This window comes from Pyrus communis, chromosome 15 (assembly GCF_963583255.1).
Source record: "Pyrus communis chromosome 15, drPyrComm1.1, whole genome shotgun sequence".
In the NCBI taxonomy this organism is placed as follows: Eukaryota; Viridiplantae; Streptophyta; class Magnoliopsida; order Rosales; family Rosaceae; genus Pyrus; species Pyrus communis.
This window is the reverse complement of record NC_084817.1, coordinates 19,579,767-19,651,026: the sequence shown is the minus strand read 5'-3', so window position 1 is coordinate 19,651,026 and position 71,260 is coordinate 19,579,767. Positions and strand designations below refer to the sequence as shown.

General features: G+C 36.0%; 5 protein-coding genes, 2 long non-coding RNA genes and 2 pseudogenes across 8 annotated transcripts; 5 read left to right on the top strand and 4 right to left on the bottom strand.

Annotated features, from left to right (window-relative positions):
* Positions 1–10,915, bottom strand: part of LOC137717149 (oligopeptide transporter 3-like) — an 18,690-nt pseudogene extending 7,775 nt beyond the window's left edge.
* A 1,920-nt stretch (positions 10,916–12,835) lies between these two features.
* On the bottom strand, positions 12,836–16,468 carry LOC137717703 (serine/threonine-protein kinase PEPKR2-like). 2 transcript variants are annotated; one of them, XM_068457153.1, is made up of 4 exons: positions 16,214–16,468; positions 15,018–15,833; positions 14,248–14,544; positions 12,836–13,520 (listed from the first exon to the last, which is right to left on the bottom strand). In XM_068457153.1, the coding sequence occupies exons 2-4, from the start codon at positions 15,793–15,795 to the stop codon at positions 13,159–13,161; spliced, it is 1,437 nt and encodes a 478-aa protein (XP_068313254.1). In that variant the 5' UTR covers positions 15,796–15,833; positions 16,214–16,468; the 3' UTR covers positions 12,836–13,158. The 2 variants fall into 2 exon arrangements, with proteins under 2 accessions (XP_068313254.1, XP_068313253.1); XM_068457152.1 differs by having other exon boundaries at positions 15,018–15,815.
* A 9,373-nt stretch (positions 16,469–25,841) lies between these two features.
* On the top strand, positions 25,842–30,671 carry LOC137717746 (phosphoribosylaminoimidazole-succinocarboxamide synthase, chloroplastic-like). Its single transcript, XM_068457209.1, has 12 exons — positions 25,842–26,198; positions 26,375–26,476; positions 26,678–26,807; positions 27,805–27,897; positions 27,984–28,072; positions 28,240–28,320; positions 28,852–28,941; positions 29,048–29,137; positions 29,239–29,289; positions 29,378–29,424; positions 30,032–30,089; positions 30,179–30,671. Exons 1-12 carry the CDS (start codon positions 25,881–25,883, stop codon positions 30,239–30,241), a joined length of 1,212 nt encoding a protein of 403 aa, XP_068313310.1. The 5' UTR covers positions 25,842–25,880; the 3' UTR covers positions 30,242–30,671.
* Positions 30,672–34,057: 3,386 nt separating this feature from the next.
* On the top strand, positions 34,058–35,022 carry LOC137717868 (glutathione transferase GST 23-like). Its single transcript, XM_068457364.1, has 2 exons — positions 34,058–34,445; positions 34,557–35,022. The coding sequence occupies exons 1-2, from the start codon at positions 34,131–34,133 to the stop codon at positions 34,911–34,913; spliced, it is 672 nt and encodes a 223-aa protein (XP_068313465.1). The 5' UTR covers positions 34,058–34,130; the 3' UTR covers positions 34,914–35,022.
* Positions 35,023–35,742: 720 nt separating this feature from the next.
* Positions 35,743–37,712, bottom strand: LOC137717148 (pentatricopeptide repeat-containing protein At5g27460-like; annotated as a pseudogene).
* On the top strand, positions 37,353–38,334 carry LOC137717147 (uncharacterized). Its single transcript, XM_068456451.1, has 4 exons — positions 37,353–37,737; positions 37,821–37,932; positions 38,033–38,101; positions 38,195–38,334. The coding sequence occupies exons 1-4, from the start codon at positions 37,711–37,713 to the stop codon at positions 38,332–38,334; spliced, it is 348 nt and encodes a 115-aa protein (XP_068312552.1). The 5' UTR covers positions 37,353–37,710.
* A 340-nt stretch (positions 38,335–38,674) lies between these two features.
* On the top strand, positions 38,675–39,402 carry LOC137717870 (uncharacterized). The gene is made up of 3 exons (XR_011065831.1): positions 38,675–38,759; positions 38,896–38,934; positions 39,212–39,402. It is a non-coding gene; the product is annotated as an uncharacterized lncRNA (long non-coding RNA).
* LOC137717869 (uncharacterized) lies at positions 39,397–44,519 on the top strand. Its single transcript, XR_011065830.1, has 7 exons — positions 39,397–39,503; positions 39,597–40,813; positions 40,904–40,976; positions 41,367–41,775; positions 42,145–42,201; positions 43,480–43,528; positions 43,610–44,519. It is a non-coding gene; the product is annotated as an uncharacterized lncRNA (long non-coding RNA).
* Positions 44,520–48,536: 4,017 nt separating this feature from the next.
* LOC137718367 (purine permease 3-like) lies at positions 48,537–52,211 on the bottom strand. Its single transcript, XM_068457902.1, has 2 exons — positions 51,349–52,211; positions 48,537–49,123 (listed from the first exon to the last, which is right to left on the bottom strand). Exons 1-2 carry the CDS (start codon positions 52,066–52,068, stop codon positions 48,794–48,796), a joined length of 1,050 nt encoding a protein of 349 aa, XP_068314003.1. The 5' UTR covers positions 52,069–52,211; the 3' UTR covers positions 48,537–48,793.
* Positions 52,212–71,260: the final 19,049 nt, after the last annotated feature.

The window sequence follows — 71,260 nt, the reverse complement described above, 5'->3', positions numbered from 1 at the left end:
CTACTTCAAGAGTCATTCTCTTGAGGAAGAAAATTAGCGAAATCCAACAAAGTCAAGGAGAATTTTTTCCGGCATACTACGAGCGTTTTAAAGCCCTTGTTGCATCATGTCCTCAACATCAAATGAAGGAGGAGCTTCTCCTTCAATATTTCTATGAGGGCCTTCTTCCCATTGAAAGGCAAATGCTCGATGCTTCGGCGGGAGGTGCATTGGTGGACAAAACTCCTATGGCAGCCAAGACCCTAATTGCAAACCGTGCTCTAAATGCACAACAATATGAAGGACTTGGGCAAAGGGACCCCCCACGGCAACACTTGAATGAGGTAAGTTCTCAATCCGATATTCAATCTCAGTTAGCTAATCTTACTTCTATTATGTCTCAGATGGCCGAAGGAATGAAGATACAAGGACCGATTGTATGTGGTGTATGTTCTATCCAAGGACACCCTTCGGAAAGATGCCCTCAATTGATTGAGAATGGGGGATGGGAGAGTGCAAATGCCATTGGATTTCCGAGCCACAATCAACCAAGGAATGATCCATATTCCAACACATACAATCCAGGTTGGAAAGACCATCCAAACTTCAAGTGGAGGGAGCCTCAACAACAAGGAGGCTTTAGACAACAACCCCCGGGGTTCTACACCAAGCCATTCGACCCCAATTCAAACCAAGCACAACCTGCCCAAAACAATCAAGGTACGTCATTGGACAATGAAACACTTCTTAAGTTACTTACCAATTTGTCTCAGGGGCAAGAGAATCAAACGAAAGCCATGCAAAACCAAGACAAAAGGGTGGATCACTTGGAGAAACAAATTGGGCAGATTGCGGAGTTTGTAGGACAATTCCTAGACAAAGGCAAGCTCCCTAGCTCAACCATTGTCAATCCAAGGGGAGGGTGCGAATCTGCCAAGGCAATCATGTTGAGAAGTGGTAAGGAGGTCGGAACCACCTCAAGGCCATCCAAAACAAGTTAAGAAGAGGACATGTTGCTGCAAGAAGAGGAGGAACAAGCAAAGAAGGCCACGGCAAAGGTGAAAGAAACTTTGCCGCAGCCCCCTATTGTGCCAAAACCGTCCAACACGCCTAAGGTAAGTCCAAATTCGACTTTGTCAAGTTCTATTCCACTAAACGTGCCCTTTCCTGGCAGGTTTAGGCAAACAAAGAAGGAGGAGCATGAGAAGGACATTCTTGAGACGTTTAGGAAAGTTCAAGTCAATATCCCGCTCCTAGATGCCATAAAGCAAGTGCCCAAATACGCTAAGTTCTTGAAGGAATTGTGCACTACAAGGAAGAGGGCGTCACATAAAGAGGTAGTAAGGGTAAGTGAGAACGTTTCCGCTGTTTTACAAAGAAAGTTACCACCAAAGTGCAAAGATCCAGGTAGCTTTACAATCCCTTGTACTATTGGTCAAACTAAGTTCGAACATGCTATGTTAGACTTAGGAGCTTCAATTAACGTCATGCCATACTCTATTTATACTTCAATGAACCTTGGTGAATTGAAAAATGATGGTGTGATTATTCAGTTGGCCGATAGATCTAATGCCTATCCAAAGGGCGTATTGGAAGATGTCTTAGTGCAGGTAAATGATTTGATCTTCCCGGCGGATTTCTATGTCCTTGAAATGGAGGAAACCACCCATGCTCCATCCTTGCCGATTCTTCTTGGGAGGCCATTCATGAAGACGGCCCGAACTAAGATAGACGTGTTTAAAGGCTCTTTAACAATGGAATTTGATGGGGAAGTCATTGATTTCAATCTTTCTGAAAGTATTAAATTTCCTAAGGACAATCATTCTTGCTTTTATATTGATATAATTGATGATTTGGCGCAGGAATTTCTCGATTCTTTGGAGAGGGATACACTTGAAACAACAATTGCACAAGGAATTGGGCAAAAATCTGGTTTTGCCGTGCCTAGAAGTGAAGATGAGGCCGAGATGGTCGCTGCACTTGAGTCATTGCCACAACACTTTGGTAAGCCTTCTAACCCAATTTCAATTTCAGTTTCCACTAATAAGTTGTTACCCTCAGTGATTCAGGCACCCGTACTTGAGCTTAAACCGTTGCCCGATCATTTAAAGTACGTCTTCTTGGGAGACAACGAGACATTGCCCGTCATTGTCTCCTCATCACTCACGGCCATAGAGGAGGAGAAGTTGATCTGAGTGTTGAAAGAGCACAAGACGGCCATTGGATGGACTTTGGCCGATATTAGGGGAATTAGCCCGACTACATGCATGCATCGCATACTTCTAGAGGAGGGGGCTAAACCAACTCGAGAGGCTCAGCGCCGTCTCAACCCTCCAATGATGGAAGTTGTGAAAAAGGAGATTATCAAACTTCTTGATTGTGGAGTGATTTATCCGATCTCTGATAGTCGTTGGGTGTCACCGGTGCAATGAGTTCCAAAGAAGTCCGGAGTGACAGTGGTGAAGAATGCTGAGAATGAGCTTGTGCCAACCCGTATCCAAACAGGTTGGCGAGTGTGCATTGATTATAGGAAGCTCAACGCCACCATAAGGAAGGACCACTTCCCTTTGCCGTTCATTGATCAAATGCTTGAAAGGTTAGCCGGTCATTCTTTTTATTGTTTCCTTGATGGTTATTCTGGATATAATCAGATTGTCATAGCGCCGGATGACCAAGAAAAGACAACTTTCACATGCCCCTTTGGTACTTTTGCTTATCGTCGCATGCCTTTTGGTTTATGCAATGCTCCGACCACGTTTCAAAGGTGTATGGTAAGTATCTTTTCAGATTTTGTGGAAAAGATTATTGAGGTATTTATGGATGATTTCAGTGTGTTTGGTGATTCATTTGATGGTTGTTTGGAAAATCTCACAATGATTTTGAAACGATGTGTAGAAACTAACCTTGTGCTTAATTGGGAAAAATGTCACTTTATGGTTAGACAAGGCATAGTTCTAGGGCATATTGTTTCAGAAAGAGGAATTGAAGTGGATAAATCGAAAATAGATCTTATACGCTACTTACCCTCTCCTACTTCGGTTCGAGAGGTTCGTTCGTTTCTTGGTCATGCAGGATTTTATAGGCGATTTATCAAGGACTTCTCCAAGATCTCAAACCCTCTTTGCCGTCTCCTCCAGAAAGATGTGGTGTTTGACTTCAACGAGGAGTGTGAGAAGGCGTTCAATCACCTCAAAGAAACACTAACTTCGGCCCCTATCATAGTTCCACCGGATTGGAGCCTTCCTTTTGAGCTTATGTGCGATGCTTCCGATTATGCATTAGGAGCTGTTTTGGGGCAAAGGAAGGAAAAGAGGCCGCATGTTATCTATTATGCCTCTCGGACTTTAAATGATGCACAATTGAATTATTCTACCACTGAAAAAGAACTTCTTGCTGTTGTATTTGCTTTAGATAAATTCCGTTCTTATTTGCTTGGTACTAAAGTTATTATTTATACTGACCATGCATCATTGAAGTATTTGTTCACCAAAAGGAGGCCAAACCACGACTCATTCGTTGGATGCTTCTTCTCCAAGAGTTCGATATCGAAATTCGGGACAAGAAGGGAAGTGAAAACGTGGTGGCTGACCACTTGAGCCGTATGGTGGATGAGGAGGATGCCGTGCCTATCATAGAGACATTCCCAGATGAGTAACTGATGTCCGTCAAGGTAAGTGAACCGTGGTATGCTGATTTGGTGAATTATTTGGTGTCTAAACATGTTCCTAGTGAATTACTTAAACACCAATGTGATAAATTGAAGAAAGAGGCACGGTTTTATGTGTGGGATGACCCGTATTTATGGAAATATTGCCCTGACCAAGTTATACGTAGGTGTGTGCACGATTCTGAGTTTAATGCTATTCTAACCTTTTGTCACACTTATGCTTGTGGGGGACACTTTGGCACTCAAAGAACAACACTTAAGGTGTTAGAATGTGGTTTCTATTGGCCTACCATATTTAGGGATGCTAGAACATTTTGCATGTCTTGTGATAGATGCCAAAGAACGGGCAATATTGGTCCTAAACAGCAAATGCCGCAAACCCCCATTTTTAGTGTTGAAATCTTTGATGTTTGGGGTATTGATTTTATGGGTCCCTTTCCTTCGTCACATGGGTTTCTTTATATATTGCTTGCTGTGGACTATGTGTCGAAATGGGTGGAAGCAAAAGCCACCCGAACTAATGATTCTCGAGTGGTTGCAGATTTTGTGAAAACTAACATTTTTGCAAGGTTTGGAATGCCACGAGTGCTAATCAGTGATGGAGGTTCCCATTTTTGTAATCGAACCATCGAGGTGTTGCTCAAGAAATACAATGTCACACATAAGGTGGCCACACCTTATCATCCTCAAACGAGCGGGCAAGCCGAGGTTTCGAATAGGGAAATCAAGCAGATTCTTGAGAAGACCGTGGGGCCTACAAGGAAGGATTGGAGTTTGCGCTTAAACGATGCATTGTGGGTGTATCGCACTGCCTACAAAACCCCCATTGGGATGTCACCCTTTCGGCTCATCTATGGGAAGCCATGCCATCTTCCCGTCGAACTAGAGCATCATGCACATTGGGCCGTCAAAACGTTCAATATGGACCTTGATGCCGCAGGTTTACATAGGAAGCTTCAATTGTGTGAGCTTGATGAAATCCGAAATGAAGCATATGAGAATGCCCGGATTTACAAGGAGAAAACAAAGGCATTTCATGACAAGATGATTCGTGCCAAGACGTTCTCTATTGGGCAGAAAGTGTTGTTGTTCAATTCTCGCCTTCGGTTGTTTCCGGGTAAGTTGCGTTCCAAATGGGTTGGTCCTTTTATTGTCACTAATGTTTTCCCTCATGGTGCAGTGCAAATCAAAAGTTCAAGGACGCAGCGAGAATTCAAAGTGAATGGGCATCGATTGAAGCCCTATTACGAGATGTTTGAGGAGCATGTCGTGGAGGAGGTACCCCTCCATGCCGTGGAACCTAGTCAAGCTTAAACGGAGGTACCGTCCGGCTGGAAGATGTTAAAGCAAGCGCTTCTTGGGAGGCAACCCATGTGTTGAAACACGAGAAGAAGGAACTTTCACTCCAAACCCAGATTTGCGTCCCTAACCTATCTCTTTATTGCTATTACTTTGCCAGTTGTGTTATGTTTTCTAGTTGTGTTAGTTGATTGTTTTTGTGTTAATCTAAGTTTGAAACATTGAGGACAATGTTTGGTTTAAGTGTGGGGGGGTAAACAAGCTGTTTTTGCATGAAATTCGTGGGATTTTATCACCTATCACTTCACATGTTGTTTCTCACCGTTTTAAAGTGTTTTTAGTGTGTTTTGATGTGTTTTAGTGTCATATAACAGAAAACCTTAGAAAAATTCGAAAAAGTTTGAAAAATACCAAAAAGAGTCGTTTTTGAGTCATTTTTGTGTTTTAGGGTACCTTCCAACACAATGATGAGGATTTGGTTTTAAATTACATGACTATTATAGAATGTTGTAAACATGGCTGGAAGTTGATTTATGCTTTGGTTTATGCTTGGTTATGGTTATAGCTTATGAATTCACATGTAATTACAAAGAGAAAATCTGTTTTTGTAACATGCTTGAACGAAGGAACTTAAACTAAAGCTACATCCTTGTGAGACTTGAGCCTATAACGTTCTTTGGAGAGTATAATTCTGTGATTTATTGTTTTCTAAAGTCGTTGCATGATCTCATCATTCTTTGCTTGGTTGCTACTTGGAATGCATTTCATTATAGTTCCAAATACTAGAACGCATGCCCAATTCATTCAAAGCATGATATTGATTGCATAACATACAATAAGATGAAGTTGTTAGTCAAACCAAAGCCAAAAAGCCTATCCCTTTTCACATGTATTGTAGGATTACCCCTTTTTAGCCTTTTCAAGCTTATTTTCTTTGTTAACCACATTATCCTCACCTAGCTTAGATTAGGACTTTCCATACCCTTGTTCTTAAAGGATAGTGAAGCATGACTTAGAATGAACTCCTTTTGATAAATATATTGCAGAAAATAAGTGTGGGGGAAGATAATAGGGCACGGCCAAAGAATGAAATAAAGAAAAAGAAAAGAAAAAAAAAATTCGTGGAAAAATAAAATGAAATTAGAAAAGTGTAGAAAAGTAAGAAAAAGAGTTGAAAAATAAGTGAGAATGATCTCACAAGTATTGGTTATTGAAGGAAGGGTCCAAAAGAGTGAATTTGACCCTAATTGTGCATGAATCTTCCCTTGTGTTTAAAAGTTGATTTCTGCCATTAAAAGTGAGTTTAGGTGTCAATTTCATTACTTTGCTTCCTATTGCTTTAAGAACCTTTGTTTTACTTTACCTTTCTTTGTTAAACCATTACCCTTAGCCCCGTTACAACCCTCAACTTCTATCTTGATGTTATGTGTTCAATTTGTGGAGTTTGAATTTGGTATGAGCATATGGAATCACTGGTTCTCATTCTAAGTAGTAGCATTCCATTCATGAGATCATATTCATGTCATTGTCATAAATCCAGAAAATGCTTTCTTTGATATAAAATATGTGAGTGTTAGAATTCATATTTACATCAATCTCCTCACATATACCTAGTGTAGGGTGTGGAGTTAGAAAATCTGTGTGAAAATTGAGTGCATTCTAGTAAGGAATTGAGGGAATTCTCTAAGGCATGTTACTACATTCAAAATGATGTTTTAATTGATTAAATGTGAAATAATAAGTGGTAACTATGATTAAGTGTTTGTTGAAGTGTAAAGTAAGCTAAATGTTGTGGGAATGATGTTCTATATTGTGTCATGTTCGTTTGAAATCCCTGAGATACATGTTGGAAGGTTTAGAATGTGTTTTGTTTTGTTTTTAGTTTCTTTCGTTTTGTTTTGCTCGAGGACTAGCAAAAGCTAAGTGTGGGGGAATTTGATAGGAGCATATTTATGCGACTTAATTGGCTTGTTCTCGTGCATTTACGTTGTGTTTCTTTAGTTATTTTAGTCCTTTATGCCATTTTCATGTGTTTCTAGGTTCATATGGCTAAGGAAGCAAAAAGGTGCATTTTGGAGCATTTTGGAGCAAAATTGGGCTTGGAATGGATAGCTTATGTTTGGAGCCAAGGTGTTGGACGAAATTGAGGCACTTTAGGACACAAAACAATGGCCCTAGCCCAATTACATAACCTTGCCATGGCTTATCCCTTCTCCCCTTCCCTTGCCATGCAAACCACCCTATTTTAGGCCCATTCTATGTACTTAAACCTTAGCCCTTTTAACCTTGCAGCCATATCCCCTCTTTTATCCACATGCATTCATAATCATTCATAATCATTCACCACCAATTCAGCCACATCCACTTGTTCTTTCATCATTGCACCACAATCCTTTACCATTGCAGCCACATGCACTTCCCTCTTTACCATTGCAGCCACATGCACTTCCCCCTTCATCATTTCAGCCACCAAACACCCACATGCACTCCCACTCCAGATTTTCAGCCATCCCAATTCATCATTGCACATCAACACATTCTATCATTTCCACATGCATTCCCCTTACAATTTCAGCCACTCCACATGCATTTCCAGCTTTCCACCAAGTTCCTAGCTGTCATGTTCCCTCTTTTTCACCTATAAGTAAGCATCCATTGCAGCCACAAATCACTAACTCTTCCATATTCAGAAAATCATCTCTCATACACATTCATTCACGCCAGAAATTCATTCCCTCTCTCTAACACTGCCATACTTCACCATTCTTCATATTTTCTGCCCAAAAACACTTCTTGCCTTCCCCTACATCCATCCCTACCCTAAACACATCATTCTACATCATCCATAACCCCCAAAACTCACCAAAACCCCTTGTGTTGCAGCAACTAGAGGAGAAGAGGCCTAAACGTTCATACAATTCAAGATTGAGTTGTTGGGATTTTTAGGTGTTCTTCGTTCTTGTTTTCAATGTTTACTTTGTTATTACTCTCTAAGTTTGTTGTAATCATGAGTGGCTAAACCCCTAATTAGTTAGGGGAAAGTTTGAAACCATGGACATATGTTGGTTATGATTTGATTTACTCCAGTTATGAATTCATGAACTTTAGATGTGGTTTACTTTTCTGTTTTGATTAAGAACTTGTTTATGTATGTGGGTTGAGGGTCGACACTTAATTTGCATGCCTAAGCTTGATACTAGGATATAAGGGAATTTCACGTAATCGTTATGAACTTATATTCATGAGTAGTAAAAATCGCTAGTCACGATTGTGTTTAGTAAACCCTAGGCTGGATTAACATGCGTATTCCATAGTTATGAATGCCTAATCGATGTTTATGATTTCCGTTGAACTTAATGATCTTTGTTGAATGTCTCTATCATGCGTATTCCATAGTTAAGGACTTTGATTAGGAATAATTTGGTTGTAACGCGTATTCCATTCAATCCAATGAATCTAGGGAAATCTGAAAGTTAGTTTAAGCGGACCTAATTAACTTGGAGCATTGTCATTCATCGTTTGTTGAAGTCATAACTGGGAATCAAATTATATGCATATGTTCATGTGTGGATAAGGAACCCTCTAACTAGTTTCTCATCACTCTATTTCATCAATTTCGTTTTTACAATCTGTTTTAATTAGAATCTGTGCATTTAGTTTAATTTCGTCCAAAACTCAATCCCCCTTTACTTTATTGTCCAATTTAGTTAGAAAGTGTCTTAGTTTATGTTTCTAAGTGTTTTGATTCAAGTTATTACACAAATTCGTCCAAATTCACCAAAGTGCTCAAAACTGCCCAGAAAGTGTTTTTAAGGCAGTTTTGAGTGTTTTGGGTGATGTTTGAGTCTTTTGGTTTGTCTTAGTGCTTTAAGCGTTTAGTTTCGCATTCTTTGAGTCTAGTTTAGTGTTTTAAACTTCATTTTACGTTTTTGAGTCAATTTCACATTGATTAGCATCCCTAGTTAATCCCCGGTCTAGAACGATCCCTATTTGCTCATATACTACAATTGTCATCCATAGGGTTTAATTTGTGTCAAGTTAATTTACACATCATGAATGTACCAATGTACAATGTACCAATTTTTATTGTAAAATGTATCAATGTTCCAATTTTTTACGTAAAATGTAAAGTACCATTTTTTTTTTTAATGTAAAATGTACAATGTACCAACTTTTTATGCAAATTGTACAATGTACAATATTTTTATGTAAAATATACCATGTTTTTATGTACCGTGTTGTTATAGGTAAATCTACCTATTTTTATGTGAAAATGTACCAATATTTTTTTATGTAAAATGTACCTTTTTTTTAATGAGAATCCACAACTTTTTTTATCCATAATATATCCATAAAAATAAAAGATTTTATTTATATATATAAAAAAATAAAAAATAAAAACCAGAAACCACCACTTTTTGATAACATTTAATTAGTTTTTCAATGGATATCCACTTTCACTTTCTTTATTCTCGGTCTGCTTCGCACTAACAAAGCGCTAGGACAATAAAATCAATGTCACTTTGTCAGCATGTATGAACATTTACTCCTAGTTTCAATTTGTAAGTTCAAATTTTAAGTGTCATTGCTACATAAAATTGAAAGTACATACCCGCCATGAAATAGTGCCATATGACTAAGGGTTGCTATGAATCTTTCAAATCATATTCCCAGGGATAAAGCGTAAAGAGGGCTAAGATAGAGTTTTTCATAACTATTGTAGGCTTCAATGTTAAGGTCATGCTGGGGTGTCAAGACCCGTTCAATATCATATTTTTGTCCGCTGGAGGTGAAAAGATCGTTGGAAAATATGGGGAATTTTCTAGCATTGAATGTGTTAAACCTCCAGTAACAAATAGGGACAATGACATAGATGAACATAACAAATCTGATGCCAGTGTTGAGAACGGAAGACCTAGGTGCAATGAGCTGAAATCCCAGCCCAGTTAAACGAGAAGGTGCCAACTCCAGTCCATGATATCCTGAGCCGATTTGTTGAGCTGTGACACTATGCGGCCAAGCCCAACAGACCCAGAAGAAGAATGTCAATATTGGGAACAGATAGCTAGGAGAAGTGCATAATATATAGGTGAAGCTCACTACCAAGGCCATGAGAAAAAACTTCATTTGTGTAAAGTCATCTCCAATAGAGAGGGTTGAAGGTCCAAAAGCCAAAAAATGGCCGGCTTTGTCAAAAAATTCATCTTCAACCGATGACTAAGCTATAATTCTATAGAGCCCACATGTCATTATTTGGCCAAAGGGGCGCCAGACTAGCCAAATGTAGCCCCCTTCTTAGCCTTTTTTTTTTTGGGGCCTAGCTTCTCAGTTGCAATGATTTATTCAAATCTAATGGCTACATTTGAAAACATCCAAATGTAGTTTAACCAAAATAACCAATAAATTTAAGGGAACTTTAACGAAAAGCTTCAAATACTATTCACTTTAATGAAAAACCGTTTTTTTACACTAAAAAGTCAATTCTGGTACTATTCACTTTACCCTTTATTTCGTCCTTATCGTTAAAACTCAATTTTTAAGCTCTTTTCATTAGTTTTCCTTAAATGTAAAGTATAAACTTAAAATTAATGAGTATGATTTAACATTGTTTATTTGAAAATAATTTTTTGTAGGGCTCTAATTCTGGATGTGACTATTTAGTCATTTTGATTTCAGATGACCTAAATTTTTTGGATCTAGATGCTCTAGTTAAGTGGCATAGTATTCAATATTCTAGAACCCTTGTACGCATCACCCCATATATACACCTCTATCAGAAACGTGGTTAACGAACATGGTACAAATAGCACTATTCTACTTTTATATACTTGCCGTAACGTGGGAAATATATAAGGCCAGGATGGTGGGATACCGATCCCAGCTGGATTCTACAACTGCCACTATGAGTGGCAGCATAAAGTTGAAGCCGATCCAGTTGTTGACCGTCTTGGCAGCAGCAGAATTTGTCATCTACATAACCACCATTAAGTAAGTTGATGATTGATGAATCATGGCCGGGGCATATGTGACGATAAATTCATTGAAAACTTTAATAAGTCTTACTCTAACCTAGTGTGATCATCATAACTAACTATTTTTGTCATCTCCAATTACACAAAACTTAATTTTGGTCGATTAAAGCCCCACAAAATGGTCATATAATGCCCGACAAATAATAGGTTTGCACTTTGCATTGATCTTCACAAGTCCATATTCCCGACGAAAACAAAAAGACGACTAAACCCACAACTTATCTCCTCTTTAATAACATATTAAACGAAGAAATGCAAATTTAAGATGTAAAAGTTATATTTACATCTTTGTTTTTTCTAGTCGAAGCATTGTATTTATATCTTATTTATATTTCCTCAAAAATGTAATTAAATGGGAGGTTTATTCAAACGGAGGAAATGTAAACTTTGGGGTTCAGTTATATGTTTCTATTTCTCTCTTTAACTGAATGGACTCACCTGAAGATGTAAATTTGTAGTTTTATAACATTTCCGGCAAAAATAAGTATATTTATCATGTTTTGGTTCAAGACAAACTTGTAAGTTAATATGTATAATCCTGCTCTTATACGCATAATAACATACAAACTTGTCATTAAAGAATAAGCTTTAATGCTGCGTTCTGTGTATATATCACCCGGCTTGATAAAGAGTACGTACGTAGGTTATACTATTTTTCTACAACAAAAAACTCTCGTCAATTAGACCAAAAGAAAGTAATGCCATGTCCACGTTGCTTTTGAAGTATTGTTGTAATCAATCTGTGGACTGTAAGGTGCTCCTTTCCCAAAGTTGGTCTCCAAAACCTTTTGTCATAGGTTCCCGACATATTTCCAACTTGGATGTTCCATCCACTGATCGGCACCAGTCATAATTTAGTTGCAACAAACATTTTTTTGTTTTTCTTTCTGTTACAACGAGATAATGTTGAGAAGATGTGATCAGGGCTAAAGCGCTTGTCTAGCTCAAAAACGATAGTCTAATTAATCTATCTTAAACTATAGAAGAGAAATTCAAACTTGAGTGCATAAGACGTAATGCTCTACCTAAAGTTATAAAAGACGATAGGTGCTAGTCTGGTGGTAAGTTGAGGTCTAGCGCCTATGCGGTTAGGCAAAGCCTAGGTGGGGGCCTAAGCAGACTAGGCAGATTTAAGTAAGTTTATTAGATATTTTATAAATAAGTGTCTATTTATGCTTACAAAAATACATAATTGTGGTGTGATACATAAATTAGAAAATAAAATGATATATAAATTAAAGGAATATAACATATTTAAAATATGGAGAACAAGCATATAATGAATATTCATCCAAGTATTCAACAATCCTCTTAAATTTTATTGAACAAAAATAAAATCCAAAATAAAAATTATCCATTTTCTGCCTAAATGAAAGTCCCAACCTAAACGGGTGCCTAGTGGGCTAAGCGAGAGCCTAGGCAAGCTAGTAGATGCCTAAGGAGGTCTCGGCACCTTTTCTTAATTTTCAAACGTTTAGAAATTAATTGGGACGGTGACCACCATCTAGACACTAGGCGGGGAGTTTTAGAACAACGGCTCTAACCCTGGCTAACCCAAATTGTCATTTCCTTAATTTATGTTCATTCTTTCTTAATCATGTCCTTACATGCTACAAACCCATAGGAATATGATGTAAATTAATGATTATACAAACAAGAAAGATGGTAGACAATGGGTGACTTCATCACCAGATCTCAATGACAACATGCCTTGCAATTTAATCTTCCTGGTGGCATTAAATCAAAGGTTTCTTGTACCGCCACCTTGGCATTCCCGTTCCATACTAATAATAACATAAAGAAAATGAGATCTTTTAACTACAATCTGTGAACAATTCACAGGGTGGAAGGCCATTGCTCAAGAAAAACACACCTTTTCAAACACCAAGAATATAAAGCAGCATTCTATTTACACATTCATTCTGTACATGGATTCTCTCACTTCATCGGGTTATAATCATTATTAGATTGAAGGAACGAAATATGAAACGAGAACGAAGAGTTGCAGCGAGATTTTCACAGGCAATATGTAAACGACACCCAAACTACCATCTCGATCCAGCCAGTATATGTCAAGTGGTTATCTTTGCTCACTGAAAATTACCAGGGAGGTTAGTTTCAATTCCCCAGCTTAAAAACAGTTGAGGTAAAGATATTGAAGGTGTCAGCTTGTCAGCAGGATCAAAATGCTTTACAGAGGTTGTTAGCTTTCATGTTAGATGAACACTGCTGCTTGATTGGACGACCTGTTGGACCGCATACCCTGCTCCGTTTAGGTTCAGAAATTCTCACATGTGAAACTGCAGTGGCAAGGGCGTCCACTAAACCAGAATCGTCATCATCTTCTGACTTGCAGCTATCAGAAGACGAAAGGAGACCTGAAGTTTCACTGAGAGAGCCATCTTCTGACTGGTTTAGACACGCCTTAAGTCTAGGTGGAATGACAAGCTGGCGAGATGGTTCTCCTGCTTGGTTCTTCAATCTTGATTTAATGGGTAGTGCCTTGAGTGTTCGCTCAGTATAAAACAATATCCATGGATGCCCTGTAAAAAAGCCAAATATACGTCATTTCGTTGCACCTATAAAACCTGCAAAAGAAACCCATAACTTAAAATCACCAGAAAAAACAAAACTGCATGCGCACACTGTCGTGATGACAAAGTATAGACATCTTGAGTAATCAGGGATGGCTTAACACTTCAGGGTTTAATCCCTTGACTCGTACTGATAAGAATTTTAGTCCACGAGAAAATGTGAAAAAAGCTGCCGAATTGAAGTATTTAAACAAAATGAACAATGAATACTTTGCAAGTGAGAAGAAATAGGCACAATCAATATGGTAATAACAAGTAATATAATGATTTCTAAATATATTTATAATAAAAAATTGCCATAAACTATTTCATTTCAGTCTGGTAGGGTCATTCCTTCAAAACTCCAAAAGTACTACTGTAACTGATCAACCAGCACGTGTGGGATTGTGAAAAATAGAGGTAGGAAAGAAAGGCATCATAAGATATTTCAAAAATAATGCATATCTGAGCACAAGCATCATATAGAAGACGATGTTGACAAGTTATAAAAGTAAACATCAATCGACATGCTAATTAGTTGTACTTTCTCTCCAACACCAAAACAGATCACATATAAGCAACTCCCCGAGAATGAAGATGATACTTTTTACAAACATGTGAAAGGGGTTGCATACACCTAATAAAAGAGGTTGCACATAGTTAACAGTTCTCCTATTAGGCAGGACCAGAAACTTACTTAGTACTTCATCTGCTGTTATTCGTACAGAAACATCCCTTGTCAGCATTCTCCCAATAAGATCCCGCGCAGGTTTCGAAATTGACTCCCATATCCCTGAATGGAAATCAAGTTTCACGTTTTTTATTGCCTCAAAAACTGCTTCCAAGGAGTCTCCTTGAAATGGAAGAACACCAACCAAGAGTGCATGTAGGAGAACACCAGCACTCCAGATATCCACCTTCTCAGTATACTTTCCTAGCAAAACTTCTGGTGCAACATAAGCTGGACTGCCAGCCAAACCAGTCAGATTTTGACCTGCAGAAAGCATGAGAAACCATTTTGATTAACTAATCTATATACAAAACAGAAGATAAGAACCTGTATATGAGCACTAAAAGTCTCACAGAACTTCTTTGTCTAACATGATACAGTCATATGGCCAGCTCAAGCACAGTTACGGATCTTGCATAGATACTTAATATAAAGGTTGAAGTTTAGTTTATCCTCGGGAAGGATACATATGCTGATTTAATATCTCATTATTGAGTCATGTTAAATGTAACTGGAAGCTACTCTTCCTTGGAGATCATACTGCTATTGAGCAGGATCCCTGACTAATCTGTCCTTACACCCTTACAATCTGTGCTCATGATAGTTGTTGATGCTACGATGCACTTAAAACATTTTATAGAAACATGATGCTCTACAATCAGTAAACAGGAAAGAAAAACAAAAACATGTAGTAATAGCATGGATAAAATCCTTGAAAGTTGGGGTAAGGTATTCACCGTTTGATATTCTCATGGCCAGCCCAAAATCTGCGAGCTTTAACTTTCCTGCTTTTGTGAGAAGTATGTTCTCAGGCTTTATGTCTCTGTGTACAACCCCCATATCATGACAATACTTGATAACCAGCATCACTTCCTTGAATATATTAGCAGCCCGTTGCTCCGAATACTGAACCTCCTGAATCATTTGATCAATTAGGCGCCCTCCAGAGCACAGCTCCATCACAAGATGAAAACAATTCGACTCCTCATACACAGCCTGCAATGTCACAACCCCTGGATGACCAGACAAATGCTGCATTATCTCCACTTCCCTGTGAACAGTCTCCTCTCCTTTCTTCAGAGTCTTACATGCATACTCTGAGCCACTAACCCGGGACTGACACAACCAAACTGACCCAAACTTTCCATGCCCAAGTGTTTCACCCGAAGCATAATCTTCTTCAATCTTATTCTTCCTACCCATCTGGGTGGCAACATCTATACAACCTATCTTCCTCTTGATACCTCTTCCGGGTGCAACCAAAGACGAAGTCCCACATGGTGGAGCAGTGGCAATTCCAGCAAGCCTACTTGTATGCGAAACCACAGGTTCAGTGCTCGTATCATCTTCTTTGCACCGCTTCTTCAACCTTGTAAAATCCTCTAGCGAATAATGCGATTTAAGGGCCGATGATCTTGAATTGCACGCCTTTGATGTCTCATCTTCCTCCTTTGATGCCACATCTTCTGGAAGATCTGGGCACGGGTCCTCACCGCCTTTCCTCTTCTTCCTCATCAATTCAGAGTAACCAACCACTTTAATCCAGAAGCACACTATCAGTACATTGAAATGGCAATTCACACTTTAGGTTTTGTTCCTTCAGAATCAAAATTCCATTTTTTTTCCTCAATACAAAATTCAGTGCAATCAACTAAATTACAAAATTTTTGGCTACCCAGAAAAGAAATCCAACAGCTAAAGAATTCCACTATCTTAGCACCAAATTTCGAGTAAAAATCAGACGAAAAACTCACTAAACTCCGCGACTACATCATACCCAGTAAATCCAACAAATAAACCTCATTCACGAAGCAAAAAAAAAAAACTCCGAGCAAATAAACCAAAACCCGAACCCACGATTTTCATCAAATGACCAACAAATCGAAAAAAAAATTAACCATAGGGAAAAGAACGAAGCTTTGAGTTAACTCACCCAATATCCCTCACATTTCAGAGCTGTACAGCGAGATCGGAACGAAACCAACAAATCGGAGACAGCCAGCGGCGTTCGTCAACGAGTAGCAGCGAACCCCCGCGAATGCAAATGGAGAACTCGATCGAACCAGAAACCCTAGAAATCCCCGATTGCAAGATTTGATGAGGGAAAATTCCCAATTGTTTTATTTATTACGGTAACAAAATAAGAAGAGAGAAGATTGATTTGTGTTTTATTTTACAATTATTGACGTCGAAAGGTTTGGTCGGGGTTTTAGTGTTTTGCGCCCTTTCACCTGCCGACGTGTCCTCTTTCTTTCTTTCTTTTTTTATTTTTTTATTTTTTTATTTTTTTATTTTTTTATCAACACGTGTCCTCTTTCTATACGACTGATTTCGGAACCCGAAACGGAGTTGGACGCTGGGAAATCAGGCGGTGGAACTTTGGTGCACTTTGGGAAAGACTGGCAGTGAACTTTTGACGCATGTGATGTGATGTGTCGTTTGCCATGGTTGCGTAGTCGTGGCCCTGAATAGTATATGTTACTTGTGCAAGTCCATAGAAAGCTAAGGACAAAGAACTAAGAACTCATTTATATGTGTTTTTAAAAAGATTGAAAATATTTTTAGTGAAAATATTTTTAGAACTAATTCTTGGTAAAAATGCACTTAATATGCTTCCTGAAGAAAGTACATAACTTGTACTTCTTGCATAAAGCACTTCAAGTGCTTTTGGAATCCAAAAAGATTTTTTATAAACGTGTTTTCAGTCATTTTAAAAGCACATCCAAACAAACCTTAAAATTTTCTATACATTACTCTTTTCTAAAAGCTATCTCACATTATTGCTAATTAAGTTAATTCTGGTCAAAGAAAGCTTGTTAAAGGTTCTCAATTTGGTCCCGACGTTTCTTACCTTTTTCGCAGATGATCTTATGCTCTTTGCAGATGCAACCCCAAAACAAGCTCGGGTGATGAAGAGATGTATTGACAAATTCTGCTTAGCATCTGGCCAGGCAGTTAACTTTGAGAAATCTATGTTGTATTGTTCTCCTAATACTTGTGTAAATGAGGCTAGAAAAACTAGTGCTATTTGTGGATCTCCTTTATCTGATAATCTTGGAAATTATTTGGGGATGCCATTGATCCAATGTAGAGTCTCTAAGTCAACTTACAAGGGTGTGATTGATAAAGTTCAGAGTAGACTTTCTTCTTGGAAGAGTAATATCCTTTCAGTCGCTAGAAGAGCCACCTTAATCCAAGCAGTCACCTCTGCAATACCGATGTATGCTATGCAAACTACTAAGCTTCCAATTAGTGTTTGCGAGCATATGGATAAGTTGAACGGAAACTTCTTTTAGGGGGACTCTCAGCAGAAAAAAAAATCCATTTATATCAACGGAACCTTGTTTGCAGGCCTAAATGCGTTGGAGGTGTAGGATTAAGAAAACGGCAGAAATGAATCAAGCTTTGTTGGATAAAATTGGATTGAGAATTCATGCTAAGAATACAGGTCTTTGAGCAAAAATCTATGAGGCGAAATACTTGCAAGGGAGCTCTATTTTGGATACTAAATTACATGAGAAGTCTGACTACTTCTACACTTGGAAAGGAATTCTTTATGAAACTGACTTGTTGCGCAAAGGAATGAAATGGAGAATTGGGAAAGGTGATGGTGTCAAGCTTTGGAAAGAACCTTGGGTGTTAAGGGATCCTTTAATTAATTATGTTGATGCTACTAACTTTATTGAGGAGGACTTTCCAATTTCTTATAGTAAAAAAACTAATAGTGTATAGTAAGCTTCTCCTGTTGCAATTTAACAGTTTATTAGTTACTACATTCAATGAATGGCTCTTCAGTATCCATTTTGAAATCACCATGACTAATCTAGAGCTACTTTCATATTGATTCGCCATCATTGATAAGGTTTCTTTGGGCTCAAAAGAAGTCATAATTAACTGTTTGCTAATCTACTGCTTTATTGTCATTGACTCTTTAGATTGGGAAGCACTTGCTTTTTTTCTTTTTTCTTTTTTTGTGTAAAAGATTAATTACATCGATGATAACTATTATGATTAAGAATCAATATGTTGTAAACATACCTCAATTTGCTTGCTTTTAACGTCGAAATTGTGGTTTGTGAGTGAGGTTTTAATTTATTCTACAATTGATAAATTGGTGATTATTCTTTGTTTCCCCTTTTTTTTTTTTTCGAATTTGGTTGTTTGTTTTGATCTTTCCTTTTTAGAAAATTTGTAGATTTCCTATTATTGTATCATGGATTCATTTTTATGTTTATTTTGTGGCTGTGTTGTTGTGGTGGATAAGTCATGTGAAGCATAATTTAAAGTCTTCGGATAAAACCAGAGGCAAGTAATTGTGTTTGGTTTGTTCGCGTCCAGTTATGTTTGATCCAATCTATGATTGAGTGTGTAGCTATATTGTTGTTGTGGTTTAATTGAGTGTAATGTATGTTAATGGGGATGGCTAATTGTCTTTTGCTTCTTTGTATAAACACATAGTTTAGTTTGTCCTATAATCGATAAATCAATTATGGTTTAGATTTCACTAGGCTGTCAATATTTACATTTGTTGGTGTTGTTGATCTTTGTTTTTTCCAATCTTTGCTATTGTTATATGGCATGTAGGTTTTTTAGTTGGCTCTCTGACTATATTATTGTGGTAGTTAAATTTGGTGTGGTGTAAATTAAAGTGTCTAGATAAAACTAGGGACAACTGATGATCATTGTTTCCTTAGATGCAATCATGGATTAGTTTAGCTTATGAGTCATCAATTTTTAATTATAATTTGTTTGTTAGTTTGCTTGGATCAAAGTTGATAAGATTTAGTATCCTTTGCCAATTCGTTTATAAAGTGTGAAAATACTTTTTATCTTGGTTTTAATGACATGAATGAATTCCATCTACTAATTAAATGGTGTTGTTATTTGGTTATAGGAAAAACTAACAAGTCTTTCCTTTATCTCTCCGGTTCTTAATGGGAAATTTGGAAAAGTAACCATATTTTATACTCCATATAGAATTATAACCACCATTTAATTTTAGTTTTATGATAATTCTAACCAAAATTTGATGTAAAAGTATTAATATATCCTTAATGACAAAAAATTCTTCATTGCTCTTAACCCTAAAAAAACAACAATTAGTTGAGATTCTAAATTCACTCGGACTAATACGAAGACATTTATAAGATCTTGATGAGTAACTTTGGTTGACACTACCATTGCTTTCGCTTAACCATTTGTGTATTGGCTATAAACCCTTCTCCATCTGTAGTGGACCACGATCACAAATTGAGTCATATTCTGAAGTAAAAAAAAAGTTAATTAGCGCATCTAACCTGCAAATATATTAAAATTAGGACAAAGTTTTAGACAAAAATTAATTATCACATATAACTAACCTACTTATGCAAAGTGCCGAAGAAACACTGAAATGGTTGCTTTATCGGAGCTTCTAATTCTTAAATCAACTTGTTGATTTGTCGAATGATTCATAATATATTCACTTGCATTGGATCATGAAAATGGATATTATGGCGTGGTTGGTATTTTAAGCTTTTTCTATGGGCCATTTATAAATTTATAAATTTACAAATTTTGTATTTCATTTGTATAGATTAAACGGAAGATGAAGGTCCAACACCACTTGATCAATTGATGGCATATAAAAAAGTTGTCAAAATTAAAGTGCGTGTTTGTAGAATATGGAGACCGAAGTATCCAGGCATGGGCGATAAATATACAGGCCTACATTGTATATTGGTTGATGAAAAGATTAGTGATCATTTTTTGATAAAATTAGTTTATAAACATTTGATCTTCCGTCTTAACAATGAGTTATTTGTTTTAATGCACATGACATAGTTTTTATACTCTCCATAGTAAATATTGTATACAATTTATTTCTAAACACTTTATTCTCCAATTTTATGTTGTCAAATGATACATTTGTTTTTGCGTTTACTATGTGTACTGCATAGTTTTTTTTATACGTATCCATCTCCTTTAAACTGTTAGCTACATCTGTTAATTTACTATCCATGTTGCTGTTTAATATTTGTCATCTATGCCTATTTTCATGTTATTTCAACTATAAAACTTAGCGATTTACTTATCCACAGTGTTTTCAATGTTTTTTTCTCATTTTTTTTTCTCTTTAATTGTCAAGCAACAAGCTATCGAAGCGTCTTTTGATGAAATGGACTATGAAATAATAGTTCCAAAGATTGAAACGGTTGCTTGCTATGAAATCATGAATTTTTGTACTAACAAGACAAGAGCTCAATACATAGTTGTTCTGCATGACACCCACATCATGTTTACTTCCAAGACAGTTTTTAAGAAGTTGGCAAGTGTCTTTCCGCCTATTGCACAACATTTTTCCTGCAAGCTTATAACATATTGTATCCTCGATTAAACAAGCTTGATATCTTAACAGGTATTGATATACATAAATAAGCAAAATAATATGCGTTGATGCTTATTTTATTCAACGTTTTCCTATGAACTTATCGATTTGTTTTTTTCAAATTTAAAGATGTCATTGGCCACCTGGTTGCGGTCCAGCCTTTAAAACCAATACAGATCAATAAGAGAATTAATCACAAATGTGATTTGGTCATACAAAATATCAAGTCATTTCATCTCCATAATAAAATTAAAAAAATTTTTGCATCTCAATTCCATCTGAGTTGTCTAATAGTCATATTCTTTACTTAAAAATAATTTAAACAATTTTAAATAAAAATTAAGATTTTCATGAGTTTAAATTTTTTTTTTTTTGGGCTTTTGATTTTTTACAGAAATAAAGTGGCTCAGATTACACTGGTTAGATGTTATACATGACTTTTCTGCTCTCTCATTAGAACAGCCTCCCCAGCCAATCATTATTTTTTTTACAAGCTTGAGGGTTAAATTGTTTGCAGGTATTTACTTTAATAAAAAAACTTATTCATTTTCTATTTTCTTTCTAATCTATTTAGCTATTAAATTGGCTTTTATTATGTTTCTCTACGCTTGCAAAACGATGTTAGGTGATTTTATTTTATGTTAAAGTGTTTCTAGAAATGTGTTAAAACATTGATTGCATTAATGACTCGTGTTGAGACTGATGAACAACAAAAAAAATGTTATCTTATGATATTGTATTAACACAAATTATCATTTGTGTATCTAATTTGTTGATTTTCTATTAATTTCATTTTTGAAGATTATTACAAGTATAAATTAGTAGTTTTTCTAGACATTAATAAATATATTTTAGTTAATCATAATCATCAAAAGTAGTTTCTGAGATAAAAGAGTAATACAACTTATGAGAAATCCACATCACCTTCACAAAAAAGATGTTATTGCCATACTAAACATATTACACATGTTGTTTTTGATACATGAAACTTAATTTTCATCCTGTTCTTTTTGAATTAGATATCATTTATTGTGATGCACAATATCTGAAATCTATAGAGCTATCCTAAAGTCTATAATTTACAATTTACAATTTTTGTTTGGCTAGATGGAAAACTATTTGAAATGTCAGTTAATATATCATTTTTACATTTTTCTGTCTTTACTTTTGTTTAATGCACAAACAACATCATCTTGAATAGCACTGGTTCAACACTTTTTTTAATAGATTTAGACATTCTAGAATTGAATACGTACAAATCAGTGTGAGTCCATTCATTCTCATAGAATGAGAATCATCGTGTGGTAATTTTTTTTTTAAACTATTATTTTTCTCTCCCTATTTTACCGATGTTCAATCTAAATTATTACAGGTTTTCAGGCTGGCCTCATTCTATTAGAACACTACTTCCTTCTTCCAAGCAAGCCAATGAGGAAGAGATTTTGCAAACTGGAAAAAATGTGACAATTGAGGAGTTAAGGTATTTGGATCCTTTATTTATATAAGACGTATGTAATACTTTTTTATTTTATTTTATTTTATTGTGTTCCACAAAACCCTTTCAATTGTTTTTGACTCATTTGATAAAAGTTATTTATTTAATAATTGGTGTTTGTGCAAATATAATTTTTTTAAACATTTTGCAGAATGATACGTTTTTTGTGCAAAGTGTCAATCAAGCAATATAACACGAGGTATGAATGATGGTACACCGTTTGCCCTACATGCACAAAACAAATATACAAAGATCCAACAAGTGGTAAACTAATTTGCCAGAAGCATCCAAATCAGATTCCCACTTCGTGATAATAACTCTAACAATGTGTTTCAATTTTTGTGTCTTCTGAATCCTTGCAAGCTTAGATTGCATTAAATCCAAACTTTTTTAGGAACACAAAGTTAGAAAATTATTCGCTGTTGTTTAGTACTTTGATAGATGATGCTTGTTTAACGGATTATTATGTGTCTTTTGAATATTCCCAAGCTTAGATTATATTAAATCCAAACTTTCTTATATATACAAAGTTGGAAAATAATTCGCTGTTGTTTATTACTTTGATAGATGGTGATTGTTTAAGGTATTATTGTATTGTTAGGCACTTTCATAGATGAGAACTTTTTTAAATGTCTATTTGATGTACATTTTATGTTAAAAAATAATGTAATGATTATACCTTCGTGAAAGAAAAGGTAGTAAAAAAGAATTAGACATAATGAGGACACTGAAATAAAGAATCATAGTATACTTCAATTTTATCATATGATTAATCTTAACATTAAAGTACAACATTTAAAAATTTAATATGAATCAAGCTTTAAACTCATTAAACAATTCGTGGTTTCTAATTTATGCAGTATGTTTTTAAATGAAGGTACAAAGTGTTCTTCGTCCTTGAAGATGAAACAAACGAGACTAATGCTCTAATTATTGGCAAATTGGGTGAAAAAGTTTTTGGCATGCCCCGTAAAGACTTGGTTTTCAATCAGAAATCAGCAGATCAAAAACAGTTGCCAAGTTCTTAGGCTTATAGGGCAGAGAAATTTTTTTAACCTTCGATTTGGAAACAGGAGAAATTCATTGAACTCGAATGATTTTCTCATCTACAACGTTTCTGAGGACCTGACTATTTAGCTAGCAACTCCACAATCTCTGATAAAGAAATTACAGTCTCTTCTACAACAGTTTCATCTTCCACTACCCCTGTTGACACAACTAAGGAATCGCATAAAAGAAAGAGAGAATCAGTTAGAAGAGCCCTTTTTATACCATCTGAAAAAAAAAGGTTGTACTTTGTATAACAATATTTTTAATTCCATCACAAATTGATCTCAATCTAATCTAAATTTATGTTTTCAATGTTTTTAATATCTTTGACACAGTGAAGGCGAAGAAATATTTGAAACAGATACACAAGATCCTGATCAGGTTTCGATCAGTTGTTGAAAAGAAAATCCTAGCTAACTAGCTCAAAAATAGACCTTGCTCCGGATAAAAAAAAAAAAAAAATAGATAACTCTGGTTTATTACTGGTTATTCCATGCTATAAATCTTTTCATCTCCAAAATTTATTACAAGTGTATTAACATTTTCTTTCAGTTTTAACTTCCTTCTTTTTTTTCTAATTATCCAAATTGCTTCGAGGAAAAAACTTTTGCTCATTTGTTAAAGGATGTTGTCATGTGTTATCCAAAACAGACAAGTGTTGGTTAATATTTTGTGTATGTAAATAGTTGATCCTAACGTGAATATAAACAATGTGCTTTTTTGGATATTTTATGTTCAAGTAGTCATACCAATGGAGGACAAGGATGATTGTCAAGGGGAGTACTAGGCTACCCATTTTTGTATATCAATGATAAGGCATTTGATAATGTCTTTCCGTAAGTTATATAAACTTAGATAGCTTTGTAAAAATATTTGCTCCATTTTTTGCTTAATGTTTATCTCACTCTTTGCATATTTATATGCCAAAAATATAATATATGGTTATATTTTCGCTCCCACAACAACATGCGGGTAAAATTTACTAGTTAACTCTAAATTGTGCTTGTCTATATGCAAGTTTACTCGTTTGAAAAGAAGAAGAGTAAGGCGATTACTATTTACAAATCTAAATTTTTTTTTTTTTTTTTTGATGTTTTCTTGGCCTTATCCTCAGAATTGGATTTGCTTCGGACCTTAGTGTCTGGAGCTTAAGGATCAACTAATCTGGGCCGCACAAATTGAATCTAACGGTCTTCATAAACTCATTTTCCTGGTTCATCACACACAAACCAACAACTCTGATTTCTTTTACACACCAATCAGCGACCCATATGGATTGATCCTTAGGCTCCGGACACTAAGGTTCGGAGTGGATCCAATTCCCTTATCGTCCATTATAACTATCGCCTTAGCTTTTCGATGAAATTTTTAACCACTCTCATTGCACCACGTGTCATTATTGATTAATATATGCACATATTTTTATAAGATTCGCAACCATTCATGTAGTTTCATGAGCCCTTATCCAATCTTCTAATTTCCTCATATTTCTCCATAAAAAAACTCTTTAAACCACCACATCTACTCACACCAAGCCTCTTCCATCTTCCCTGCACACAATTCATATATTTTTAGAAAAGAAAGTTCTTTCAACAATGGATAACCTGACGCAATTGCAAGGACAAGAAGGGCGAGAAACGAGTGAGAAGATGAACAACAAAGAAAGAGGCGTGTCTAACATCATAGGAAGAGAAGCATCAATTCATCAAGTGGTGCAAGAGGTTGCATCAATCAATCAACACAACAAAGAAGAAGTTGGTTCAAGCACCGGCTGTGCATCTAACCTCAAACTACGCAGGGGAAACCAATGTGAGGTCCTATTGGAAGATCACCTTATTCCATATAGTTTGTACGCGGCAAATTATTTTCGTAGAGGATTTAGAATGCGATGACATTTGTTCAATAAAATCATCTTGTTATTTGAAATCGTGATAATTACTTTGTTCAAAAGAAGGATGTTGATAATGCTTTAGGTATTTTTCTTGAGCAAAAAATCACGGTTGCCTTGTGGCTGCTGCTTATGGGGCATCTGCAGACCGTACATTCGACTTACATCTACAAAGAACGTCACCGTCACTTGATTGAGCAATTGTGGGTGTTGAAACTTGCTCAAAATAACTGAAGCTCATTCTTATGCTTTCAATAAATGACAAAGATACGTATTATGTTGAAGTATGCTCTGTAGTGTGTTTCAATGTTTTTTTTTAACTGTGTTGAACTTTGTAAGTTTGTTAGTGTGTTAACTTTGTAAAATTGTTTAAGTGGTGAACTTTATAAATTTTGTTTAATGTGAACTTTGTAAGATGATTGAGGAATGAAGAAAATAGTTAACTATTTATAGGACTTTGTAATTTTTAGTTTTGGTATTTTTTTTATCGTTGTATTAATTCTGACATTTGATTTTGGAAATTATAAGAGTTGAACGTGCCAGATCGCGTCATGTGGATGCACCAGATTGTGCCTCGTGGATATGCAGATTGCACCACGTGGCAAGCTTTTTCAAAGGAATTTTTTCGGTTTTTTCCTCCAAATTTTCTGATCCGTTAGATCAAAACATGCAAATCTAACCGTTGAATACGAACGGCTGATGTTTCACGCAATTAAAAAGTAAAAAACCAACGACAGTATATAAAGGCGCCAACAGCTGAATCAGCGGCCACCGTGAGGCTCCAATTTCAACCGCCGCAAATGGCCCAGTATACACCAACCTTAAACCCTCCCAAAACCCTAATCCCCAAGCTCTCAAATCCTAATCCCTCGTTCTCTTCATTCTCTACCTTCACAATCCCAAAACCCAAATCCATAAACTTCCCAAAATTCTCCATTTCGGTCACGGCGGCCCAAAACCAGCAGCACCACCAGCAACCGCCATTCTTGGAAGCTCTGATCAACAGTGATCGCAAAGAAGAGGTGCTTGGAGTTATCAAGAGTTCGTCGTCGCACTGCCTCTCCGAAACCAACCTCCACCTGACAGTTCCTGGCCTCAAATCCAAAACCAGAGGCAAGGTATGAAACCCAAATGAAAAAAGAACACGTTATTATTTTGGGTTTTAATTAATTTTTTTTCCCAATACCTTTAGTGAATTTTGATTGACAACCAAGTTGGAACTTTTTTCTCAAGAAACCACTTGTGGGTTTTTAATTTGACTGGAGAAGGACTTGCAATTTTCTGTGTTTTGCAGGTTAGAGATGTTTACGACAGTGGGGATTATCTAGTTATGGTTACGACGGATAGGCAGAGTGCATTTGACAGAATTCTTGCGTCTATTCCCTTCAAAGGCCAGGTTTGTCCTCAGTTCTTACCCCAAAGGAAGTAAATTTCTTAATATCAGTTTTCTGTATTGTGTTTAGTTGAATTTCTTACTAAAACTAGAAAAAGAACGGTCACAAATCACGATATCGAAAAAATACAGTATTCATTACATGGTTGATGGATAATTAGTAGTAGTATCTGAAATCATGATCATTGTTTCTATGATATTTAGGTCCTTAATGAGACAAGTTTATGGTGGTTTGACAAAACTCGACATATAACTTCAAATGCAGTTGTTTCGGCTCCGGATGAAAATGTAACAATTGCAATGAAATGCTCTGTTTTTCCCGTTGAGTTTGTGGGTAAGAGATTCCATTCATTGTGTTTAGCATTTTTCTTTAACTGGCTAGTGAGCTATTTCACTGTCAATGTGATTCTTGTTTCTTAGAGTTTTCATTGTAATTCATAATCTTTCAATTTTGAGTAAGGGAAGATGTTACGAGGTTTAGTAAAAGAAATAACTTTTGTATTAATTTTTTTTTTTTTTTTTCATAATCAACGCAATGGTCGAAAACAATAAAAAGAACTGGTGGAAGATGGACTTTCTGATATATTCATTTTGTATCCTAGCGAGCAATTGCTTAATGTTCCAGCATTGTACTTGGGGCGTTGGTTCATGGATTCAACTTTCTGTAAAAAAAATTATTCACCCACATTTTTCTTATTTTCTGAATTTTGGCGTTGGAAGCCTCCATTTTACTTAAAGAATTTATGTTTTGGTAGCTTGTTTTGCTGTTACCTACACTGTTTCTTCGTTTAAGAAAAATTAGATATTTATGCATCTACCTGGTCTTTTGAGAGGATAACGTAGCTGTATATTATGCAAATGGAAGTTTTGAGAGGAAACAATTATATAGAGAGGTATCCTATATTTTCTTCTCATAATCATGGAGGAAAAGTATGATAGCTTAAATCTTTTTATTTTCTTCTTCTCATATTCATGAAGGAAAGTAGATTAACTGGTACTGTAGATAAAATTTTGACCATGAAGATTTCATAATAAGCGTATGACAGAAAGGCAGAGTAAATTATGAAACCTAATGTTACAATCCATCTTTTCATGAGTTTATTGGCTTGCTCTCTTTTCTTTCCTGATCACGGAAAGTCAGTAGTTGTTGTTGAGTAAAAAAATTTCATAGTCCACAGTATTTAATATTTTCATTGTCCATCGTATTTCTTGTTGTAAAAGATGGAATTTTATCTTCGAAGATAATGGTTTATTTGAATGAGGGTACTTGCAGCATTCATAAGTTCATTAAGTATAAAGTCTTTACGCTACTTTTGCTGCTCATTTTGTAGTCAGAGGTTTTGTGACGGGAAGCACTGATACATCATTATGGACGGTCTACAAAAATGGTGTTCGAAATTACTGTGGCAATGTACTCCCAGATGGTGTGCTTTCTAATTAATAAGTTGGTTTTGTAAACCATTTTTAAAAGTCAAACCAATTTTTGTCTAATGGTCTATTCATGTTCTAGGCTTGGTAAAAAGCCAAAAGCTTCCTGCAAATATACTCACACCAACAACTAAGGCTGCAGATCATGATGTTCCTGTTACCCCAGACGAGGTTTGCTAACTTTGGTGTCATTTGCTACCTAACAGGGGAAAAATAGGGAAGGAGAAAAGGGTAGCGATAATCAGTCTGTGTTGTAGACGGAATTAGGTCATTACGTTGTGCTGGATTTCCTAGTGGGTTGGAATGTATTAATATTGCTTCATGCAATTTTCTCGCAGATAATTGAACGTGGACTAATGACTCAAGCCGAGTATGATGAAGTAAGCAGGAAAGCACTGAGCTTGTTTGAGTATGGACAGGTAACTTGACTTTATTCTTATTGTCTAATTGCAATGAACATTTTAAAATGTAATTATCTGAAAACATATTGGGAAATTGGGACTACTTGATAAATATATAGGCTTCTGAATGAGATTACTATTTTAGCATAAAAGTGGAATATAAGAAAGGCTACAATGATGAAAAGTTGGAAAAGCCTGAACAAATTCTTTTGAACGGTTGAAAAGTGTGATTTTGTTTTCTCTTTTTGCTTCAATTTTTATTGGTTTCCTGTATATCATTTAGGGTCACAAGTCTGTATCCAATGCTTTGATCTTGGACATTAACTTTGTATACCTGGACACGACCAAGGATTTGTGTGTGTATAAGTTTATCGAGCATACATAGTTGAGCAATCCAAATAAATATATTTGCCAACGTAACCAGCTGTATATGTTTGTGGGGAGATTATCATAATTGACTTGAGTTCGGGTACTGACCGAATCAACTTCTTATTTAAATAGTAACCATCACCCAAACTTACCAGTATTACCATTTCTTTCATGTTGCAGTGTGTGGCTTTGGAACATGGCTTGATATTGGTAGACACAAAATATGAATTTGGAAAGGGCCAGGATGGTTCCATTCTTTTGATTGATGAGGTTTAGCATTCTCATCTGTAAAAATTTAATAGTTCTTTCTGACTCATAATAATACACTTTTTCAAATAATGTAATGAGAGTTGATTTCCACTCCTTTCCATTCCAGGTGCATACACCTGATTCAAGCAGATATTGGATTGCACATACTTACGAGGAGCGATTTCAGAATGGTCTTGAACCCGAAAATGTTGATAAAGTATGCAATGCATTTATACTGTTATGTTCTTTTTGCCCTTTTAATCTTATGTTCTTTAGACAAATTACGTTTTATCTGACATTTATATCTTTAATTCTTAGGAGTTCTTGAGGTTGTGGTTCAAAGATCACTGCAATCCTTACAAAGATGAGGTAGTTCACATGAAGTTCAATATATTTTCTTTTTTGCGTTTGAGCATGTGTAAACTTCAAATCTCACTCTGATGCTTAAAACTGTTAGGTCCTCCCTGATGCTCCTGAGGAACTCGTTTGTGAACTAGCTTGGCGGTATGCCACTTCTTTACCGTGCCTTACATAATTTATTGTATACTATATTATAATGCCTTCAACATGCTTCATGGATGTAAACAAGGAGTGTTAACCTGGCCACCCGACTCAGCAGGTCAGGGGCGGGTCACCGTAGGCACATTTTGAGCTGCTCGAAACCTAAATACTTGATAATAAACTGCCAATTGACTTGTTAGAAATTTGTACTTGGTAGTGCGTTTTATGATGGACCATCATATTTGAAAGACATCTGGCTTTCCCACCTTGGTTATGATGCGGTTTGTTAGGATATTCTGTCTAAAGCAAAACATGGCAATGGGGTATCTGGAGATGCAATGTTAATGTGTCTTTCCATCCTTCGTTTCCTTCGGTTCATATTGTGATTAGGAATACTTCGCTGATGACAACTCATCCTTCATTCCCTCCTCCCTCGCTTTCCTGGGTTCCCCCTCCCCCTCCTCTCCCCTATCTGCCTTCCCCTTGTATCTAAATAGAACTACCCTTGCCCTTAACGTGTTATTGTTTGATAAGCTCCGTACAGAAGCGACCAGGTTTGAAGATTTTTGTATCTACCACTACTTGGACTGAGATTATTCTTTGATGACAGATACATTTTCCTGTACGAGACAATAACAAAATCAAAATTCAAGCTGCCCTCCACGGAGGTAAGACTTAGAGATAAAAATACGTCATTGACATATTGCGAGTATTGTGTAGAGATTGTTGTAACATAATTTTCTGCTTTTTCATTCAGGAACCAATACATGATCGGATATCACGCAATGTTGCACAGGCGCTGTCATCTCTGACTCGATAACTTTGTACTGTGAAGCACAAATTTTATGCTGGAATTTAGTTAACCCTTCCTTTCCACCCGAAAGAGGAAAGCATCCGAAATGATTGGAATGCAGTTTGTTGTGCTGTTTTTGGGATATTGCCTCTAGGTTAGGTGTTTAAACAGTGGCTTGTATGCAACACCAGGTTAGGTGGTACTTGGTATAATTAAGCCAAAAGCGTTTTAAGCTGCCATTTTGCTTAAAGTGTGCTTGCGTGCAAATGTAATCAGACCACATTACATCGGCAGATGCCTGATGGTGTGTGCTTATAACTATTATTTGAAAGGATATGAAATTTTATTTACTTTTAAAACAATGATGGGTGTAAGATTTTTAACACATGACATTGTATTATTGGATCGGGATGCTAAGTGACGGTGAACATGTTCTATGTAAGTTGATCCCTTTTTTTATGAATGCTATGGTCTAGTTTATGTTTTATTCTCTAAAATTTCATCCGTTAGTCTTTAACTACCAAATTAACCTTTGTTTTTCTGACCGTACAGAGTTGACGTTATACATCTGTACATTGTTCAATAACAAAAAATGAATCCTATAAATGGATGGATTAGGAACTTATTGCCTATAAAACTTGTGTTTATATCAAGTTTGGGAAAGAAATAGGGAATTTTAATGAAAAAGGCTTCTCAAAATTTTTAATTAACCAAAAACCATCTACTAACTTTATTTAATAAAAAAGACTTAAACTTTAATAAAAATGACTCAAATTTTAATGAAAATGACAAAAGTTTTACATAACAACAAAACAGAAAAACACAAAAAATAAAAAAAAACATATATTAATGTGCGGGACCGCACGTCACATCACACACACTCTCTCTCTTCCTCACTTAACAGTGCAACCTCTTTCTCTCTCTCTCTCCCTCTTTCTATGTTCACATCCATTTTTTTCTCTCCTTTCACCTCACCCATCAACATCAACTTTTTCACTTTTATTTTTTATTTTTTCACCTCACTCCATAACCATTTTATTTTTATTTTATTATTTGTTTATTTGATTATTCTTTCAATTGTTTTATAACAAAGTAAGTAATAATATTACAAAATCAAAAATAAAGAAATTTTTCATTATTTAGTTTATGAACATTAATACCGTGACAATTTCTTAAACAAAATATTGACTACTTCTTAAACTGAACACTATTTCTTAAACTGAACATTGACTGCTTCTTAAACCAAACACTATTTTGTAAACTAAACATTGACTACTTCTTAAACTGAACAGTATTTCTTAAACTAAACACTAACTATATCTTAAACGGAACACTAATACTATCATTACTTCTTGAACTAAACACTGACTATTTTGTAAACTGAATATTGACTATTTCTTAAACTGAACGCTAGTACTATTACTATTTCGTAAACTAAACACTGACTATTTCTTAAATCAAACACAATAGACTATATATATATATATTAAACCAAGTAATAGTACTATCACTATTTCGTAAACTAAGCACTGACTATTTTTCAAACCAAACACTAGTATTATCACTGTTTTGTAAACCAGTACTGTCACTATTTCGTAAACTAAGCACTGACTATTTCTTAAACAAAAAGCTAACTATTTCGTAAACTAAACACTGACTATTTCTTAAAATCGAACACTAGCACTATCACTATTTTTAAGCTATTTCCTTACAAATTACTGTCATGTATTGATGTCAGCAATATATTTTTTTATCTCAAATTTCTATCTCTTTTTAAATTTTTTTAGAGTTTATTGATGTCAGTTTGAAAGGATTTGGTTGTTCCTTACACACTCCCTCTCTTCCTTCCCGATGAAATATTTAAAAAGTAATTTGGGTGTTGCTTTTGCACTGTTGATTTTCTATTGAAAATTACTACTTTTCTTTTCTCTCTTTCTGTACGTAAACAGATTTCTCTCTCTCCCTCTCTAAAAGAAAAAAAGAGTCATTGAAGCTTCACTCTTACGTTTTCCTTCCCAATGAAATGTTTTGAAAATAATTTATTTCATCCATCCATTTCATCTCATCATTCATTGTACTACTCCCACTACTTATTTTGCACTGCACGTTAGTCTTCTTATCAGTTCTATCTGCTCACAGTTACAACAAAGGCTTGATTTGATATTTGAATTGGTTGGCGCGTGCTTACGCGCGGGTGGTTGGATTATTTTTTTATTTTTTGTTTTTATCGTTAAATAAAGTTTGTATATGGTTTTTGGTTAAAATTTAAAATTTTGAAGCCCTTTTGGTTAGTTTTCCTAAAGAAATAAGCATGTTCATATCCAATTTGAGAGAGAATGTCCAAAAACAAAGGCTTAAATGTCAAAATGGTCCTTGTGTTTTACGTGTTTGGTCAATTTAGTTCCTAAGTTTTCAATTTGGCAGATTTCTCTTTGTATTACTGTTAGTCAATATGGTCAATTTCGTTATTTTACTGTTAAATATTTCATTTTGAATTATTAAAAACCATGTTTATTTTAAGAAATATGAAAAGATCAATGCAAAATAAAATAAAAAAATTAAAATTAAAATTAAACACTCCAGGCAACATCTGCAACTTCGACGTTGCGTTGCTCTCCACCAATGGTATACATCTTACTCCCTTTCCTCTTATAGAAATGTCATTTAAAGTAGATGCATCAACTATTAATTGCGTTTGTTCCCTTGCTTTAGTTTTGAAGTACATATTTTTACTTTTATACACTTCTATCAATTTTCTACCGTCGGATCGAATGAATTAAAAATAATTAACGACAAAAAATTAATAAGAGCATGTGAGAGGTAAAAAATGAATGCATGAAATATAAAAATGATATGTAAAAAGCACTAATTCTAAACACATGGGAAAATGATTTTGATATTCCTTCTTTATCCTTTTGTTTTTATAGCCATCAAATTATACAATTCAACGGTGAATCGAGACAATAACAAACAAAAGAAGTGAAACAGGACATAAAGGAGTGTGAAAATAGTTTTAAACATATGCCATATATTAGTAAATAAGTAGTTTTATTTTTTTCTTTTCAAAATAAATATCTAGACTTACATGGGAAACCAATCTACGACTCATGTATGAAAAATTGCATAGGAGAGTTGGGGCATTCAAATTAAAGCCGGAAGAACGCGGACTTTGAAGGACCGCATATACTTTTATTGTGTCGTTCTGATTTATAACACAATGACAAATAAGTAAAATTAAATCTGAAAGAACAAGGATTTTGATGGACCGCATATACTTCGATGGTTGCATCCTGCTTTAATAACACAATGATATGTGAGTAAATTTAAAGCATCACCTTACCTTATTGAACTGTTAACTACATTGAGAAGAATTAAAGAACAGACAAGATGGGGGAAAATGAAGAACTAGAGAGAGAAATTTTTTTGGGAAAAACGAAAGTTCTGTATATTTAAGGAAAACGACAACTTATATTTGTAAGTTGAAGTACGTTATATGCAGAAGAATACAAACTTAATTAACCACGAAGTAACTAACAAATCAACTAACAACTCATTCAACCATCTAACAATCATACTAAAACTTTGACTGATGTAACATTGATTACACAATAACCAACGACCAAAAGACATCTATCTACATGAACTGGAACACTGCTGTAATAATATATCCGAAGAACATAATAGAAGAAGCTAGAAGATAAAAGTCGCTTACGACAAGTCAAAGCCGTCTCCATCTCAAACGTTGCAGGTCAAACTCAAAGTTCTAAATGCAAGAAAATTCGTCTGGTCAAAAAAGAAGGAAAATATAAAAAATAAAAAAAAAACAAAAAAGAAAACTCAGCAATGACGTCATCATTGAATTCTGTCTATAAATTGGCATGCGGAATTGGGAATATGATGCCATAAAACTCGAACAATGTCTGGAGAGTCAGTGAAATTGCTTGGGTACTGGGCAAGTCCTTTTGCTCTCAGAGTAAAATGGGCCTTGAAACTCAAGGAGATTGAGTACCAGTATGTTGAAGAGGACCTCCCAAACAAGAGCCCCTTGCTCCTCCGTTACAACCCAGTCCACAAAAGAGTACCCGTTCTTGTGCACGACGGCAAGCCGGTCGCAGAATCGCTCATTATACTCGAATACATCGATGAGACGTGGAAGCACAATCCGATCCTGCCGCAAGATCCCTACGAAAGGGCACAGGCACGCTTCTGGGCCGGATTCATCGATGAAAAGGTAATCGAATGAGCTATCTTGATCAAGTAATAATCTTTCATTCATAATATTCACAAGCACCAACTGGGTGAATTAGCATTCAAACGGACCATTTGTTGTTGTTTGTTTCAGTGCGTGCCGGCAATTATGAGTGCATTCACCAACCAAGGGGAGGAGAAAGAGAAGGCGGCAAAAGAAGCGAGAGAGAACCTTAAGACGTTGGAAAGTGCACTTGGGGGAAAGGACTTCTTCGGAGGAGAAACCGTTGGCTTTGTGGACATAGCTGCTGGGTGGATTGGATTGTGGGCTAGAAACGTCGAGGAGATAGCAGAAGTAAACCTGATTGATGCCGAGACCATGCCTCTGCTCAACGCTTGGTTTGGAAGAGTTCTCGAGGCTCCTGTTCTCAAAGAATGCGTGCCCCCTCGAGATAAATTGCTGGAGCACAACAGAGGGTTTCACAAGATTTTGACTGCAGCATCAAGTTGAAGTGTTTCGGTGCCATCTCTCGATGGTCCCTGCATATTTTTATCATCATTTCATTCATAAAAATGGTTGTGTACGAGGAATAAAGTGAGCATCAGCTCAATTCATGATATCATAGATCAACAAATTGGTAAAATACAATTAAAATGTTTGCATTTCAGCAGCGCTTTAAAGAAATAGTATCAGGGAAAAATTACCTTAAAAATCATGACCAAACATTTCATCTGTTGATTGCTCGGTCGCAGTGAAGGAAAATGACCCAAGATGCAGCGATCTTCCTTGACAATCCACACACTGACACAGGTGCTGCGTCCCTTACTGTATGGATTAGAAAACTGGAGGAGGAGAGACTATTGGATAAATATTTCTCTCCAACTTTAAGTAACAAAGAAGCAACTTCCCCGAATCAGTGGACCTATATCTTTCATGAACAATTGCTCCTTCGAGTCATTGATTCACCAACCAACAGTCAGAGAAGCATTAACCTGTCCTGCGAGCCTTCATAGGAAGCCTAAGTTACCATGCACAACTGTTCCATAGTTAGTAAATCGCGTATACTATGCGTATTATACAAGCACTTGTATGAATTAAAAAAAAAAATGCCGTCTTCCATAAACGTATTAATGATTCGTTAAATTGTACAATTTTTAAAACTCTAACGTACGATACACGTAAGCACATGCTTTTCACGTTTAAAACACGCCATTTACAAACATTTTTCAAAAATACATATAAAATTCATGCATTCTACCCGTATTTTTACCATATTTTTGAATAAAATAACATAAATGAATACGTTAAATCAATAAATATTAAAATTCAAATTAATTAGTCACACCTTGAAGGCTTGAACCAGGGCATAAGTATCTTCAACTATCTCGACTTTGTCCTCCTCCATCATCTTCAGGATGTCAGAGGCTGATCTCTGAGCAGAAAGGCGCATTCTAAGCAGTGATTTGTATAATGTCAAACTTGCAAAACCAAATAAATGGATAACTCTGATATACCAATTTGCATCCTCAATGTTCCTATGCTTTTCGAAATAATCAGCAAAGGCGATTACAGTATCATCTGATGGCCTCCAATGACAATCTTGCAACACACTAAACCCTTTTTTCATCGCTTCAATGGCTTTGTCCATGTTGCTTTTCAACCTTCCTTCCATAAGGATCTCCCATGTCTTATAATTTGGTTGACCGCCTTTCTCCAATGTGTGCAGAAGCAAGGCCTCAGCTTTCTCAGTCATTCCATTCCGCATATATGCACCAAGAAGGACACTGGAGACTCGAATATCATACCTAAAGCAATTGGATTCCCACTCCATAAAAATCCTCTCGGCTTCTACAATATCACCTAACTTCGCCAACCACAACAGTATCTGCATGTAATTGGTATATGGAATTCTCCCAGCAACCGCTTTACTAGCTTTCCAAAGTCGCAGAATGTCCTCTTTACTCATTACAGGCGCATATTATGAGGAAAAAACAACCAAGGCGAATGCAATTACACGGTTTTATCAGCAATTCTCAGGGCGAAACTGCCTTTCTCAACAAGGCCTGCTTTCGTATAGATACCAGCTAAAGAAGACAAAGTGCTCCATCTAACCTTGACATTCTTATCATTCAACATTTCTTTATAAACCATCTCCACCAAACCAAACCAGGATAGCTTGGCATTCGCATTCATCCAAAGGTTATAGGATAAACCAATTAAGGGTACCTTGTTTTTCTTCATCTGCTGTACAACAAGGGGCACATTCCCAAATTCAGATGTGGACATATACAGGTTCATCATCTCATTATACGGGTTAGGGTTCACAATGAGCCCCAAACCACCAAGCTTCAGCATAAGCGCCTCGGCTTTCTCTGTGTCCCTCCCCACAACATAGCCACAAAGAAGAGGGAGACAAGCAGCTTTTTTTTAAAGCAGTGCAAAGTTGCTCAAAATACTCTTCAGCTTCCAACATACCATTCACATTTATGGTTGACTGCAACCTCATTGCATGATCACCTGGCGAAAATCGCTTCGGCTTTCCATCCATGTTAGCACCTGATATCAACAGAAACACAATCTACAAATTCAAAACTAACCCCATCAACCATTGCATTACGGAGATGAGCAATCTATTACCCCTCTCTTTCTAAATTCACTAAACTTCCAAACTTTTATTTGAAATTGAGAACTTTAATCTAAAAAAAAAAAAACTCTGCAGAATGTCCTAATTTACAAATTTTAAGAACATTTTTGAGCAAACAGAACAAGAATTGAAACCTGGAGAGCGTGGCCGAAGCGTTTAGACTTCAAGAGCTGAACGGAGACGCCGCGGAGTTAGAAAACGCAGACCTTGCGACCTCCGTCGACCCAATTCTGAATCACGGTGGTCGCGCTGCAAACCGGTTTTCTCAGCCCCAAAATCTTGCTCTGAAGCTCGTCGTCCCTGCGACCATCATTTCAAGAGCAGAGAGATGACAGATGCCTCCGCCTTGCCGAGCTTGCAAAATGCGGGACCACCATCTCAGGCCGGCGACGAGTACACGGCCAAGCAATGAAAGTCCAGGACGGCGGAGTTCACAGCAGGATTTAAGGAAGATCCAGGAGTGTAACCGGTGGGTCCCAGTCCCAGAATATCTGAAATGAATTGTAACACTAAAACGGCACCGTTTGTGCTCGTTAAAGACTTAAACCCCCGGGGCACGCAAAGTACTGAAACAAAACCCAGTCGGCGGCGGGTGAAATTACCGGATTGCTACTTCTGGAGCTTCGATCACGGTAGCCGAATCAAACACCTCTGTAAAAAGACATGCGAAAATGGAGCTTCCTCGGCCTGGTGAGCGACGCGAAGCTCGAAGACTGATTCTGTTTTCTTCATGAATTTTGCTTTATTCATAGAATTTACGTATTGGAATGCAGCTGCGGAGGCGTTTGGTCTCGTCGGTGGCGGTGGCGGCAGAGTCGCCTATTGTTCAAGCTGATTGGCATAGGGGCCTCTCCTCGTTCAATAAGGCATTGTATCCAACACCTGGTGAGCTTATTTGCTGCTGCTTTCATTGCTCCTGCCTGACTGTTTTGTAGGTATTGTAGAAGTTGGAACCGTTCTTAATTTCTATAGTGTTTGAACTTAGGTTCGAGCTCTGGCGGTGCGGTGGCTGGTTTGGCTAGCTCATTGGGAAATCGTTATTTCCATGCCTCAGGTTTTCACACGTTATAGGTCTGTTGGTTCGAGCTCTGGAGTGGTGGCAACCAGAATTTTGTGGGTTTATGGCTTAAAGTTCTTATCTTTGCAGGGTTTTGCCGCGCACCTGAACGAGATTATTACGAGACTTTCGGTGTTTCGAAAAATGCAAGCGGAGAAGCGATTGAAAGTGCTTTTCGCACGGGCAGTTTTCAGATTTTCAGTTGCATGTATGAAGGATTTTGGGTGTGATTTTGAGGTCTAGTTTGTATAGAAAGAATGTCGTGGCTAAGGCTATTGCATTGCATATACAATGAAACTTAATATGTTAGTTCAGCGTCTGGTTCAGTTTAAAATGAGTTTGCTTGTTTGAAAGAAAAATTTCTGGTTGGTTGTGGACTGTGAGAGGAACTTTTTCGATGCGAATGAATATTGTACGAAGTATTAAGTTGGAATGTGAAATGTGCAATAATGCTGGTCATGTCCTTTCCCTATTCGTGTTTCTTTGCCCTCGTATCCGATTATAGAGTAACTTGTTGAGGGATTCTCCATAATAAACAGTATGGTAATTTTTGACACTGTTATGAATGCAGCTTGCCAAGAAATACCATCCAGATGTAAATAGGGACAATCCTTCTTCTAAAAGAAAATTTCAAGAGATAAGAGATGCCTATGAGGTTTGACTTGTGGCCGGGTCGCATTTTACCAAACTTCTATTTCTGTATGAATTTTAAGGGAGCTGTTGCCAAGCAATCATAAATTTTGGTGTGTAGGGTTTGCGTTAATCTTCTTTTTTTTCATTGTTAATTCCAGACTTTGCAAGATCCTGAAAAGAGGGCACAATATGACAGGGTAATAACTTCGTTTCACTCTCTCTCTCTCTCATACACACACAAACACCTCCACATTGTTTTAGCTAGTTTTTGTAGTTTAAAAGTTAAATCTATTTGGTAAGTACTCAGTTGTGATTACTCCCTTTTTCACTTTTTATTTTGCTTCTACTTGGAAGAATGTGGTGTGCATGTTCTACTAGTGCCATCAAAGGTTTAATAGTTTCTTTGCAATCAAAATCCTTAATCCCATATACTGTTTTTTAATCTGACTCAGTTGTTCTTTTTGTTCAATGAAGGTGCGCTCAAGTGGGTCAGAAAATGTAGGATATACTGCTGGAGGTGCAGAGGGGTTTAGAAATGAGAATCAAAGTCAGGGTAGTGCTGGGGCAGAGGGGTTTAGTTATGGTCTTGAAACTAATTTTTCCAGTTCATTCCATAAAATATTTCAAGAGGTATTTCAGTGCCTGTTCTATCATAAAACTTAATGCAGCTTGTTGAAATCCTTAATCAATTTAATCTTACTCTGATAGACATTTGATACTGCAGATCTTTGAACATGAGTTCGATCAAGCTGGATCAAATATCCAGGTAAACTTGGTTCGCTTATGGTTACATTTGTCATGTGGTTCGCGTTCTGTACTTCCAAGCTGAAATGATTAATGTTTTTAATGTGTTTCATAGGTGGAGTTGTCACTTTCTTTCACTGAAGCTGCTAAAAGATGCACAAAGCATCTCTCTGTCATTTCACATGTTCCCTGTGATTCATGCTGTGAGTAGATTAAATGTTTGAAGATCTGATTGTGATTTTTAATAGGAAATCTCTTAAATATAACATATATCTAAAAAATTAAAACCATTGTGTGTTTTGGAAACCCTTGACCATAATATAGATGACTATCTATTTATTTTCTCTTTTATATGACAATGGATTTCTTTTTATACTCTTTTTTTATTTTATTTTATATAATTTGGTTGTATAGAAATTAAGAATCATGACTAATGTTTAGTATAAATTCTGTTGGTTAGTCGTATAAGGAACCACTTTTTGGACTCTGATTTTTTCATTATGTGTGACTATGATATTTCACGTTGGGAATTGTGGAATTTCTCGTTCTTGTTAGGGTCCAGGTTACAGGGTTTAGAATATGTGTTCCAGTTCAGGGGTCTGTGGCTGGATGTCGGGGTTTGTATCTGAAGTACTGTTTGGGCCTGGTCAGAGTCCAAGGTTGGGTCTGGTCAGAGTTCAAGGTTCTGGCTTTTGAAGTTCTATTATCTTTGATTCCGGATTAACACCAAGATTTTGGACTCTAGAATCCATTTTAAGGTTCCCTCCCCAAATCACAAATCTGATAAGTTCCCAAACAAAGTACGCTAGCAGCATGCTATCACTTAGGACAGAAAAAACACGAGTGAAAGAAGAAATGACTGTAGATTAGAACCATTATGACAAAGAATTGTATTTGGATGGCATTAAGCAAAACCCTGCTGTCAGGAGAGTGATGAATAACTCCACTCTATAATCCCAATGAGAAACAATAGTTCAAACAAGATTATTGTCGAAAAGTTTGCACACATTTTGGATTCATTATTTTGCATTGTTCGTTTTCATGATTTCCATGTAACAATTTGTCCCCTTTTATAAGTAATGTCTCTAGTACCTTATATTTCATAATGCAGATGGGCGTGGCTATCCACTAATGATGATTATGGAAATATTTCTTCTAAAAGGAGTCAGTTTGAGCAGATGATTTTTATGTTATTTTATATTTGTCATTCTACAAGTGTGACAAATTATTAACTACAATAGTCTGTTCTGAATTTTAATCTCCTACCAGGTTACAGTTCCTCCATTCACATCAACATGCAGTACGTGTTAAGGATCGGGCCAAATAATCAAGGTTTAACTTGATTCCCAACGAGAAAACTATTTTGGTTAATAGATGGATGCAAGTAATACTGTTGGTGTTTAATTTATCTACCTGTTGCAGGAATATTGCTTGTCATGCAGAGGATTAGGGATTATTGAAGGTGTTAGACAGGTTTAAGTTTCGATACCAGCAGGTTGGTAATAAATTGTTTGAATTGATTAATGGGGATTGAACAATGGGCTTTCTGATCAGCATACTCTCCTATTTGTGTTACATAAATATAATTTGGCTCTAGAAAACTTGTATTGTATATTTATATAGGGAGACAGAGTTAAAAGGTCAATTGAATACAAGTTCAGAAAACATGACAATCTTGTCAAGAGTTGATACGAAAGAAGCTACTTTGCTATGCTTGTTTGCCATTGTGTATTGTACTTTCGAGTCATTACAAGAAGCTTCTCTCACTTTACTGTTCAGATATTATCATATGTTGTGATTTCAAATTGAACTTTCATTATTTACCTAAGTTCTCTCTCTCTCTCTCTCTCTCTCTCTCTCTCTCTCTCTCTCTCTCTCTCAAAAGGTGTGGATTCTGGAGATACAATCAGTGTTCCAGAGGCTGGGAATAGTGGGGCACGAGGAAGCGCGGCAGGCTGGCTATACATTAAACTAAAGGCACAACTTACTCTTTCTTTTATAGCATGTTCTAATAATCTAAGTGTTGTGGAGGACTTAATCCTTTGCTCGCCCTAAAAAAGAGGACAAACTGGAATTGTGTCAAGCTTCTGGAATTTTTTCACAGCATATGAGAATTTAAACTTGACCCAATTGCATTCAAGTGACTCATTGTATAGAAGCTAGTATGGTTGTGAATGCGTATCCTGATATGCCCTGTCAAATTCTGTTTCTCTTTGGTGTAGGTTGACGAAGATCCTATCTTTGCTAGAGACGGTGCAGATCTTTATGTGGACTCGAATATTAGCTTTACACAAGTGAGGATGATTCCTTGCATTCATATGACTAATAGCCATCTTGTTTCTACTCTACATGATGAGATATTTTCTTTTGGCAATGTCTGGTGCTTTCCTTTTTGTACCATATGATATTATCTCTGTCTTTATCTTTTCCAACATTCTTTTAGCATCCTCATTATTGTTTTCTTTTTGTCTTTCTAAAACTTAGTACTATCTGTTTCTTTTGGGGACTTCCATGTTTGCTCTAATTATTTTATTTGTACTTCAAAAAAAAAATAATGGATAAAGTATCTGATGCAAGTTATTTTCCAGTAGGCATCCTGTGTAAATATTTTTTTTTACAGGCGTTAAATATTACTTTTGATGGTGAATGTTTGAATATTTCAGGCTATTCTTGGTGGTACGGTTGAGGTACCAGCTTTATCTGGGAAGATTGAAGTAAAAGTAAGAGTTTTCTCTTTATTTTAAGCCTCCAGTATCTAATTAACTTGAAACTTTGTTGCGAATACTTTTCTGTGTAGCCACTCGAATAAGTGGTCTTTGTTAGTTCTGTTAGGCAACTTGCATAGTTTATGAAGTACGCTCAACTACATCGCATGAGTTTGGGGTTCAGGGATCTTGACTACTTTATCAAGTACGATATGGTATAAGCTAAGTATAAGATGCAGTATAGCTCTGTAGTCCTATGTTGCACAGACAAGGACACAGATACGGCGAACCAGCAAATCTCAAAAAGTAAGGAACGAATATGGCTAGGACACGGCAATTAAAATATAGTAAAGATATTACATATATTAAAAACAATGCTTCGAATTCATAGATAACAAGTACTTGTGTTCATCAAATTTATTCACCATACATAATAATTAAAATAACACAAACATAATAATTAAACAACACAGGATTCAAGTCTCAATGATCTTCAAGTCTCTCTTTCAATTTTCTCGTGAACTTCATTGTCGTCATTACTAAAGATCATGGCCTCTAATTGGAGAGAAAGAGGACTGAAGAGGAGGTCGGCAAACTTTAGGTTTTAGAAGTTTCTATATTTACAAAACTGCCCAAAAATGTCTTTTACATTTACAAAAAAGCCCCTGCCGTGTCTTGACCGTGTCGGGGTGTCTGAAACTTCAGGGTTTCGGAGTGTCCATGCAACATAGCTGGAGTCTCTCCATCCTGCTGATTTGAAAATAAAATAAAATATTGTTAAGGTCAGGAATCTAATATGTTGTATATCAGTCTCGGCAGCTTTTTATGTTCTTTGCTTCTTCAGAAGGGGCGTTTATTGAATTTTATATGAGGATTGAAGTACTAAAACAAATAATAAAGAATGAGAGTAAAACTCAGTATGCTGTATGTTAAAAGAAACAAATGTAGTTAAATTGGGAAACTGATCATCCATGCATTGCCTAATATTACCACCGCCCAGTTCCCACTATGATGACGTTCATTGTGGTTGACATTCTTATTTGTTTAGGGGCAGATGATTGAGTGTGAATTAGGCTGAATATTTATTTTAGTGAGTTAGTTATTGGTGCTTCCTAATAAGACTTTATTAGCTGACTTACCATATAGATTGGCTCCTTCTTGTGATTGGATTTCTGTTTTGCCTATTGAGTACTTTTCTCTTTCAATTCTGCTTGTCTTCATATTTCTCTCTGTTCCACTTTCTTCTTGATCCTACATCGAATTGACTCTTCCTTGTAATTATGGACCTGTTAGATACCAAAGCGGGTTCAGCCTGGACAACATCTGGTACTCAGAGGCAAACGTAACTATATCATTCTTTTTAATGCTTAAAATCTAGTACCCTTTTTTTATTGAAATTTGCTTAGCCAGAAGGTTGTTGCAGGACTGCCAAAACATGGTTTTCTAGTTAAGCATGGAGATCAATATGTGCAATTCCGGGTTAAATTTCCCATGTAAGCTGTCTTTGTAATTATGTATATCATACGTTTACGTCTTAATACTTTCCTTTTTTGTTGTTTGCACATTTGTTTTTGGCACTGTTTACTCACATATTACATTGTAATATGATTATTACTTGAGTCCTTTAGATCATTTAGACCAAACATTTGTTTTAATTGGTGTTTGTTTATACTTGGACTTATCCTTTTTTGCCCCTAAAGAACCGTTTAAATTTATGAAAATGCGCGTTGGTCTGATCAAGTGAAAACTGTTCTACTTGCTGGTTTACCCCCGTGCTCAGAAACCTAAGTTGAACTAAAGTTAACTACCAACACTGGTTTGCTCTGTGAATGATTTGTGTTATTATCTGGCAGAGACGACTGACTAGCATACTCTTTTGTTTTTAGTCAATGACTAGCATACTCTTGGTTAAACTTGTAACTGATATATTACAAATTAAAATTTTTAATTTCAAAATCTTAATGGCCCACAGGCTAAGGCCTCACTGGAACTTGTTCACACTTTTTCGGTCAATTTCTTTTCCTGGTGTTGGCTGTCGTAGGGCTTCTAGATTAATTTCTAATTTTCTACACAGCTGTATACATAGTCTTTACAGACATGTAGAGGAAGCCCTATTGCTGCATGATGAGTACCTTTTAAGACTGATATCATGTTCTATATTACTGTACTTTAACGAACTGCAGTTCTAGGTTTAATGGTTTTTTGACATTGCAGTTAGTTCTACATTTGTGAGCTACAAGAATGCTTTTATCCCATTCATCTTTCTTATTTTTTTTACAAAGTGAAATCAACGAAGGGCAAAATGCTACATTAGAAGACTTTGCGGAGGAGGAAATTATGGGTGGAGACGGTACTTCCAGTTCCAACAAAAGAGATTGGTAGGCCATTTACTCGTAAAATGCTTGTTATGTGATGCTTTTTTTCCCTCTCAGAAACATAGACATCTATAACAGTACTTGGTTGCTTGTGTAATGTGATAGTGTTTAAGCCACGTATAAGATTCTAGGGTAAGATACACTTATCACCCCTTCAGTTTCTTAACTGTTTCAAAATTCCTGCTTCTCTAATATGAAGAATTTTAACCTCATGTCCTTAATTTGTGTCAATCTGAATCCTGTATTCATGTTCGTTAAATGTGACTGGTGGAAGGCATAGTAAAATGCTCGACATGTGAATTTTATGTTCAAAACGGCTTGGTGCAGTCAAATGAGCATACATCAATTAACTGAAATACAGGCTAAGTTTTGATGAATCTTTTAGTCACTTTCTGATGATGATGATTATCTTTAACTGGATAACAGGCTTTATCAGCAGCTATCTACTGGTTGAACTTACAGGTTTCAGAGAATCCTTGAACATGTTTCGGAGCCCAGGTTTATGCTTCAACTCTCGATATTCGTATTGATCCTTTTGTTGCTGAACAAATCCATGGGCTGAATGCTGGCCCCAGGCAATTCTGATCGAGATACATAGACCACTTTACAGTGATATAGAGAATGCTGTCTTTCCCATTCTTAGGAGTTCTGTTAATTAAAGGTACCAATCTTCTCACGACTTGTCAATATATTCCCCACCCTTTTACTGCTGTCCTTTTTAATCTTACTTCTCAATTGGTTATATAGAAGTGCAACTTCTCAATGTAAAAGTTTGAAAATAATGGTTGTCTAATTATTGGCTCTGTACTTCTTTTCAATCTTCACACTGAAATTTTTTCTTTTAGTGGTCACTTTTGTTGTATATATAACATTTTTATTAGTGGTTAGATAATTATCAAGCCAGATAAGGAGCTATCGAGATTGGTAACAACCATTTAAGATACTTCGGTGTTGATATTGGTAGTAAGCTTCAGGCCCTTTTGTTAACCATTTCGTTTTTTGTTTTCACTTTTTGTGTTAGTGATAGAGGGGAACTACACGGGGATAAGCAGGGATAAAGAAGAACGGAATAAGAGATGGTGGTAGAGATGAAGAAATGAACAAGGAAAGGCACAGAAAACAAACACTAGAAACCAAAAACCAACAACTATTTTAAGTTGTTCTTACTTTTCAATGATTTGTTTTCTTTCACTCTTCCTTTTTCTTCCCCTCTCTCCCATCATTCTTCGTCCATCCCTTCTTCTTACCCCATATCTCAAGTAGAAAAAGTGAAAACCAAAAACTACGAACGAAATGGTTATCAAACGGGCCCTTAGCTTAAAATTAGGTTTTTGAACCAGTCTCTCCTATGCCAATGAGGCTAAGTAATTTACTTAGGTGGTATCTTCATTGTCAAACGGGCCCTGGTATGTATGCTTTCACCATCTGTTGAAGTGCTTCTTTGTCCTACCAATTCCCTTTAGCCAATTATGCAGGTCAAAATATGTTCGTATAGGTCTTACTATGTTCTTTGAACTTTCATTGATGCTGAAGTGTTTCCATGTTTACTGAAGATTAGTATTTGTAGTCATTATTATTACTACTTGTGTAGCAGCTTTCTGTGGTTGACATGTCAGCCATTTTCGCAGTGGTGTATTGGTGACTTGTGTCATCAACGTCTTGAAAACGTGTTAAAAAGGCTAGCTTCGACTTAGTGTCTTCGTCGTAGTGAGAGCTCACGGTCGGATTGGGCTGGATGATTATGAAAGCAGTTTAAGTTGATCGTTAACTTGCTTTCTTTCTTTTTTCTTTCTCTTTTTGCAGGATGAAAGTTCGTATAAGTTAATTGGAGTTGTTGAGGATTACGTAAAGGAAATGTATAGGATTTACGTAAAGGAAATGTATATTGCAAAATATTTTGGTGACCTATAATTGAAAAACGATATGCCCTGTTTTAAATGTTTAACATACGTTTACACAAGTTCGGGCAGTATATATGAGCCCTTGACGAAAAAAAAGTTATTGAATAAGAGTGGTGCATGTGTTTATTTTCGCCATTGATTGTAGCTTCTAAGAACCCGTTTGGGAATGCTGATGTAAGAAATACATGCTCATAAACGCCATTTCTAGATGCACAACAAAATGATACTAAAACTTGAAAGTCTCTTTGCAAGACGCCCATTACTTAAACTTTAGGGCATTGTAAAAAATCAGTTTTATGTTTTAGACAAACCTCCCTATTCGACCAAAAAAAAAGGAACACGGAGAAAAAAAACAAAGAGACTAGTGCTCATTGTAGATATCTATGTATCATTGTATCATTGACAGTTAATACTTGGACAACAGTGACAAACATTAATATGAAAAATGAACGGTTCAAATTACAAGATTGAATCCTTTCTGGTGTTGTATTGGTATGCATTAATATTGTTTGGGTTAATATTTGAACATTGGGCTGCAAGTGTGTGGAAGTCCAGAAATGCCAATTAAAAGGAAGACTTGCCTGAAGCCCAAGCATCAAACCCAAAGATAAATTGGCGCCTTCTCATTAATACATAGGCCATATGCCTATGATTTAAATGTCAAGTGATGGGGACTAACTCACAATCAGCCAAAAGGTAATTTTCCGTGGCAATACAAGTAAAAAGCTGATGACTCATTACCCTCCAAGTGCTTTTGGGCAAGAGTAAAGTCATTGCAGTCGGGCTAATTTGCCTTTAAAAGGAGGAAAAGGGCCCAAAGACAAGGACACTCAACTAATCAAACAAACAAACATACAAACTTTGCTCTCAAGCCAGATTTGCATCTAAAAGCTGTAATCAGCCCAAATCTTAGTCCTTTTTCAGGATATCTCCCTCACAAAAGCTATCTTTTGTCTTGCCTGAAGCTCTTTGTTTACTTTCTGAATTTGTAGATCTATTAATTAATGCGTTCTCCAGTATGTATTCAAGTCATATCTGCCTATTTCCTACTTTAAAAGTCTTATTTGTATCTGGATCTGGTCAGTTTAATGGATATGCTTTCATTTAAAACCAATCTAGAACCAAACTAATGACTTAAGGGATTTGGACTGCCCTCATTCGAATATACAAGACTATGAATTGAAAGTCCTTGGTCACAAGGCAAGAAAAAGAACTTAATGTGGACTTAACCCATCCACGACAATCTTTTGATAACAAGAAGTCTGAGTAACTTGGGGTGCAAGTAATCGACTAAACACAATCTTGTTTTACATCTGCTATATTGAGATAGTAGTGTCATGTCTAGCACTTAGTTGGTTTTGATTGTGAGTCTTAAGGTCTACACCTAAGGCCCCACAAGGGCACCTTATGTCCTCCTCTTGCAACATATTAGCAGGCAAGAGCTCGACTATACATCTAAAATGTCAATCCCCCTTAGGGAGCTGTGTTGAGTGCCGATGAGCCATCTCCGGAGAAATCTTCGCCCGAACTAATACATTATTGTATGGAGATGGGGATCTATGCTTTTTGTATTAGTTATATTAAAACCTAGAAGTGATCCTTCAGCGACTATAGCTAGCTGGATCTTAACTTAGAATATAGGGCCTATTTCAGATCTATTTAGTGGTACATCCTATCGTTTGTCAAAAAAATTTATAAAATTGTTATCACTAAACTAAATACTAACTACTGATTTGGTAGCTAACTTAAATAAATGTCTTAAGCAATTTGAAGACTTGACCTTAGTCATCCTAAGATTAGAGAGGAAAAGTAAGTGAAAAGATAAAGAATCAAAACATGGCATTACTCTTTTGAGAAATTATTGAGGATACGGCCGGCAAAGAAAATTTTTATTTTTTTTTCATAATTAATCAAAACTTGTACACATAAGTAAAGCTTAAAAAGTTGACAGTTTTTCCATGTTCTTTAACGCATACAACGCTCACTAATAATTTACAATTTATAATGAGAACTATTATTGGCATTTTAAAAATCTTATTTTGTATTCTAAATTTTCTATAATTCGAAAGAAAAATATACTTGTGAAGAGTAGATAATGAGATTTTTAGAGTGCTAATAACAGTTTTATTTACAATCAACTAATATATAAACACCACTGTAGGAAAATGATTCAAACAAAGCGAAATATAGACGAATTTGTAAATGCCAAACGGCAGAGGTGGCCTTTCCCTCGTTCTCAAACTCCAACTAGGGTTTGTGACTACAGACTAGCCAGGGTTCAAGCTAGGGTTCCAGTTGATGAGGAACCTGTGTTGCTTCTGGTGTATCTTTCTATTTCTCTGAAATTTCGGCTTCCTTTCCCTTTTCCTCTTGCTTGCTGTGTTTTATCTCACCATAGAAGTAAGAGACAAATCCCCAGAGAGAGAGTGCAAGAGAGACTCCCTTTACTGCTTGGAATTTTTCTTGGTAAAAAATAACTGCTAGGACCTCAGTTACGGGGAGCAAAACGGCAATTAGAATTCCAGAAAGCAAAGATGAGGCGCAGAAGATGACTCCTACGGCTCCCAGAAAAAAACCTTGCCACACTATAGCACTAAATACCAGCACCACATAGTAACTGGTTTCCCCCAGACCGAAGTTTCTTGCTTCTCTTGGAATAACCTGAAAAAAAGTAGTAAATAAATTAGACCATTTAGACCAACTCCAATGGTGGGCTAAAAGCCAAATTACCCCCCAAACCCACTCCAACCCAAGGAGAAATTTTGGGCTAAACGCTAAATGCTAAACCAATGCCAAATTCCCCCCAAAATTTAGCCCAGAAATCAAAGTGGACTCGACTCAATATTTATCGGAATTTAAATTTTTTTAGATTAAAATGTTCATAAAATTAATTTACGATAGTCTACATATTTATTTAAAAAAAAAAATTAATTTAACAAAAAAAAAAGCCTAAATTCATTCTTTAATAATCTCAGGCTAAAATTTTAGACTAGAACGGTTGGAGCAGAAAAGCTATTTCTGGGCTAAAAGCTAAATTTTTCGGGCTCAAAATTTTGGCTTTTAGCCCAACCATTGGAAATGATCTTACCAAGCAAATATCTGTTTTATATACCACTGATTTTCTACGCTCATTCATCCCTTTATTAATTTTTTTTATGAGATTAAATTGTACAAAAACGTAAGTAAGATCTCATGTGCAACAAAAATCTTTTATAAATAATGATAAAATAATTAAAAATACCAAAATTTTCACAATTTTATGACATGGCTGATACTACAGTTCGTTGAAAATATATGGTATCTAGTGCGAAATCAGTACATATGAACCAATAAAGTAGAATAAAGTCACACTTATTAGTTGGTAGTTGGTACAATAACTTCTTAGATTAATTCAAATCATGAAGTAATCGAGTTTTAGGAGGTGTATTCAATTGTTAATTTGAAAGACTTTAATGAATTTATAAATCTATAAATTTTTATAGAGTTTATTAATTGATTTGTAAAGATTTCATATAAAATTTTGATTCAATTCCCTCGAAATCTTATGAAGAGATGTGAGATTTGTAGATGCTTAAAATACACACAAAATCTCTCAAATTCCCTCAAATTCCTCAACTTTCTAAAATTCTTTAAAATCAATTTTTAATTGAATACATATGGAATGTTATAAATTTCTTTAAAATCCTAATTGAATACATCCGGACTTTTAAGAATTTTAATAAACTATCTTAAAATTCTAATTGAATACACCTTAAATTTCAATAATCGGTTAAAATTATGATTGAATACTTCTAGATTCATTAAAAGAATTAAAATTGTTTAAAATGCCAATTGAATACACCGACTGAGGATATAGGCCTAGGAAAAGTAAAAAAACCTGGTGGATTTTCTGGACTTTATAAACATGAAAGCTGGCCAGCCAAAGTTTATCTCCTCGAAATTCTAAATAAAAGCCACTTTATATATTTGATGTTCTATTGGCTCTACGAGGATAAGTACTTTTACTTCTGCCATTGGCAAAGGAGTGCTGGTATTTTAAAGATATTTACTAATTATTATGTGTCGCTTTTCTTTTACATTTTTAAGATTCTACAACTTTACTTGGATGATCTCTTTTTATAGACCGTTCAAATCATCAAGTCTTTATTTTTACAGAAAGTGTAACTAATTTTTTTTAAAGATAAAGATTCAAAAGTGACTAAGAAGGCAGTTCAAATCATCACGTAGAATCTTAAAAATAAAAGATGAAGAAAAGATCAATAGAAAGTATGTTTGATTTACTGAATAATATAAAAATAAAGAAAGAAGATGTGCACAACAGTAGAGACATATGTAATTATAAAGTGTGTGACACTTGCATTTACTTATAATAAACTCTTTACCCTCAATAAAATTACAATTCTAATAAAATAATATTCTAATATGATAATATCTAGTTTAAAAAATATGATAAAAGCTACAAGGATATTTCAAACACGATATGATTTACACAACTGTATTCCTAAACTACTAGGTTCTGCAAAAAATAACTAGCATTCTTCTTATTATATTGTATTGATCATCGTTTTGTTACAAGTTGGTCTCACATAGGAGTGATCGACCCCAATTAAACGGGGTCCAGATAGCTAGTGAAGAGAGAAACGTTACCTGCCAACTCTTTACCCATATCTGGAAATTACATTAGCACTTGTTTTTTTTTTCGGTCGAAAATAATATTTCTTGTTAGACTGTCTATTTGTACGACTGTTAAGTAGGTTGTTGTGAAAATTTGGGGTCTAAAAACTCATACAAGAGAAGCATATGTGACTAATTAACAAGCAAGATACCATTAACATGTGAAGTAGAATTGGATGATGATAATTAAGCAGAGGCCGGATACAACTAACCTTGAAGTCGTTGTCGATAAGCATTCCCACAGTGCAAAACAGAGTAGCAAACAAACACATAACCAATTGAATCTCCATAACCAAAGCATATGTAATGGTCTGCTTGGCCTTCTTGTATGTCAACTCTATCAACGGCAGCACAAATCCATACAAAGCAGCCGCCGCCACCGTCATCAAAAACCCGGCAATATACTCCTTATTCGATTCCCCCTCTGGTCGATCAGAGCTGGTGTTCAACCCCAAAACAGCCGCACCAATAGTCAACAGCACGACGGCGTTTATGGAGAATGAGGTGAACTTCTGCTTCACAAGAATAAAGGCAAAAAGGGCAGTGAAGGCTAGCTGGCCAGCGATGATTAGGGCTGACGTGGAGACCGGAAGTCGGGCAACGCCGTAGGCGTAAAGGTAGTCATCCAGGCCGGTGAGGACGCCGATGACGGCAGAGGCTATAAAGAGTGGGAGCTTCATGAAGATGATTTTTGTTGATGGCCCTTCAGTCTTGCGGCGGTGGTAATAAGCCATGACTAAGGGGATGAAGATGATCGGCCAGCCGCCGGTTTCGAGCCAGCTCGAAAGCCAGACGCGTTTGCCTCCATGGATGAAGTAGAGGCGCATAACCAATGGACCTCCAGCTGTGCCTATGGATAAAAGTATGCAGCTTATAATGAGAAGGAGCTTTTTCATGGCAGCGTTACGTTTTTCAACATGATCGGTTTCCATTGGTATCTACGTGAGGGCCGGAATCTCAGTACCGGCCCGGTAATGAATATGTGTTTCTCTGTGATGTTAAGTCGTAGGGCAGGAGAGAGCAAGAAATGAACCGGCTGTGTCGGACTGAAATAATGGAGCAGTGGACAGCGACACCGAGGGTATGACAAAAGAAAGGGCGTCGAGCACCGTTTACATCAAGAGTAGTGGAGGTGCCAATCATGAAGTGTAAGATTATTGAATAGTCAATGGTATACATAGACATCTTTAACTTGTCGTATTGAAAATTGGTTCTCATTTGTGTAATTTTTTTTTTCCTCAATTTTAACTATGAAAGTTAAAGAGAGATTTTGTATTTGATCCATCAATTCGGGATCATGGAAATGTGGACGATTCTAACGTTCTTGTGAAATAAAGGTCAATCTTGGTTTCCAGCCTTTATTTATTAGAAGTGTGAGCAATTGAAACGATACAAAGTATTATTCTTAACATTTTAGTTGTAGTAGTATGTTAACGTATAATGATATTACAATATGACGTTAAAATTAAACATATCAATTACAAAATTATATGCATTATAATTTTTCAAATTTACAATTAAAGGTTACACAATAGCATATATTATAATTAATTACTTATAATGACGTTGATATTACTATGACAAAATGGACCTTTACCCTATTGTTATTAAAAGGTACTGTAGACTAATCCTTATACTTTTATGAAAATTCAAAAGAAATAGGAAGAAATTATTCATTTGGTTGGAACTTCTGGAATTTATATTTGTTTTTCTATTTGAGAAAAAACTAATATATTATAGGGAGACTTTGGATGCGGTTCATAGCCACTAATATTCTTTGATTGAAATTTTATTGGTTTTCAATTTTTCATAAATTAGTATTAATAGATTTCCATGTCAGCTTTTTCATTTTTTTAAATAAAAAAAGCCAAACTTTCAAGATAATTAATTTTCTCACTTAATTGGCATATTAATTGTCACATCCCGCCCCAGGTCCCCACCACATCCCAGACTCGACTCTACCGTAGCACGATATTGTCCGCTTTGTGTCCCGACCACGCCTTCATGGTTTTGTTTCTGGGAACTCACACGAGAACTTCCTAGTGGGTCACCTATCCTGGAATTGCTCTCGCGCGAACTCGCTTAACTTCGGAGTTCTTACGGAATCCAAAACCACATCTCGCGCGAATTAGCTTAACTTCGGAGTTCTTATGGAATCCGAAACCAGTGAGCTCCCAAAAAGTCTCGTGCTAGGTAGAGATGAGAATATACATATAAGACTTACAAGATCCACTTCCCTGGACGATGTGGGATGTTACAATCCACCCCCCTTAGGGGCCTAATGTCCTCGTCGGCACACTTCCGACCAAGGATTGGGTTTGATACCAAATTGTCACATCCCGGACTCGACTCCGCCGTAGCACGATATTGTTTGCTTTGCCCCGACCACATCCTCACGGTTTTGTTTCTAGGAACTCACACGAGAGCTTCCCAGTGGGTCACCCATCCTGGGATTTCTCTCGCGCGAACTCGTTTAACTTCGGAGTTCCTACGAAATTCGAAGCCAGTGAGCTCGCAAATGACCTTGTGCTAAGTAGAGATGAGAATATACATATAAGGCTTACAAGATCCACTCCCTTGGGCGATGTGGGATGTTACATTAATTGCCTGGATTCAATGTAATCATGGAAATTCAAAATTCTTATCTCCATCGTCTAAATTCAAAGAAGACCAAATTGTAAACAAATAAGGTTTTTTAGTCCAACTAATTTGAAATTCTTAACCACAGAGTAGGTAAGGAAATGGACCCATAAGGAAAAGGAAAAATTACACTAGAGTACACTTTTAATACTTAATTTTATATTGAGATAACACTTTTTAAACATTTTAAGGAAGGATAAAACCATACATCTGGAAGATGACATCATTGCCTTCTTTTTCTCTGGAGTTTAAGTTACGAAGATACCCTTTATAGTTGTGAAGGCTTTTCACACTGTGCTCCCTTCTTTCTCTTTCTCTTTTCACACTTCTACCTTATTCACTAGATTCGGTTGGCTGAACAAAGGAAAGATTAGGCAGAGAAACAAGTTTTTGTCTTGGGAGATCAGAAGAAAGCCGGGCAGCCACAAGCAAGAGATCATCGCTGAGTTTGCAATGGAAGTAAGGAAATCTCAGAAACGTAACTTTTAGGATTCCCAAAATTCGACACACCTAGTTTTCTTATCTGTATACAAAGTTTGCCATTTTTTCTCAAATGTATATCAACCTGTTTCTTATTTATTTTAATTTTATTATATCTTACAATATATTAAATTGTTAATTAAGAGTAAAAAAAAAAAAAAAAAGGCTTCTTGAAATCCCCAATCTGATATTTAAGTCAACAAATTAACCTATCTCTTATTCACTCTATAAGACAACTCAAAGCTCATTAATTTGTAGCCACCAATAACCTGTTCATAATTTAATAACTCAATTTGAATGTTGTGAATGTGGGGGGAAAATGTCATTCGTTCTCTTATTATTTTCTTTTTTCTCTTACTCGCATCCCATCTGAATGGTCTAAGTTTGTTAGTTTCAGAAGTCTATAATTGCGTCACAAGTCCAAGCTAGTTTGATCTTTTGCATCAAATGTATGTTTCTGCCATCTAGTATTAAAAAATGAAACAAGTTTTTAGTGTTCTTCCTGATGAATCTGTGAATCCAAGTTAGCAAATAGGCAGGCTTTGGACCAGGCAATGTTAAATCAGGAACTCTTTTTTTCCCTCTCATCTCGGGTACGATGGACTTCATGCTTCCAGGAGAACAATGGATACAAAAATGATTCTACATGTTTTTGACACTAATTTTGCAAAAATGATCGAGAACGGGTTGGACCGATGGCATATATGTAGTTTTATTGAAAATGTACAAACTGATTACTAAAATTATACCAACTGATTATGCACAAAGGTCGAGAAGGGGTTGAACTGATGACTTGTATGTAGTTTTGTTGTAACCTTTGTAGTTTAGTTAGCATGAGAAAAGCATGGAGACTTTAAATAACAAAGCTAGTCGCAAATCTTCTTTTCTATTAAATTATTGAATATTATCATTATTTCTCAATGTCATACATAATACCATTCAAATGCATAAAGTATTATGCATGGTGAAGAAAGGTAAAAGTCTAATGACACAGTATGGTGGTGGCATCAGTATTTTGGCTTGGAATAGAAATCAAATTTTCATCATCCAGGGCGGTGAGGATGTCGTTGATGGTAGAAGCTATAAAGAGTGGGAGCTTCATGAAAATGTTTTTGTTAATAAGCCTTCAGTCTTGCAGTAGTGGTAATAAGCCATGACTAAGAGGATGAAGATGATCAGCCAGTTGCCAGTTTCAAGCCAGCTCAAAAGCCACACACGTTTGCCTCCATGGATGAAGTAGAGGTGCATAACCAATGGACCTTCACATGTGCCTATAGATAAAAGTATGCAGCTTATAATGAGAATGAGCTTTTTCATGGTAGCGTTACGTTTTTCAACATGATCGGTTTCCATTTGCATCCACGTGAGGTCTTCACACAGATGCTGAAATCACAGGACCGGCCCGATAATGAATATGTGTTTCGTTGTTACGTTAAGTGTTGTAGGGCAGGAGAGAGCAAGAAATGAACTAGCTGTGTCAGAGTGAAATAATGGAGCAATAGATAGCGACGCCGAGGGTGTGACAAAAGAAAGGGCGTCGAGCAACATTTACATCAAGAGTAGTGGAGGTGCCAATCAAGACGCGTAAGATTATTCAATAGTTAATGGTATACATAGACATCTTTAACTTGTTGTATTCACTACTAAGCATAATTGCTTGGGCGACGAAAGGACAACCGTCGCGCAAAGGCAAATACGGTTGCTGGAAATATTGGACAGCGAAGAGGATGTCGGCAAATTTTGTTGTGCAAAGCTGATGACGTCAGACATTGCGTGATGGAGGAAAGTGCTTCGTCGTGCGAAATGAATGTTGTGCGACGAAATTGGTGGTTGTTGCACATGATACTTCGAGCGACAAAAATAGGGTTTGACCTCTAGAACCTTATGCGACGGAAATAAGGCATATCAGTATGATTTAAAATTAATTTTTTAAAATAATTTTTATTTTTTTGTTTATTATTTATTATTTCCTTTTAAATGTTGATAATATTGTTTTATGTATAAATTAATTTAATGAAATTAAAAACAGAAAATGTAAAGAAGAATATTGAATTAAAAAATTATTGAAAGTGTACATACAACGAAAAGAAATATTTTAAAATTTAAAATTTTTTTTAAAAAAACTAGAATATGTAGTTGTCTACGTCACAATCGCCTGCTGATGGTGTTGCTGCTGCGTTGGGGGAGCTGGGAGGTCGTAGCTGCTGCGGCGGGGGAGTTGGAGGTGGTTCAACATCAGAGAACCGAATGTTAGAGATTTGAAGGGCGAGACGAATTTGGTTCATCAAACTGCTTTGGGCCGCAAGCTGAGACTGCTAGGTGGCAATCTACTCCTTTAGGTCTGCCACTTCAGATGTCAGTGATTCGACTTCTTCTGTTCTCTGCCTGGAGGATAAGGCAGACGGGTGCTGAAGGTGGGCTTTCCCAAGCCCCCGGTGAACATTCTCCTGCCTACGACTAAGGGTCTGATCGAGTGTGTCCGTGATTATCTGAAAACTCGCCTCCTTAGGGGGAAACACCTCATCAATCAGTGTCTTTAGGGGAAGTTGGGAAACCACCTCCTCTAGAACGGTCTGGCCTTTCTCCACCATGGTGGACTAGAAAAATGAAAACAAACAAATTAATTTTAATATACATGTAATTAATATTAATACTAATTGAATATTAAAAAATTGAAATAACTTACATGAAGTTGCTCCGTCAGCTCATCCTCGAGCTGAATGTACACCTCATTGAACATGTCAATCTCAGGAAACTTTGACCCTTTAAATAAAAAAAAAATATTAACACATAGATTAGCAATTGTGTAATAAAGAGTAAAAAAATCAAAACTTAAAATAAATATACGGTTACCTTACGTCGCTCCTCCAACCTATAAGAGAAGCATCGTGAGCCAGAGCAGTGAAGAAGTTTCTTCTTCGACCGATTGATCTAGTTTGCCTTCACTTTTTTCTGCTAAATTAAAATAAAATATATTAGTTTAGATATTTATAAAAAATTAATGAAAATATTAAAATATTATTAAAAAATATAAAAAATTTTGATTAAATATTATTGAAATATATATTACACTTATGAGGTGTTTCTCGTATTAAAAATAGTCATAGAGCCACTCCCATTCATCCTAGCGGACCATCATATTTCTCATAATGCTTGTGGAGTTCGCTCTTCCATTGAGTGAACCTACTGGCGCAAAGCTCGTTGATGTACTGGTTTTGATTGGCATCGAGGTTCGTGAGCTCATAATGATGCTGCAAAACTCAACAAATAAATAGTAGTTAAATTTTTTTATATTTGTATACTTTAATAAAAATTAGTATTTGAGGTTTAAAATACTCGCCGATAATTCATGAAGAATGACTTCTTTGACTTCAGGTGGGACAGCTTTCCATGACTCCCACAGGAGGGGGCAATGATTCCTAATAATCGAGCCAATGTCGCTGCCCAATGCACTGTGCTACTCCTTTGTTGCAGCCACACGATGTCGAGGATCCCACGTAATGGTGGTGGTGCGAGTGGTCTATGACATCTTTAGAAGTCTGAATGGGCTCTTGGGTTTTTTTTTTTTTATTTATTTTATTTTATTTTTGAACTACCAAATAAACAAAGTAAACATTAGACAAATTCTATTTTCTATCGAAAATTTGGCAGAACCTCCCCTAAAACTATAACATTTCCTAAAACTTGCGGACAATATAACAACAAAAACAACACATCCACCCAACAATTCAAACATTTTATAATGGGGACTTCAAAACAAAATTTACAACTTGTATCAAGTGTTTTCACTTCTAATTGCATCACTGGTTGTGAATCTGTGAAGAAACTACACACATATTGGATTGCACATGTAATTAAGTAAGTTAAGAACAATATCGATGTGAACCTCGTCTCTTTGAAATTTTAACAAACCATATTCATAACTTGAAAAATATACTAAAGATTTTCACTAATGAGAAAATAAAAGAATAATAAAGACTTTGACAAACACTAGAAATTTGTCTTCAAAACTTCCCTTTGATATTGTTGAGTGTACGTTGATTGTAGCTCTCCTTAGAAATCTTAAGGAGATTTTCATTGTAATTTTGTTCAAAAAAACAAAAAAACCCCAAATATTTAATTTAATTTGTCTTTGGTGAACTTTGCTATTTGATCAGTACTCACCTAAGTAAGTTTGGATTGGTAATATTGGAGTCTAATGTAGAAACGAGGCTTACAAAAATAATATAGGGTAAATTACAAAAAACTACTTCAATTATTGGTGTCACGACACTTTCATACCTCATCTTTTAAAATTGACAATGTCATACCTCATCTTTAGAATTTGGTCCAATGTTATACCTTCCGTTACTTGGCCGTTTACTTTTCAGTTAAATGCTGATGTGGCTTGATTCGGAACCCACTTTCTATTAAAAAATTAATAAAATAGTAACTAAAACTAAAAAAAATTATTTAATATTTTTTAAAAATAATAAAGAAAAGAAAAAAAATTAAAAAAAATCCCTCGTTCGTCCCTTCTCCCCCCCCCCCAAAAAAAAACTCTCTCCCCATCCCCCCGCAGAAGAAGAAGAAAGAGGAAGAAGAATAAGAGGAAAAAAAAAGGAGAAGAAGGAGGAAGAAGAAGAAAAGGAAGAAAAAATAAAAAATAAAAAATAAAAAATCCAACCCAACCCCGTTCGCCCCCCTGCAACCCAGAAAGAAGAAGGAAAAAAAACCCAACCCAACCCAGTTCGTCCACATCCCCCCCCCCCCCCCCCCCCCCCCGCCCCCCGGGCGCAACCCAGAAAGAAAAAGAAGAAGGAGAAGGGGAAGAAAAAGAAAAAAAAAACAAATCCAAAGCGAACCCAGTTCGTGCCCCCTCCCAAACTCAACCCCCTGCCAACCCCAAATCCACCACATCCATTCTCCACATCCTCTTCCGCACCCATCCTCCACTGAGGTTGGGTGTGGGGGGAAGACAAATTGGAATTTTTTTTTTTTTTGGGGGGTTGCAAGTGGGGGGAAGAAGATGAAGATTGGAAGAAGAGAGAGGAGGGGGAGGGAGGGAGAGGGACGAACTGAGGGTTGCTTTTTTTTATTATTATTATTATTATTTTAATAATATTTTAATGATTTTTTAATAGAAAGTGAGCTCTGAATCAAGTCACGTCAGCATTTAACTGAAAAGTAAACGGTCAAGTAACGGAAGGTATAATATTGGACCAAATTCTAAAGATAAGGTATGACATTGTCAATTTTAAAAGATGAGGTATGAAAGTGTCATGACACCAATAGTTGAGGTAGTCTTTTGTACTTTACCCGATAATATAATGATGGGTACGTTTTTATAAAGATATTGACTATTACAGCTATCTAGGAGACCAAACGGCTAGCTAGTTTGTCTTTGTAGTGAAATAACAACGTAGATAGTTGCGACAAAAGAAAGAGTTAGAGTAATCTATATATATTGTAGATGGTTGCGACAAAAGAAAGAGTTAGACGAAGTGTTTTGATTTTATACACATCGACATAGTTGCATTTAAAATAGAGTAACAATGAGCAAATATGCCAGGGGTAGTGACACAGAGAGTGTGACAAAAGGAAGGCGTCTAGCAACGTTTACACCAAGGGTAGTGGAGGTGGCCATCATCATGAGGCGTACGATTATTATTATTTTTATTTAATTTTTTTAATACAACAATATTTTTATATTACCACAAGATTATTGAATAGTCAATGGCATAATTATACATCTTTAACAGTCGTATTGAAAATTGGTTCTCATTTGTGTAATTTGCATTACTCAATTTTAACTATCAAAGTTAAAGAGAGATTTTGTATTTGACTCATTAATTTGGGATCATGAAAATGTGGACGTTTCTAATTTTCTTGGGAAATAAAGGTCAATCTTGGTTTCCAGCCTTTATTTACTAGAAGTGTGAGCAATTGAGACGATATAAGGAATTAATTCTTAAAATTCTGATCGTAGTTCACTTATGATCTATTTGCAGTAACGTACAATAGTGTTATATCAGATTAAACGTGTGAATTACAAAAGTTACACAGCATCGTAATAGCATAATTAATTACACATAATGATATTGATATTACTATAACAAAATTGACCTTTACATTGTGAACGTCAAATTATATTGTAGATATAATATAGATTATACGTGTACGTAAGTGCATTCAACCATGGAGACACCTTTGCCCTCACCATGTTTTTTTTATTTGGAAAAAATATACATATTGCATATGCAAACCCACGTGATAGACACAACAACAACATTAACTCTTTCAGTTGTTACTATCATCGTTGAAAGAGCATTTTTTTGTCATGAAATTTATGAAGAATCAAGTGAGAAATGGGATGATCAATGGATGAATGATAACATGGTTTTTTTTATAAAGAAAGGTATTTGATGGTAATGGTTATGAAATTGTCATGTAACGCTTTCAAAATATAAGAACGCATCGTGTGGTATTGTAACATGTATGAAAAACCTATAATGGGATTAATATATACCAGTGTTCTAAAAATCCCCACGTAGTGCCGCCTAGGACTCGCCTAGGTGTTAGGTGGCTGGCCATGGCCCAATTACTACCTAGGTGTTTGAAAAAAAAAGAAAAAAAAATAAAATGCCTAGACTTGTTGAGGCGCCCAGCTAGACCGCCTAGGCACCCGCCTAACCCACCCAAACCTGCCTAGGCACATGGCTAGATAGCATCTCACTTAGACAGAAAATAGATAACTTTTATTTTGCATTTTTTTTTTTTTAGTAAATTGTAAGAGACTTGTTGAATACTTAAAAGAACATACATTATATGCTTGTTCTCCATGTTTTCATTATGTTCTAATACTACATAATATATATGTTATTTATTTTGTAGTTTATGATGAAATTTTATATATTTTAAGTATAAACAGACACTTATTACACGAAATATATTAGATTCAGGTAAATCTGCCTCATCTGCCTAGGCGCTAGGCCCCAGCCCGCCGCCCGACTAACGCCTAGCGTCTTTTAGAACATTGATATTTATGTAGGATGAACCCATCCATAGTCCATACAGATCTCTAGGTTCGTCCTTGATTGCATTACATCAAAATCAAATTCACTTAGTACTATGGTCTAGTGGTATCCCTCTTTACTTGTAAGCGAGAGGTTTTAGGTTCGATTCTTGTTAAAGGAAAATTTGAACCACATTATTGCTATACCATTGTGAGGCTTAACCCACTTCCCCACCCACTAGTGTGGATATCATTGTTTGTTCAAAAAAAAAATGTCCCGATACCCTATTATTATTAGGTTTTTTAGCCAAAATGGTCTTGAGATTGGCATAGCTTCTCACTTTGGTCCCTGAGATTTGAAATCAATAGAGGTTGTCTCTGAGTTTGTCCACTAGTAATCATTGTGATCATTTTGTGAAATATTCTGTTAAATAAGGACCACAATGACAAAATACCCTCAACTTAATAAACAATTGGCCAAAATGATTTGACAAAATATGAGAGTAGTTTTATCATTTATCGTTATTTAATGGAGATTTTTCATGGAATGACCAGAATGATTGATGGTGGACAAACTTAAGGATTACTTCTTTCGATTTCAAATCTCAAGGACCAAAGTGAAATGTTATGCCAATCTCATGGACCATTTTAGCTAAAAAACCTTATTATTAAAAGGTATTGTAGACTAATCCTTATACTTTTATAAAAATTGAAAAGAAATGGGAAGAAATTATTGGTATACATATTTTTCTTCTAGTTGGCGAAAAAGCTAATATTCTATATTCTGTAATTTAGCTTTTGACTACTAGTCCTCACCTAAACAAGCTCTAATATTTAGGTTGATATCCTAGTGTAGAAATGAGAAAATCTTGCTAGTAAGGGTCAACATTGGATCACAAACACTAAAATTTTGTCTTCAACGTTTCCCTCTTATAATGTTAAGTGTTATTTGATTGTAGCTCTCTTTAGAAAATTTAAGGAGATTTTCGTCGTAATTTTGTTCATAAAAAACCCTAATATTTTATGTCTGTGGTGAATTTTGGATGAAGATCCTCTTTGGATTCTCTTTATGAGGATTCATTGGTTCTTCACATCATATCCGTTCATCGTACATCGTGCGGCCAATTTTTATCAGGTACTATTTGTGTTTAATTTTAAATAAAAAATTCAAAATAATTTATGACTGCAGAATGTATGATGAATGGATAGAATATCAGGAACGAGACTTACAAAGAGAATCCTGAATCCAAATCCATGAATTTTTCCTTTTGACTAGTCTTCACCTAAGTAAAATATTTAGGGTGATAATACTGTTAGGAGTATTAAGATCCTATGGCTATGGAATTGACATGTGTCAAGAGATTAAGAAGTTAGTTAAGTTTGTTGTGATTGTAGCTTAGAGTGCAAGCTACTGTAGCTATTATATATAGCTTGTCATAAATAGTTGTAACTAACAAGAAAGATCAATACCTTTCCAAAGATTTCTTCTCTCTCTAAACGCTCTCAATCTTCTTCTTCTCTTTCTACATAATAGTTCTTACCAAATCCTTCGTTTACATGGTATCATCGCCGGAACAAACATAGAAGCTTGACGGTTATTCGATCTTGGTTTCATCTACTTTTGCTACATCTCAAGTTTCCTCTGTAATATTGTGATTCTTTCTGGTAAATTTGGATGCTTCGTCTTCACCTTTTCTTTTGATTTTGCATTCTACAAAGTGTACACACCAAGCGTTTGTGGTTTGTACCCTGTCAAGATTACTTCATGATTTTGTCGCAATCTGGAACAATGTTGACAACTTCTCAATTATAGATTCTCTAATCCCCAATCACTTCATTGATTTCATCTGTTTCCAGCTTGGTAAACATGAAATTGGATGATACGAATTATTTGGCCTGGCATTTCCAGATGCAATTACTTCTTGAAGGTCATAGCATCATTCGGTTTGTTGATGGCTCAACACCCTGTCCTGCCCAGTTTAGTCAAGAATCTTCTAATAACTCTGCACTCTTATCTGGTGATTCCTCCACAAGGGTACCATCAAATGAATACAAGATTTGGAAGATGCATGATCAAGCATTAATGCAGTTAATCACTGCAACTTTGTCTCCTGTTGCAATTTCTTGTGCAATTGGCAGTACCAGTTCCAAAGATTTGTGGACTCAGCTTAAAGAATAGTTCTCTACAATCACAAGAACAAGCATTTTCAACTCAAATTCGAGCTTTAGACTATACAGAAGGGCAATGATTCCATCACACTATATTTGTAGAAAATTAAAGAAGCAAGAAATTTCTTGACTGCTGCTGGTGTATTCTTTGAGGATGATGATATTGTGATTCTTACACTAAATAGTTTGCATGCTGACTTCAATACAATAAGATATGTGATTAAGGGTCGTGAAACTGTTATATCATTGAAAGATTTTCGATGTCAACTACTTGCTAAAGAAACTTTGCTTGAAAATGTAACTAAATCACATGTGTTATTTGCATTCATGGCACAAAACAATGGTTTTACTTCCAAGAATCAATCTTTTTCCAACTCTGGTGGCAACCATGTTAGTCCCAACTCTAATGCATACAAGTCTTTCAACAACTGCAACACAGGCAGAAATCAGTTCAATTCAAATTTCAATTCGAAATTTGGCAACAACAAAAATTTTCAGTCAAATCCTGCTTCTGGAATTCTTGGTACATCACCATGATAGGAGCATATTTATGCTACTTAGTTGTGTTGTTTCCTTACACTTAGTGAGTTAATTACTATGTATTTCAGTCTTTTAAAGTATTTTCGTGTGTTTTTAGGTCCTAATGGCAAAAGGAGCAAGAAAGTGCATTTTGAGGCTATTTGGAGCATTTTTGGGCATGGATTGGATAGCTTAATCATGTAGCAATGAGGATGGACGAAATTGAAGACTAGAAGAGCTAGGAAAGGCTACAAATCTGGTGGAAGAAGTTCTATTCCAATGAAGATAAGGAAGAAGCAAGAAACAAGGGATTTTATCCAAACCTTATCTTATCCAAACCTTATCCTATCCTATCTCTAAACATTATCCTATTCTTTCCTATCCAAATCAGGTGGGGACTTAAACTTAGCTATTTAGGGGGGATTAGATATATATCTAAACACTTAGAACAGGTTCTAGACCCTCATTCCTTTGTATGCCGCATATACACCACTCCTAGTAGGTTTAGGAATTGAAAACCTTATCCTACTCTCATATCACATGTTCATATCCCTTTAGGATTAGGAATCTGTTATAAGCCCTTCTTTTTAGAAGCCTTATCTTATCCCTAAAGCCCTTGCCGCACATATACTTCTAGAATCCCTAAATCCTAGCTGAATTCCCTATTCCAAATCCCACTTAATTTCTGCCTTGAGTTAACCTTTTTCCAATGGGATTAGGCAATCCTTTTCCTACACTAAGTGTGCCAAAACTAGCCTATATAAACAGCCTTGCCGTGCCATTTAATGAGGACCATCCCTTCACACAACATTCATACATCCCTTCAGAAATCAACCCTTGCCGTGACCTTGCAACCACCCATCCATCATTCCCCTACTTCCATACATCCATCCCAACCTCCATACACCACCATAACCCCTTGCCGCACCTCCATATATACCTAAAACCATCCAAAATCCAGAAAGTCGTCCACAAACTCACCATAGACCTTTGTGCCGTGACCTAGCAAGGAGAAGGAGAAGGAAGACCAAGCCTTGGGCGTTTGTACATTCAAGTTGGAGTGTTGGACGTGTCTAGGTGTAATCTATCTTTTATTTTCAATGTTTAAATCTATATTGCTTTGTTTTGTCATGAACATGAAAGGCTAAACTCGTTTTAGCCTAGGGATGCTTTGAAACCATGATTACAATTATAATATGATTTGATTAATTCCAGTTGTGATTTCATAAATTGCGAATGCAATTTACTTAACCGTTTGATGGATAACTTATTCTTGTATGTTTATTAGGGAGGCCTACTTAATTTGCATGCTTGAATTTGGGGCTAGAATATAAGGGTGTTTCACATAATCGTCACAAACTTATATTCACAAGTAGTTAAGGTTGTTTTCACAATCATGTTAAGTAAATTCCTAGCATGCGTATCATGATGTCATAGTTACAAGTGCTTTGTCAATACTTATGGTTTCCATTGAACGTAATGATCTTTAACCGTATCTCTATTATGATGTCATGTAGGGGACTTTTTGAAGAATGCTTTGGGTTGTCGTATGATGTCATCCAATCCACTAACTTAAGGGAAATCTGAGGGTTAATTAGTGATGTCACGGTTAATCTGGGGTGTTGAGGTTCATGGTTTATCGGAAAAGCAACTGGAAATCAATTTATGTTAGAAAGTATCATGTGTGGAGAAGTATCCCTTGGCTATCCCATCATCCATTAGTTTTTCTTATTTTCGTCCAAAATCTGTTTTAAAGTTTTAAGTCACTTGTCTTCTTTTAAATTCGTCCAAAATCAAAACCCCCTCTCTTATTTGTTCCAAATTGATGCGAGTTTTATACGCGCACAAATTAAACCCTCTTTTCGTCAAATTGTAGTATATGTATAAGTAGGGATCGTTCTGGACCGGGGATTAGGAGGGATTGTTAATCACTTGGATTTGACTCAAAAAAAACGTAAAAACACAAAATAAATGTATTTCTAACTAATCTAACACTTTAAAATAAATGGGGGATTGGTTTTGGACGAAATTAAACTAAAATAGAAACTTGGAAACAAAACAGATTGTACAAACGAAATTGATGGAATAGAATGAAGAAAAACTAGTTAGAGGGTTCCTTATCCACACATGAACATAAGCATATAATTTGACTCCCAATTATGACTTCAACAAACGATGAATGACAATGCTCCAAGTTAATTAGGTCCGCTTAAATTAACCTTCAGATTTCCCTAGATTCATTGGATTGAATGGGATACGCATTACAACCAAATTATTCCTAATCAAAGTCTCTCACATGGAATACGCATGATAGAGACATTCAACAAAGATCATTAAGTTCAACGGAAATCATAAACATTGACTAGGCATTCATAACTATGGAATACGCATGTTAATCCAGCCTAGGGTTTACTAAACACAATCGTGACTAGCGATTTTTACTACTCATGAATATAAGTTCATAACGATTAGGTGAAATTCCCTTATATCCTAGCATCAAGTCTTAGGCATGCAAATTAAGTGTCGACCCTCAACCCACATACATAAACAAGTTCTTAATCAAAACAGAAAAGTAACCCACATCTAAAGTTCATGAATTCATAACTGGAGTAAATCAAATCATAACCAACATATGTCCATGGCTTCAAATTCGCCTCTAACTAAAAAGAAATTAGTTTCACATGTTTAACATAATTGAATAACAAGTTAAATTAAACATGAAAACAGAAACAAGAAAAGAAAGAACAAATGGATGGAAAGTTAGCTACGGGGTTCATCTCCACATATGTTATACTTGCATAATAAAACGATTTCCAATTGCATTTCAACAAATCATTAATTCTCAACGCCCCGGGTCAATTAGGTCCGCTTAAATTAACCGTCAAGTTTTCCTTAAGTTAATGAATTGGATGGGTTAGCGCAACGCAATTCACAACATTCTCCAAAAGTCCTTTACGTGAAAAGCACAATAAAGATACAATCAAAGATCATTAAGCATCATGAAAACTTTAAGTGTTGACGAGGCATTCGTTACTATGGAATACGCATGAAACTTATGCCAAGAATTTATTTAACGCGATTGTTTATAAGCAACCTCCACTACTTGTGAATATAAGTTCGTAACTATTAGGTGAAACTCACTTATATTCTAGCGTCATATTGATGCATGAAAATTAAGCGCGCATTCTTAATAAACATTCATAAATAAGTTATCAATCAAACGGTTAAACAAATTGAACCACAACTTATGAAACGCAATTAGAATTAATCAAATCAAAATGCAAGCATAAACATATATTTCGAATCACCCCCTAGCTAAAGGGGGTTTAGTTTATTATAACTTTGAAATCAAAGAAATACCTAAACATTCCAACAACTCAAACTTGAATTGTATGAACGTTTAGGCACTCTTCTCTTCCATTCCTCATACGTACAAACAAAGAGAATTGAATTTAAACATTGAAATCAAAGAAACACCTAAACATTCCAACAACTCAAACTTGAATTGTATGAACGTTTAGGCACTCTTCTCTTCCTCGTTGTTGTAGCACAAGGTCTAAGTATAGTTTGATGGTGTGAATGGTTTGGGGAGTGGTGTTTGGATTAATAGGGAAATGGAAAAATGGTGTTTGGATTACAAGGGAACTCACGGCAAAGAGAAGGAATGGAAGTGTTTGTGGTGTGTTGTGTATGAAATGAGATGTAATGAAAATGAGATGTGAATGAATGAATGAATGCAAGGGTATTTATAGGAGTAGTGGAGGGAACATATGGCTATGTCATTTGTAGGTGAAGTAGGTGGATGTTGTAGGTGAAGTAGGTGGATGTTGTAGGTGAAGTGGATGTTGTAGGTGAAGTAGGTGGATGTTGTAGGTGAAGTAGGTGGATGTTGTAGGTGAAGTGGGTGGATGTTGTAGGTGAAGTAGGTGGATGATATGTTAAGTGATAAGTGATAAGTGATATGATATGTGGTTATGATATGATAAGTGGTTAAGTGGTGATGATAAGTGATAAGTGATTAAGTGATATGATATGTGGTGATGATAAGTGATAAGTGCATGTGGGTTAACTAATGAAGGAAATGCATGTGCAATGACAATGTGTTAGAATGGATGTGTGTTATGCATGGCATGATTGGGATTAGGAAAGGTTTAAATGTCCTAAAACTAAAGAGAACAAGGTTCCAACACTTTGGCTCCAATTAGGTCTTCAATTTCGTCCAACACTTTGGCTTCAAGCATAAGCTATCCGTCCTTAGCCCAAAAGTGCTCCAAAAGTCTCCAAAATGCATCTTTTTGCTCCTTTAGCCCTTTGGACCTATAAACACACGAAAATAGCTTAAAGTACTAAAATAACTAAAGAAACATAACGTAAATGCACGAGAACAAGCCATTTAAGTCGCATGAATATGCTCCTATCACAAATCTGTCCAAAAGAGTCTTTTTGAGTCTTTAGAGTCAAAACCAAGTGTATTTTCGTCCAAATTAAGTCATAGAGTCTAAATTGAGTCTTTTTGGTTGTTTTTGGTTGTTTTGAGTCTTTAAAGTTTGTTTTGAGTCATATAAGTTAGTAAGAGTCTTGTGAGTCTATTTAAAGTGTTTTAAAACATATTTTCACATCTTTGAGTCAATTTTCATTAGATTAGCAATCCCTCCTAATCCCCGGCCTAGAACGATCCCTACTTATATCTATACTACAATTGTCGAAAAGAGGGTTTAATTTGTGTGCTTATATATTTCGCATCAAATTTTTGGCGCCGTTGCCGGGGATTAGCAACTTTGCTAATCCCTTGGTTCTTTTCTTTTTGGTTTAGTTGTTTTCGTTTTAGTTTCTAACTTAGTGTTGTTTTCTTTGTTTGTTGTTACTTTTGATATTTGATTTAGTTCCCTTTCTTTGATTTTAGGTACTAGAGAAGTAAGATATGGATTTTGCTAGCATTCAAGCTCAATTGGCAAATCTTACTTCTCAATTGTCGCCGTATGCCGAAAGGACCACAATGCAGAGTGTCCCTACATTTGGTGCTTCATATAGGCAAGGATTTCAAGCCAATCAATGTCCACAAAGAGATTGGAGGGATCATTCAAACTCTATGTGGTGGGAAGCTCAACAAGTTCAACGTGAAGCATATTGGCAGCCATATGAGGAGTTCTATTCAAGACCTATGCAGCCACCACAACTTCATATGCAATATGCTCAATTAAATTCAAGTTCGTCAATAGATTATAATCAAATTCTTAATGAATTAAATTCTTTGGTGCAGGGGTCACAAAATCAAGCCAAGGAGGCTCAACAAGAAGCATATTGGCAACCATATGAGGAGTTCTATACAACACCTATGCAGCCACCACAACCTCCCCCACAACAATTCCAATCAAGTTCAAGTATGTCCATGGATAATGATAAAAATTTTCAATTACTAACCCCTTTGACGCAGGACGAACAAAATCAAGACAAGAAGTTGGGTAAATTGGAGGAGCAAATTGGGCAGATTATGGAGTTCATGAAACAAATTCAAGAGCAAAGTGAACTCTCCAACTCAACTATTGAAAACTCGAAGGAAGATTTTGAAATCCATAATGCTATCACTTTGGGAAGTGCTATGGAGGTTGGAGCTGACCTAAAAATGTCCAAACATAGCCTAGAAGTGGATGAGGAGCTGCTAATTGAGGAGGATGAAGAAGACATGCACATGGCAAGGGTAGAACAACCCTTGCCGCAGCCCCCTAAGCCCTATAAACCACCCACCACAAGTAAGGACGTCCCAATTTCATGTTATTCTGATGTTATTCCACCCAATGTCCCTTTTCCTAGCAGGTTTTTGATTCCCAACCAAGAAGGGAGTAAAAAGGACATCGTGGAAGCCTTCCCAAAGGTGCAGAATGTTATTCCAATTCTTGGTGTAACACAGCAAGTTTTAGATGGTGTTGAATTCTTCAAAGGACTTTGTACACCAAGAAGAATGATTCAAGAGAAGGTAGTGGCTGGAGAAGATGTAGAAGGCATCAAAGAGGACATATTTGAAACCACAAAACCCAAAGAAGTTGAATTTGATGACATTGGACAAGTCATAACCATTACATGCAATCTGGCCAAGTCCAATATCCCTGAAACTTTCAAAGGAGTGGTGTTTGTCATTGAGTTCTTGTCGGACAAAACAAGTAAGTCATCTTCTCCAAATTCCATTACATTTTATACTAACTGGCTGATTTTGATGAATCAGGCACCTACACTAGAATTCAAACCAATGCCGGTTCACTTCAAGTATCACCTTCCATTCAAGGATCAATTCCATGTCATGGGACCTAGGGAAGTTTGAATGGAAGCATCGTCCGGCTGCAAGACGTTAAAGAAAGCGCTACTTGGGAGGCAACCCATGCCATTCAACAAAGGAAGACCTAGAAAGCACTCCAATTCCAGATTTGCGTTCCTAAACCCTTCTCTTTGTGATTCTTTCTAATCTGCCTATTTAGTTGTTTTACTTATTGTTTGTTGGATGTGTCTTTGTGTGAAACATTGAGGACAATGTTTGATTTAAGTGTGGGGGGGGTAAACAAAGTGTTTTTCATGCAAATTCGTGGGATTTTATCACCCATCATTTCTAAAGTTGTTTCACACTGTTTTTAAGTGTTTTTAGAGTGTTTTGAAGTGTTTTTATGTCTTTTGGTCAGAAAATCCGAAAATTTACAAAAAAATTACAAAATAGTTTTGAAAAACCCAAAAAGAGTTGTTTTTAAGTTGTTTTTGTGTGTTTGTTTGTGTCTTAGGTCACCTTCCAACACAATGATGAGGATTTGGTTTTTAAATTGCATGACTATTAAAGAATGTTGTAAACATGGCTGGAAGTTGATTTATGCTTTGGTTTATGCTTGGTTATGGTTATAATTTATGAATTCACATGTAATTACAAAGATAAAATCAGTTTTTGTAACATGCTTGAAGGAAGAAACTCAAACTAACGCTACATCCTTGAGAGACTTGAGCCTATAACGTTCTTTGGAGAGTATAATCTATGATTTCTTGTTTTCTAAAGTCGTTGCATGATCTCATCATTCTTTGCTTGGTTGCTATTTAGAATGCATTTCATTATAGTTCCAAATACTAGAACTTATGCCCATTTCATTCAAAGCATGATATTGATTGCATAACATACAATAAGATGAAGTTGTTAGTCAAGCCAGAGCCAAAAAGCCTATCCCTTTTCATATGTATTGTAGGATTAACCCTCTTGAGCCTTTTCAAAACCTATTTTCGTTGTTAGCCACATTATCCTCACCTAGCCTAGAATAGGACTTTCCATACCTTGGTTCTTAAAGGATAGTGAA

What these genes read in the sequence shown, in the direction of transcription:
- LOC137717703 (XM_068457153.1), bottom strand. Translation starts at nt 15,795, where the DNA reads ATGAGGAAGAAGAGGAAAGGCGGTGAGGACCCGTGCCCAGATCTTCCA. An exon ending in GGCCATGAGAATATCAAACG is followed by an intron (nt 14,545 to 15,017) that starts GTGAATACCTTA and finishes TGCTTTCTGCAG; the next exon opens with GTCAAAATCTGACTGGTTTG. An exon ending in AACAGCAGATGAAGTACTAA is followed by an intron (nt 13,521 to 14,247) that starts GTAAGTTTCTGG and finishes GCTTTTTTACAG; the next exon opens with GGCATCCATGGATATTGTTT.
- LOC137717746 (XM_068457209.1), top strand. Translation starts at nt 25,881, where the DNA reads ATGGCCCAGTATACACCAACCTTAAACCCTCCCAAAACCCTAATCCCC. An exon ending in TGGCAATGTACTCCCAGATG is followed by an intron (nt 27,898 to 27,983) that starts GTGTGCTTTCTA and finishes TTCATGTTCTAG; the next exon opens with GCTTGGTAAAAAGCCAAAAG. An exon ending in GTTTGTGAACTAGCTTGGCG is followed by an intron (nt 29,425 to 30,031) that starts GTATGCCACTTC and finishes CTTTGATGACAG; the next exon opens with ATACATTTTCCTGTACGAGA.
- LOC137717868 (XM_068457364.1), top strand. Translation starts at nt 34,131, where the DNA reads ATGTCTGGAGAGTCAGTGAAATTGCTTGGGTACTGGGCAAGTCCTTTT. An exon ending in CCGGATTCATCGATGAAAAG is followed by an intron (nt 34,446 to 34,556) that starts GTAATCGAATGA and finishes TGTTTGTTTCAG; the next exon opens with TGCGTGCCGGCAATTATGAG.
- LOC137717147 (XM_068456451.1), top strand. Translation starts at nt 37,711, where the DNA reads ATGCGAAAATGGAGCTTCCTCGGCCTG. An exon ending in GGCATTGTATCCAACACCTG is followed by an intron (nt 37,933 to 38,032) that starts GTGAGCTTATTT and finishes GTTTGAACTTAG; the next exon opens with GTTCGAGCTCTGGCGGTGCG. An exon ending in TCGTTATTTCCATGCCTCAG is followed by an intron (nt 38,102 to 38,194) that starts GTTTTCACACGT and finishes TTATCTTTGCAG; the next exon opens with GGTTTTGCCGCGCACCTGAA.
- LOC137718367 (XM_068457902.1), bottom strand. Translation starts at nt 52,068, where the DNA reads ATGGAAACCGATCATGTTGAAAAACGTAACGCTGCCATGAAAAAGCTC. An exon ending in TTATCGACAACGACTTCAAG is followed by an intron (nt 49,124 to 51,348) that starts GTTAGTTGTATC and finishes ACTTTTTTTCAG; the next exon opens with GTTATTCCAAGAGAAGCAAG.